We start from the raw sequence: 72,089 nt of genomic DNA, 5'->3' as shown, positions 1-72,089 counted from the left end.
TTTGTTCTCTAGCAGAAAGCTTTGTGGCTTTTTCATTTAAGGATAGTCAAGGAAATAATAACAGCAGTTATAGTTCTTCATCTCCCTAGGTACTGAGTCAACAACTATAAGTTTATTTACTCATTTTAATTAACTTTCATTGCATCGATTGACTGGTTTGTATCTCCTTCCCCATTTGGTCAGTAGTATTTTTTAGGGATTTGTTTTCTTCAGTGTACTTTTTTTCCAGTTGGCCAATTGTATTTTTTAAGGACTCTTCTACCTTTCTCATTTGACTTTTAAAATCCTTCTTGAGCTCTTCTAAGAAGGCTTTTTGTGCTTTAGACCAGTTCATATTCCCTTTTGAGGTTCCAGATGTGGGTTTGTTGACAGTGTTGTCCTCTTCAGAATTTCTGCCTTTATCTTCACTGTTCTCTTAATATGAATCTATGATATGTTTCTTTTTGCTCATGGTGTTTCCGTATTCCCTGGCCTTTAAAGAAATTAAGCTTTCCTGCTGGGGAGCAGAGGGCACTGACCCAAGCTTCTTGTGTTGGGAGCCTAGGTCTTGGTCACTGACTTTGTGTGCTGGGGCCTCCGATGTTGGCAGTTGGAGGCTGTAGGGTTCTGGCAGCTTGCCTGGTATTGGGCTGGAATCAGCAAGGCTGGAACTCTAGGGCAGCTCTAGGTTGCCTGCTTTTCGTTTCCTTTAGCTTTCTTCAGCTCCTTTCAGATGGATGTTGTAGGATGTTTATCTGCCTGGGGCCCTTTGTAGTGCTGCTTCCCTTATTTTTGCCGAGGCACTGGGAGAACAGTTTGCCATAGAATGCTGAGGCACTGGGTGGTTTTCTGAGCTGGTTTCCACTGGTTCTTCCACCCTCATTGAGGCACTCGGGGGTGTAGGTGTTGGTGTTTGCCTGCTCCACCACCTGGGTTTCAGGATCTCCTCCTGGTGTGCTAAAGTGGGGCTTTCTGCTAGCTTGCTGGAACGCCATTACCTGAACTACTGGACTACTGCTCCCTGTCTTTTTTCTGGTTTAGCTATTCCAGGGTTTTTCCTGGAGCAGTATTTTCTGGGCTTTCAGAGGTTGATAGGGGAGGGTGAGAGCGACTACGTTTTTAATAATCCTTTGATAATCATTTGAAAATAAACATGTCAAGATGATGACTGTTTTGTGGTGGGGAAATCACAGATGATGCCACAAGAGTCCCGCTTGGAGATGAAGGAGGCTATATCAACGCCAGCTTCATTAAGATGCCAGTGGGGAACCAAGAATTTGTTTACATCGCCTGTCAAGGACCTCTCCCTACGACGGTTGCAGACTTCTGGCAGATGATTTGGGAACAGAATGCTACAGTGATAGCTATGATGACCCAGGAAGTAGAAGGAGAAAAGATCAAATGTCAGCGGTACTGGCCAGATATCCTGGGCAAAACTATAATGGTAAATGACAGGCTTCGGCTTGCCCTGGTGAGAGTGCAGCAGCTAACAGGCTTTATCGTCAGAGCATTGGAGCTCCAGGATATTCATGTAAGTGAATAAATTCATTCTGTGCCTTGTGAGTTATCACTTTGTCAGAAAAACCACATGCTTTTTCTCTTTCCATGCCTGCATCCATTCACTCTTACATCAACCTCAGTAACTTTTTAGCTTCCCTGCCCAATCTATGGAACAGATGCCAACCTTTGGGGTTTTCTTTTGTTAGCTTTAAACAGATCTGTCTTCATTACAAATAAGATTGAATTTACAGTCATCTGTAAATTGTTGTAACAGGATCTTTGGGCGTGGAAGGTCCTCCACACTAGGGATCTTTAGTATCACAGCTGGAGAGAGTTGCATTTTTGTGCATCTGATTTCGTTTACTTTACTCAGTTGGTAACATCCTTATGCTGTAAAAAGTTGTCCGATCTTCTTCATATTACACTCAAGATTAGAACAAAGCTAATCTCTCCAGGAATAAACTGTTATTCCTCTTCCCTTAGTCCTTGCAGGTAGGGATCTCTCCAGAATGCACTATAAACCACCAGCTCCTCACAGACTCTAGAATTCTCTTTCTAATCTGTTTCCCCTCATAAATTCCTCATAGCTTCTCCTAAGATCATATTTAACATGCGCATGTGTTAAATCTCCCTGATCACATAGGAAGAAGTACGTTTTAGAAAGATAGCTGCAACTGTTGCCTTTAAGCTACTCTTTCCTCAACAAGATACAGTAATAGTAGCTGTAGTTTCTATTGGAGATGCCTAGGGGAACAGTTCTTACCCAGGGCATTTGCAGGGAGAGGGGGCAGTTTTAGAACCTACGGGAAATCAAGAAAGTATTCCAGGTATAGGGGACAGCCAGGGCAAAATCACACAGACGTATGAGATGGATGATTGTGTGTCTGGTACAGCAAGTAATCTGTCATTTAGATGTACTGTAATTGCATAGAAGGGAGTAATGTGAAAGATGGGAAAGGTAGAAAGAGACCAGGTTGTAAATAGTTTTAGATACCAGACAAAGGAGTTTAGAGTTTATATTAATAGAAAGTCGCTGGAGTTTATTCGGGGGGGTGGGGGAAGTGTGTATTAATTATTTGCATAAAAACAACATTTTTGCATTTATTTATTTATTCTCTCTTAAACTTTCAGACTGGAGAAGTAAGATGTGTTTCTCATCTGAATTTCACTGCCTGGCCAGACCATGATACACCTTCTCAACCAGATGACTTGCTCATGTTTATTTCATACATGAGACATGTTCACAAATCAGGGCCGATCGTCATTCACTGCAGCGCTGGCATTGGACGTTCAGGGACACTTATTTGCATAGACGTGGTTCTAGGACTAATCAATCAAGATCTTGAAGTAAGTACCTGGATGCTATTTGGATGCAGATATTGAATTAAAGTAAATAATCTGTTGCATAGCTTTAGACAGTGCCTTGGGAGTTTGGAGTGCTTTAATAGTTGGCATCACTATGCAATGTATGTATGTGTGTGTGTTGTTTATATATAATACATAACTATATATTTACATCTTTATATATGGATAGGTATGTGTGTAGAGTTTCATTCACTTTGCCTGTAGCATTTTACATAGTAAATGTGAATATCAGAAAGCCAAAAAGAGATAATAAATCCAGTTTGTAAAAATGAACATTTTACACACACTGTGTTCAGAGCACTTTACTAATATTACATTTTGGTTTTTTCATTATACATATGCGAGCAAGCATTGCATAGTGGAAATCTGGCTGGCCAAAGATATGGGTTCAGGTCCTATCTCTGATATATACTGGATATGTGACTTTGGGCACATCATCTGATCTCTCAATGCCCCCAGGAAGTTGCCAGTTTATACTGGCAGAAATCATTTTATCATTTTCAGTGCCCTACACGAGTGAAATCAAACTCATATAGAAACAGAGACCTCTAAGGATTCCTGTGACCAAAGATTAATTAGAATACTGCATGTCAACATTGGTTCCATTGTATTTTTATTTGTTTGATTAAATATTTTCCGATTACATTTTAATCTGGTTTTGACTGCACCCAGGATTGCAGGCCACAGGCCATGTATTTGACGTCTCTGCCTTACACTAATGAAATCACGGAACCGTTACAAAAGCAAAAAAGTCTGCATATATCTTTAAAGTCCTGTTCTGATACTTTAACATCACAGCATCTTAAAAACAAAAACAAAAAAGCAGTATTCTTCATGTATATTAGCAGACCCTGCTAAGAGGGAAAAGCTTTGAGTATGAGCCTGGCAGTGGATGGTGAGTCATCCAAAGACCAGGACTGAAAGGTCGTCACCAGAAGCTTGTCTGCCAGGAGGTGAATTCTTTTAACCAGAGCAGCTCCTAGTTCAAATCCCAACTCTGCCTCTCGATGCCTAAGCGTTAGTTTCTTTGTCTGTAAAATGAGAGAATTGGATTCAGTCACATAAGGTCTCATCCATCTCTAAAGCTATGACCTTACAAAGATCCAAAGATCCTACTAAGGTACCGTAACCTTTCAGATCAGAAAAACACAGTATTGTTCTTATCTAGATTAACTACGTGGACAAACCGTGACCTGCCTTCTCAACCAGACCATTTATCTGCTTTTATCTCTTCCATGAGATATATTCTTTTTTTAAATTTTTATATTCTTTTTTTCCCCTTGCTTTTTGCTAAGCAATCAGGGTTAAGTGAATTGCCTAGGATCACATAGCTAGTAAGTGTCGTGTGTTGTGTGTCTGAGACCGTATTTGAACTCGGGTCCTCCTGACTCCAAGGCCGGAGCTCTATCCACTGTGCCACCTAGCTGCCCCCATGAGATATTCTTAAATTAATGCTGAACATCACCTACTGCAGTAGTGGAATTAGATGTTCAGGGACACTTGTGTAGCTAAATCAGGAAGTCCCCATGTATTATATTGGATTCATACAGGGATTATAATTTGCCTCTGTTGAGAGAGTACACTACAATGATGTAATCATAGGTCTTTTGAAGTACGAGTTATACAAAAGGCCAGTATTGATTAATCCTGTATTTCCAAGTGGGAAATTTGAAGCACTGAGAATTCAGGTGAGAAGAGTAAGATAACATAATGAATGATATACTTCATCCAAAATCAGGCTTCTGTCATAATGCGTGATTTGGCAAGAGTTCTGGTATTTATTTTAAAACATCCTTTAATTAAAAGTGTGAAATTTTTACCAAAACTTATGAGTTGGTTATTAAATGCAAATTGAATGAGAAAAGTCATAAAAACTTAGATCTGGAAGAAATCTTGAAAATAGTTTGGTCCAGGCTCAGAGTCTTATAATCTAGCCACTGTTCAGATTTTTACAACCTAGCCAATAGCTCACAGGTGCTCAGATTCCTTAAGAGTCTGGCTAATATTGCAGATCTTTAATAAACCTTGTAAAAAGAAAAGAAAAAGAAAAAAGAAAATAGTTTGGTCCAACTCATTTTATAGATTTAAAAAAAAAAGGTTAAATGACTTGCCCAGGGACACATAGATACCACATGGTAGGGTGAGAATTTGAACTCACCTGTCACTCAGGAGACCTGGGTTCATATCCTTGCTTTCTTATTTACTACCTGTATGACCTTGGGAAAATCATGAAATCTCAAAGGGGTTCAATTTCCTCTTCTGTAAAAGGAAGGGCTAGACAAGTCTTCTAACTAAGGTTTCTTTCCATCAACATTCTTTGATTTCTACAAAAAAAAAATGTGTGTAAACTAGAAACAGTTGTGTGGCCCCCCCCCACCTTTTTTTTTTTTGAATAAGGCCCTAAGGTTCAAATAGACAAAACACTTTCAAAATAAGCAAACTCTGTGAGGAAGGAGCAGATTTATGCAGCTTCTTTTTCTTAAATCTAATGTTTCATATTCCTTAAACTGAATATGCCATGTAGCCAAGGGTGTGCTGCTGCCGGCTCTAACCGAGTTCAGCAATGCCTAGAAATCCAGCTTGAATTATTGTTTAGTTGATTGTCTAGACATAAGGAAGAGTTTGTGGTGCCGATTAAACTTGAGGGTGCATGCATACCTAAAGGTGCATTTCAGAGGGCCTGATTGTTAAACATTTACCAGCACATTCCTATGTCACCCAGTATTATTGCTTGAGCTCAGCCAGAGTGAGGTAGAAAGCCCAGGGAATGAAGTCATCAGCAGATTAAAGGCCTGGTCATTGGAGGCCAGTGATAACAATAATAATTATAACTGGCATTTACATAGCGTTTCAAGGTTTGTAAAGTGCTTTACCTCCATTATCTTATTTGACCCTCATAACACCCCTGTAATTAACACAGTTAATAGTCCTGTGCAGGAGCCAGCTCTTACTAACGCTAGGGAACTGGTTGTTAAATTTTCATTGTGAATATTTAGACCCCAGAAATCAGCAAACACTACAAATCAGGGCTTGATTTATTGATTGTTTAAATTTAAGAAAGTGATGGAGAAAATGTTAATAACGCAGATTGAACTTAAAAGTTTGTTACATTTTCAGAGACCAGCCCACTCTTAGAAACTCATTATCCACTAAACTAATTAAACTATTACATCATGACTGCAAGAACTTTATACTTAATACTTCATAGTAAATTAAGATAAAGCAGGATAACATTTTAGTTGGTTTTTTTTTTCCTGTAAAATATGAACTATGGGTTTATGTGGATTTATACACTCAGTAGAAGTCAGCAGTGGGATTGGGCAGCCATGGAAGCTAAATTGATCTTAAGATAGGCATCATTTCCAGGAATAAAGAGGTTATTCCACCCCTTTGCCCTCATCTGGAGTATCATGTTCAGTTCTGTACCTGAAGGTTAAGAGAAACATTGGAGAATGTGCCAAGGAGGTGCCATGAGTCCTTGCCATCTGGCAGTCATTTGAAGGAACTAGGCACAGTTAGCCTAGAAGAAAGTCAGGGGACACATGATATATCTATCATGTGTTCAAGTATTTGAAAGGCTGCCATGTCAAGAAGGGAATCAGGCTTTTTCTTTGGCTCACCAGAACAGAACCCAAGAACCTTGGTAAAAATTACAAAGGGACAAATTTAGGATTGATGTCAAGAACTTTCTAACATTAAGAATTCTTCACAAGTGGAATGAGCTGTCTCAGTAGGTGCTAGCTTCCCCGTCCTTGGAGGTCTTCAAGGAGAAGTGGATGACCACTTGTTAGATATGTATCATGGGGGCTCCCATCAGGTGTGATAGGTTAGACTTGTTGGCCACAGAAGTGCCTTCCAACTCTCAAATTCTATGTATCCATAACCTCTGGAGAAGGGATTATGATTCGATTTTCATTGTTTCTTCCTGTGGTACTGGTACTGGTGGTGTCCTTCGTTCTCGAAGAGGACCCCAAAGTGACATCACTATGCTACAGTCAAGTTATACTGTGTCCAACTGTGGCTGATCAAACCAATACGACCTCAGAATGTTCTACCACAGGTTGGGCACACATAGTCCATGTGAACATTTGGGATGGATTCTACATTTTGAGCTACTTCAATTCTGCTGTGCTCATAGAGCACAGCACCTTCTCTGATGGGGGCACGCCATGCTGAGCGGTCCTGTGCCAGTGTCTCCCAATGCACACAATCAATTCCAGAGTTCCTAAGAGAGACCTTTAGAATATCCTTGTATTGCTTCTTCTGACCACCACCTGAGTGCTTGTCCTGTGTGAGTTCTTTGGAACAAGGCTGTGTGCTTGCTCCCATGCTTTCTAGCATGACGTTTTCAGCCATGTTGTCAAATGCCTTCAATGAGGATGAACACGGGGTAAATTCTTCAGCTTGAAAAGGCTACATGCCAAGACCAAAGTGGAGGGAGTGTTTGTGCATGATTTTTTGTTTGCAGATAATCATGCACTCAGTGCAGCCTCTGAAGCTGAGATGCAACAAAGTATGGATCGATCCTCTTCTGCTTGTGCTAATTTTGGCCTAATAGTTGACACCAAGAAAACACAAGTGCTCCTTCAGCCGCCACACCATATGTGGAACCATCAGTTACAGCAAATGGAGAAGTTTTGAATGTTATGGATAAGTTCACTTACCTTGGTAGGGTACTTTCCAGGGATGTCCACATTGATAATGAGGTTGATACATGCATTACCAGAGCTAGCTCAGTGTTTGGGAGGCTCTGAAGGAAAGTGTGGGAGAGCAGAGATATTAAACTGTCTACCAAATTGAAGATCTGCAGGGATGTTGTGCTGACCTCATTGTTGTATGCCTGTGAAACCTGGACAGTATGTCAGCGCCATGCCAGGAAACCAAATCGCTTCCATTTGAATTGTCTTAGGAAGATTCTGATGATCACCTGGCAAGATAGGGTCTCAGACATTGAGGTCCTTTCTTGAACTAAACCGTCAAGCATTCAAACTCTACTTCAGAGACCGCAACTCGGATGGGCTAGCCATGTTCGAATGCAAAACATCCACTTGCCAGAAAGACTACTGGCACTAAGTCAAGTTTTGAGGAAAAAAGAATTCTAGTTAAATCAGAACCTTTAAGACAAAAAGGAAGAAAGGAAGGGGAAAAAAACCTCTTTCCCTAGTTTCTGAAAACTTTTTACTACTTGGGTGACTTTGAACAAGTGACTTAACTGTCCTCGGCCTCTGTTTCCTCATCCATAAAACAAAAGAGTTGGACTAAGTAATCTTTGAGGTCCCTTCTGCCTCTTGATCTGTGATCCTATGAAGACTCTGTGGGACAGATATGACTTAAATGCCAATCATTTACACAGTGCTTTACAGTTTACAATATACTATCCTCACAACAACCCCATAAAGACAGGCTGTACCCGCTTTATTATCCCGATGTTATGGATGAGGGAATCAAACCTCAGAGAAGGTAAATGACTGTCTGGTAAATGACAGAACTGGGATTTGAACCAAAAGTTTTAAGCTCCAATTCTACTCTGAAGACTGCCTGCTGAGAATACCAGAGAAAGGGGGACAGGAGGAAGATGAGAAGAATTATAACAAATAAATTTGCATTTTGATGTAACTTTGAAAATATGAAATAGGGATAAAGACTAGACCTGTGTTTACATTGACATAGGGACCTCTCTCCCCACCAAGGAGGAAACTCTTGCTGTCAATGCAGGAAGTACTTTTCTCTGCCACTTAAATAGTATTAGAGAGTTGCCTCATTGCAGTGAGGTTCAGTGACTTGCCAAGAGTTGACCTAGGTCATCCTGATTTTGAGACTAGTGCCCTATCCACCATGGCATACTGCTCCCTCAAAATATTAAATAACTGTCACTTGTTATTATTACTATATGATACAGAATAGCAGTAGCCACAGTGGGGTCCTTCTTTGGGCAACATGGTGGTCATAGGATTTAGAGTTGGAAGGAGAACCTTAGAGATCAGCTAGCCCTACCACCTTATTTTATGGATGAAGAAATGGAGGCCCAGAGAGGTAGTGATTTGCCTATGCTCACATAAGCAGTCAGCAGCTAGGAAATATTTCAACTGTGACTTGGAAACAAGTCTTTGCAGTTGAAATTCAAGTATTGAGCAGTATAGATGCTGCCTCTTAGAGCATAATGTTGAATTGATCAAATGGCAGAGGGATGTATGACCTATATCAGAGCTAATAAGAACGTTTTGGGGGGAGTTCTTTGTGGTCCTTTGTATTTACCAAAATATGCATGTGGTGTTTGTTCACTTTGGCAGTTTGATATCTCTGACTTGGTGCGCACAATGAGACTGCAGAGGCATGGGATGATTCAGACTGAGGTATGTCTATGGTGCTATTTAACAGTGGGAAATTATCTTTAAGGTGAGGATGTTAAAAGCTTATGTTAGCCACATTTTTCTCTTTTTGGAAGGGATTTCTTACTTAGAAAACATAGCTATAGAACACTTAGAAAGTGTAATCATTTTGCTTCCCCCTCCTAAACTCTCAGAACGTTTTGGGAAATTCGATTTGCAGCCTGAAATCCCCAGCTGGACATTGCCTGTGTAGATATCATATTACTTTAAAAAGTAAGGTAAAATTTGTTCCTTCTAAACCGAAAAAAAAAAAATGCCTTTCATATTTATTGCCACTCCACATTTTCTTAAATCTACCCAGTCTCCTGAACATTCAGCTGACTTTCACAAAGACATTTTCATAGCAGAGAAACCACACTGGCCAGTGCTGCCTAGACCTCAAACCCAGGTATGCAGCCTGTTAATGCTATGACATTGTAATGTGATCACCAGTTTTCCAACCATATTCTTAAACCTAATCTTGGTTACAGTGTCATTTACAAACAAAAGGCAACTTAAGCAATAGGAGAGTATTACATCAATGTATATTTTCACATCCGTTGTCACTTTGCCAAGAAGAAGAAGAAAAATTCCAGTTGGAAGTCTGAAGGACTAAGTTAAATGGAGTATTTTAAGTTATGTTTTAGTACTTCAAGGATCAGTGTTACAGAGTATAGCCCTCTTCACATTTAGAAATGTTCTTCAGTGGGAAAAAAAAAGTTCATTACTTGGTGGCCAACCTTCCAGTGACATTCTTCCTCAAATTTAGGTATGCTAATAAGATATAAGGAGGAAAAAATACTTTTTCTTTGGTCAGGATATGTAACTTAATCAGTATGGAGACTTTCTGATGCGAAAACTACTTTAACCAATGTACATCTGCAACTTAATGTTTTTTTTAATTTATTTTATTTTTAATTTGTGGACTAAAACAAGTATTTCAATAACATAGTGTAATAAAGATTGCACATGAAACTACAAATCTATTATGTACAACTTGCAATTCCTTTTAAATATATAATAGTTATCGTATAAATTTATTTTTTTCTTTTTCTTCTCCACCTCCCCCCATGACTACCATTAGACACGAATGTCTATATGTAAAATCATTCTAAATATACACCTGGCAAAACAAACCCAGGAACAAAATTGTGTGTGTGTGTGTGTGTGTGTATAATATACAAAATTATAAAAAAAACTATACAAATAAAATCAGATTTAAATAATTGGAGAAATATTAAGTGTTCATGAGTAGACAGGGCTAATATAATAAAAGTGATGATTTTACCTAAATTAATTTATATATTCAATGCCATCCCAATTAAATTGCCAAAAAATTACTTTACTGAATTAGAAAAAATAATAATTCATTTACAACTTAATATTAAAAGAGTTTGCTTGGGGGCACTAAGAGGTTTGGATGCCCATAATCATATGACTGAAACATGTCAGAGGCCAATCTTTATTGAATCTAAGTCTTTCTAATTTTATTTATTTTCTGTTTAATTTTATTTTATTTATTTATTCCTATTTAATTCTGCTTATTGTATTTATAATCCATTCTACTATACTACCTCTGTGAAGAAATTGACTGACAAGGAAATAGAACTTTTTTAAATGGTTGGATGTTTAAACTGCTCGTATTCACAATATTTAAAGAAATTTATTGCTTGATTTTTATCTTAAATTTGAGATTTAAAAATCTGTACATGCTTTCAGGATTTATATCACTGGTTAGTTGCCTATACCTATAGAAACACGAATTTCAAATAGAGATGGGAATATAAAATTAAGAGATAACAGAAGTAGAACCAAACAAAAGCAAGTCTGTGTGAATTTCAGCCTAACCAACTAATGTAGGCGTCCCCTTGGGGCCATTTGTGGAAGATTAATCCAACCTAGAAAATCTCTTCCTTAATTTACTTGCCAAAATGGAATTCAGTGTTGAATTTTTGAAAGTACAAACTCCCAAAATTGTACAATTGTTTAGCTAGTACAAAATGTTACCATTTTTACATACATTTTTCTTTTCCCAGGATCAATATATTTTCTGCTATCAGGTTGTCCTTTGTGTACTGAGACGTCTTCAAATTGAAGAAGAGCAGAAAAATAACCACATTTGAAGTGATTCTTCGAAGTTCTCTGTGTGCATAATCTCTGTTGTTAACCATCGCGGGGAGCTCTTTCCAGGCATCTCTTCTGGCCATTTATTGGCGTTGGGAAAGGGCAAGACAAGTCAATACCTTTATAAAGACCCTCTTCACTCTGAAATAAGAGGATGTCCTGTATAACAGTAGATATCTAATAAAGCTGTATTGTATAGCTGCTTTTAACCTATGATAATTATGGAAATAAAATGTTGTATTAAAAAACACTAACCTATTACTGCAGTTATTAAACTGCCTCTTTTGCTTAAAGACATAAGGAAAATTAAGGCAGTATTTTATCAAGGTGAGCATTGTTACTGGGATGTTTTCTTAGTCTATTTTTAAAACAATATTGTTTATAGCAAAGTTCTTTTTCATTATTTTAATAAAGTAGGTCTATTTTATAAGGGATACTTGAAACCGGTATTTAAGTTTAAGAGAGAACTATTGACATAGAATAAGTAGCAAATGTTTATTGTTACGATTTCTAATGTTTACTTTATAAAATGTCCTGTATATATTTATATACATTACATGAAAAATGAAATTTTCTGATGTCTCTTTGTAACTGGTTAGGCATCATCACTTTGTAAATAAAGATGCATCTTTAAAAAGTGATGACTCAATAAGCTAAAGATGTGCCTGCATATTAATGGGATGTTTCAGTATACCATTGTTTCTATGAAATGGCAAAGGAGCTAAACCTTTGACTCAATGTGTGATTTTATGGTATTGTTGTCAAAAGTAGCTGTGCCCCTGAGGTCACAGGGATATCAGGTGTTTGAGTCTCTAGCCATTCCCATGTGTCGAAGGAGATGTCCATAGCCTCAATCATCCGGATTTCTAGAGAAAAAAAAACTAGAGACCACTAACTGGATCTGGTGTGATGCTGTGTGTCAGTCTCATTCTGAAAGAAAAACAAGAGATGTCAGGGAAAATGTGAAACTGTGTAAGGAAACTTGAAATAGATGAGATGGAAGAGTAAAAAGTAGATTGAACCCAGAGTCAGCCATGCCCTGACTCAAATCCTGACACCAACATTTACTGGCTATCCTGGATTTCTTTGAGCTTTATTTTGGTATGATAATGGGAATAATAGTTTGTAGTAGTTAGTGTAATAATGGGAATAATACCATGGGTACTACCTCCTTTTAGGGTTACTGTTGTGAAAAGAAGAACTTTTTAACCTTAAAGCTCTAACTGTGCAAATGTAATTTTAAAAAAAAATTAATTCCACTGACAGTCTCCTCTGATGCCTCATCATGGTGTGGGAAGTTGGGTTATCACAGGTTGTGCTGGCAGAGCATAGCCTCTGGCAAGTTCAGTTAAGCTGGAATGGTTTTGATGCTCAACTTTACAGAGTGTCCTAAAAGTCTTAGTCTTAAAATTGCACTAAGACTTTTGGAACACCCTCTATATCTGTTGTACAAGAACCAGCCTACCTGAGTTCAGAGAAGTTTATCACAAAATTGGCTGCACTAATTTCTCAACCATAGAAACTTTCCACCTCTTGTCTCAGATTCCCGCTCCTTTTCACCAGCCTATAAAGAAGAACAAGAAGCTGTCTTGGCCATTTTTGCTTTTTCCATTATTTCTGAGTCTCATCTAGTCCATTCCTTTTATCTACTCAATAACCGATACCAAATGGTTTTGACGACTGCTACTTTATGATAAAGTTTGAGGTCTGAAAGTTCTATTCCCCCTGCATTCCTTTCTTTTTTCATTAATTCTCCTGATTAAAAAAATTAAATTAATTCCCTTGATATCCTAGGTCTTTTGTTCCTCCAGGTAAATTTTGTTGTTATTTTATTGACTTTTGTAAAGTATCCCCTTGGTAGTTTAATTATCAGAGAGCATTAAAACCATAAATCAACCTTGGTAATATTGTCATTTTTTATTATATTGGCATAAACCAATATAAAATGACATACCAAGCACTGAATATTCCTCTAGTTGTTCTTTATTTCTTTCAAGAGCACTTTGTAATTGAATCTATAAGAATATGTAGTGTGCTTTAGTAGAGTGATTCCAAAATCTTTTATTCATTTTGTGGCCAGGTGAATGGGATTTCCCTCCCTACTATTGACTCTTGGATTTTGTTGTTATTATTATATAGAAATGCTGTTGATTTTTGAGGGTTTATTTTATAGCCTGCTGCTTTAAAAGATCGCTTTTTGTTCATTTGTTTACTTTGTTTTTGAGCCCAATTGAATACTGTGCCTTGTCAAAAGCTTTTACTGTATCAATTTAGACCGTTATGGTTTGGGGTATTTTTGTTTTTACTGATTAATTATGTTGATTATTCTCCTAATGTTGAACCATCCTTTCATCTCTAGTATAAATCCAACTTGGTCATAATGATGTCCTAAATCAGCGGTGATAAGCTCAAATAGAAAGGGATCACCAGGGGCCAAAAATGATTTAGAAAACTAAAACCACAAATTAACATCATGTCTGTTGTATTGTATTTTTATTTATTTTGTTAAAGATTATGTTTTAATCTGGTTTGGGCCAAGAGGCCTACCTCGGTCTTAGATAAATGACTGTAATCTATCTGATAGGACTTTGTTTAAAACTTGTGAATTGATGTTCATTAGTGATATTGTTCTATAATTCTTTGTGTTATCATTTCCTTTGTTAAGTAATTAGGACTAGATTTTTCTCCTAAAAGGAGGTTGGAAGAATACTTTATTTCCTGATCTTTGAGAATAAGTTGATAGCATTAGTCTTAATTGTTCTTTAAAAGATTGATACAGTTCATCTGTAAATCCATCAGGACCAAGAGTTTTTCCTCTCCTTTGATAGTTCCTTTAGAATTACTTTGGTTTCTTTTTTTAAATTTTATTATTTGAGATGTCTATTTGGTATTCTTTTAGTTTGAGAATCTTATATTTTTTAAGGTATTCTTCTGTTTCTTTTGCATACTCCAATTGTGTTGGCATGTAATTGTGCTTTGTAGGTTCCGATCATTCTTTTTGTTTCTTCTGGTTTGTTTGTGATTGTACCTTGTTCATTTGCTGTTTTGTTTTGTTTTGTTTTGTCTTTTTTATTTTCTGCCCTCTTCTTTTTAATCTAGTTGATTCAAGGTGTATCGATTTTGCAAGTATTTTCAATGAACCAGATTTTAGTTTTATCAGTTCTATACTCTTTTGTTTGCAATTTATTTCTCGTATTATTTTCAGTATCATCCTTTATGCCAATTGGGGGCTTATTTGTTGAGGTTTTTTTTTTTAACTTTTTTAAAAAATGCACGTTCAATTTATTAATCCTCTTCTATTTTGTCAATATATTTCATTAGGAATATAACTTTTTTCCACGTGGAATGCTTTAACTCCATCCCAGAAATTTTAGTATACTGTTTTATCATTATCATTGTCTTTCACATAATTATAATTGTTTCTCTGACTTGTTCTTTTACCCACTCTTACTTAGGATTTTACTATTAAGTCTCCATTTAGTTCTGTCTTTTGTTTGTGCTTGTGAATGGATTACTAGTTTTATTGCAGTGTAGTCTGCAAAGGATATGTTTACTATTTCTTCCTTTAGCCATTTATTTGCAATACCTCTGTCCTAATAAGTGATTAGTTTTTGTAGAAAACTATATATTCTTTAGCAGTCCCATTTAGAAGACAGTATAACACTCTTAACTCTAATCTCCCTAGCAGTTAGTTCAATTTTACATTTTCCTTTCTGTTTATCTCAATTAGGTTTGTCTAATTCATAGAGGGTCATTAAAGTATTCTACTATTATTGCAATTCAATTAATTTTTCTATTATAATGAATTTAAATGCTCTGGCATTTGTAATGTATAAGTTTAACATTTACATTGGTTTTTAATTTGTTCCTTTTAGCATAATTTCCTTTTTTAAAATCCATGTTCATATGGGGAAGAGGGTTTTTTTACCATGTCTGATAGTGTGATCACAACTCTTTTTTTTTTATTCACCTGATGCATAGTAAATTTTGTTTTCCCTTGTTTCTTTTATGTATATGGCTTTGCTTTTTAGATGTATTTCTTGTGAACAATAGATTGTGGAGTTTTATTTTCTTATCTAATATGTCACTCTTTTTTCATTTAATGGGATTATTTAATCCATTAACATTTAAATTATAAAGGTTCAGTTTACATTTTCCTTCATTTGACTCTGTAGTTTCTAATTTAAGGTAGCTATAGTCTAACAGACTCTCTTCCTCCCACCCTCAATCTTACTCCTTCCCATTTGTTAGCACTTTTCCTGGTTTTGGAATTTTAGTTGCCTTATTCTTTTTTCCTTTGATTTAATTATCTAATTCTCTCCCATTTTTTTACCTCTGAGTTGAGTAATTCAAAATTCTTCCTCCTCTCCTCCCCTCCAACTTCTTTTGTTTGTTAAATTTTTTTTATCATTTTCTCCACTTTATTTTTCTAAAAAGGATTTCTTTACCTTGTTCTAAGATTAACAGATAAATCTTAGCTAACTTAGATAAAAAGATTATCATTAATTTTTTAATTAAATTAAATTTTTAAAATTAAATTATTTAATTAAATTTTTCCTATTGCAAATATTTATTGTGGAGAGGCAGAACCAAAGTAACCAAATAGCTGGAAGAATAACCACAAAATGCCTCCAAGTGGTTTAAGAAAATATACCAGCCTGAATCCTGATGGGGAAATCCAGGAAAAATCACAGTGAGTCATTTTTGCAGCCCATGTCAACAGAGGGGAGAGGCTGACTCTTGAATCTCGTTCTCATCTGGACGGGTCAAAAAAAAAAAAAGGAACAGTACACAAACAATTGGGTACAGGAATACATTTCTGCCAACAGGAAGAAAGGGAAAAAGGGAGAGGGGGAATTAAAGGGAGCATAGATTAAGAGGGCAGGTTGGTGGTACAGTGAATAGCGTGCTGGGCCCAGAGCCGGAAAGACCTGAGTTCAAATCTGGTGTCAGATACTAGCTGTATGATCCTGGGCAAGTCATTTTAATCTTGTTTGCCTCAGTTTCCTCATTTGTAAAATGAGCTGGAGAAGGAAATGGCAAACTACTCCAGTATCTTTACCAAGAAAACTCCAAAAGGGGTCATGAAGAATTAGTCTCAATGGAAAATGACTAAACAACAGCAACAAGATTAAGGGGAGGGTGATGAGTGCAAAATGAGACTTTTTTTATTGACATCATGCTGATCAGAGTTCCTTAGTCCTTCACAGTTATTTGACTTTACAGTATTGTTGGGGGAGGGGCTGACACTTGAACCACACTGATCATAATTGATTAAAAGAAGGAAGAATACACATAAAAACACACAATTGGCTACAAAAATTCATTTCACTCGAGCAGGAAGTAGAAGAGAAGGGGGAAATTAGAGGGAGGGCAAATTAAGGGAGGGATTAAGGAAAACAGTGTCTAAGAATATACAAAAATATTTATAGCTCTTTCAGTGTCAAGGAATTGGAATCTGAAGGATGCCAATCAATTTGGGAATGGCTGAATAAGTCATGGTATATAAATGTGATAAAATACTATTGTGCTGAAGGAAATAAAGAATATGGTTTTCCCTTCATTGTTTACTTTGGACTTGATTAAGGTACACTGCCCATTTCCTTCTATCCACTTCCCTTTCTCCTTTTATGTACCCCCCCCCCCAATTCTTCAATTTAGTCCCACAAAATACATTGATTCATCTGTAGAAGTATTAGAGGAGTTAGTCCAGGGTTGGGGAATCTATGGCCTCGAGGCCACATGTGGCCTTGGATGTGGCCTTTTGACTGAGTCTGAGTTTTACAGAACAAATCTTTTTATTGAGGGGATTTGTTCTGCAAAGTTTGGATTCAGTCAAAGGTCCATGGTGTTTCAAACTTGTTCCTTCACCATCATTTATCCTATTTGTTTAAATTCTTTTATTTCTATTCCCAGTGTGTACTTTTTGGATATTTGGGATGTTTGTGAATCCAATAATTTGCTGATATGGGGGATGGATGAGCCTTGTAGGAATACAAATGCCTCTCTTTTATTGAAGATACATCTTTTTTTTTCCCTATTTGATTAGGCTGAGGTTTGCAGGTAATATAATTTGGGGTTGCATCTTTAGCACCTTTGCTTTTTGAAACATATTATTCCATTCCCTTCTTTAGTTTCTGGTAGGTACAGAAAAGTCCTATGTTGCTCAAATTTCCTCTCCTTTATGTGTGAAGGTATCTCCTAATTACCTGTAGATTTCTTTGGAGGTGTTAAATATGTGTCTTGTTTTTTAACTGGGGTTAAGTGACTTGCCTAGGGTTGCACAGCTAGTGTCAAGTGTCTGAGGCTTTGAACTCCAGTCCTCCTGACTTCAGGCCCCATGCTCTATCCACTGTGCCACCTAGCAGCCACATTAAATGTGTCTTACGATTCGATTCAAAGTAAAGTTCTTCCCTCGAAATATGTGGATTCTTTCAATTGGTGCTTTGTTTTCTGTATTAGAGGGTTCAGGACAGTTTAATTTTATTAATTCTTAAATTCTAGTATTTGGGTTTTTTGAATTGTCATGTTTTTCTGGAAAGCCCCCATGATCTTTAAGTTGTCTCTATGCATCTTGTCTTTGAGATCAATAATTTATTTTCCCTGTATATAGATACTGTATTCTTTTAATATTCTTCTTTTTAATATTTCTCTTTCAAATTGTCCTTCACTTCATTTTTTCTCTTTTGGAAAGACTTGTCGTTATGGACTAATTTTTCTTTGTTGTTAATTATTTTGATTGTACAAGCCATGAATTCAACCAATTGTTCCCATCTAAATTCTTTTAAAGTTCTTATTTCTCTTAAACATTCTGGTATATTCTTTAGTGGTTCTGTGCTATCTTGAGATCTGTGCTTTACTGGGGGTTGGTTTAATTTCCTTCATCTTCCAGACTTAGAGAGACATTTGCAATGGGTGATACTCATCTTCCTTTTGATCTCAGTAGCTTCCCTGTTGATTTATATGCTCATACTTTAGGTGTTTAAAATGAGTTTTCTTCCTTCTGAAATGTTTACTGATGGTGGATTTACCTCTCTGGGCTCAAACAGTCCCAATTGAGAATTCAGAATACCAGCCTACAAATAGCAGTAGATACTGGTTCATCCAGCCAAGAGAATAACAGAACAGAGAGAACTACAAACAAAGGACAAACAACAAGAAGGGAGAATCAACTTTCACCCACACTTGTCTGAGCAAACACAATGAACAGGAAGGAATACACCCATGAGCCTAAACTTAGAATTTTTTGTACTGTCTGATTAGATCTCTCTAAAAGAGATATCCCACACTGGTTGGTTTTTGGATAAGAGAGTAGAAAAGGGGGGAAATATTGGTCCTAATACAATAAAAGAGAGAAATATTCATTTCTTACAACTGTGTACCCTTAGAGAAGAGATCCTGAGATTAGATTTTCTTATAGCTGGGGCACTCTGGAATTTCCCCAAGTGTATGGAAGCAGCATATGTCAGCGTGCCTACTCTCATATTCCTGAACCCCATCCTGCTACGTGGAAGAGTGAGATCTCTGTAACCTGGTCATCATGATCCCCAAAATTATCCTTGTCAGAGAAGGGAGAGTTCCTGCATAACATGCTGCTTGGGGAAAGAAGAGTTATCACCATGTGGTCCCACAGCTAGAGGAGGAGTCAAGACCACCGGAGATTTTGAGATACAAGGAATATGCATCTTGCCAAACCCTTCTATTACAGTGAGTGATCTGGACAATGCAAGTCTGAAGAAATTGTCTCCCTAGGGGAATATATGGCCTCCTGTGAGTCTTTTAGGGTGAAATAACTATACTACCCAATATCCATCCAGTGCCTTAAGCACTTACATGAGAGGATCCATATTTGGGAAAACCTAGAGAAAAGGTCTAATTAAGCAATATTGAAGATTTCTTGTAGAAAATTCAGGGTTGGGGGTATGATGAGCCTGTAGAACTCAGCTCCCAACATTAGATCTAATCTCTTTGAGTTCAGAGGTTTGGAGAAGGGCGTTTAAGATTTTGAGATGTCAGGCCCCCTTGGATCGTTCAATCATTACTAGCTGCATTATAGGAGATGCTCCATACAACTACTACAGCATTTCATGGAGAAGTTGATAAGAAGAGGAATACCACCCCTTGCCTGGATTGCCAGAGGCTGTGGACCTTGAGAGAAACAGTACAGAACCAAAGCTGATTCAGCCGTTTCACAAATTGTCTCATATTTTGTTATTTTGAGTATCAGTTTCCCAGGAGATTATAATGGTTTAGAGTTACTGCTACATATTTAAGATTTTGTTGTGAACACATGTGAGTCTTGTGTTTTTAGCATTCCTGTTATGTGGAGGAATTAATAGCTGTCTTATACCTGGTCTGCATTGTATGTTAAGTAACCTCCTACCCCCTTTTGAGGAGATCCTAGGCACCATGGTTTGGCTTCACATCCCATCCAGCCATCTATCCAGGCCATCTCAACAACTGCCTGCCACTACTAACTTAGTACTCTACATCGCGATTAGCACCATTTACACCAGACTTGGGATTTCCATATACAGGTCTTCCAGAATCCACACCACCATTCTCTGGAGATGTTAAGCCACTCAGTCTTTGGCACTCATTTTCTATGGCCCAACCCAGTGGACTGGTGAATTAGCGTGTGCACGAAGCCTATTATGTCCGCTTGCCCCAGTTTTTAGTTTCTCCCTAGGTGCTAGAGGGCTCTGAGCAGTATATCCCTGGCTAATCCATTCCCAGTATCCACAGACTTCCCTGTCTGTCTCCCTATGCCAATTGGGACGGACAAAGGACTGTGATTTTCAGGATTTCGTCACAGGATGTCTGCTGCATTTTTCTTGTATCTGTTGAGAGAACTTTATCTGTTAGAGAGGAGTTCACTGCATTGCTTCCTATCACTGCCATCTTGACTCCACCTCTCCTCTATACCATTTCATTTGGACTTCTCATCAACTTTCATGGATTACATTATCATCTCTGTGTTGATGATTCTCAAATTTCTAGCCCTAGCCTCTCAGAAAACCTCCAGTCTTGCATCACCAGCTGCCTGTTGGACATCTTAAATTCAACATGTCCAAAATTAAACTTATATTCCACTCTAAATCTTCCCCTACTCCAAAAAGCACTTATATAGTAATAACAAAATCCAAGAAGCAATAATAGAAAGGGAAATCCCATTCAAAATATCTACAAAATGCATGGAATATCTGGACATCCACCTACAAAAGCACACAAAAAAAAAATTTGTGTAGATTCAATAACTGGAGGAATATTCAGTGCTTATGTCTAGACCATACCAATATAATAAAAATTGCAATACTACCAAAGTTAATTTACACCTTTTTTTTTTGCTATACTTTATAGAACTTGATAAAATAAGTTGGAAAACCAAAATATCTATTAAATTGAGGGAAATGACAAGAAATAGGGGTGAAGGAGAAATAGTACTTCCAGATCTCAAACTATGTAATAAAGCAGCCATAAACCTATCTGGTATTGGTTTAAAAATCGATCAGTGAACCAGACTAGATGAAGGAGAATCAGAGACAATGAAACTCAATAATTCAATATTTGATAATTGGTGAACATTTATTAAGTTCCTACTATATGCCAGGCACTGTGCTAAAGGCAAAAGACAGCCCCTGACCTCAAGAAGCTCATAGTCTAATGGGGGTGACAACATGTAAATAATATACATATGAAGTAAACTATGCACAGGATAGGAAATAAAAGAGAAAACATGAACTAAGTGGGGTTAAGGAGGACTTCATAAGGAAGGTGGGATTTTATTTGGAACCTAGGAGGAAGCCAGGGAGGTGCGTATTAAGTCAAAGCAGAAGAAAGGGAGCCTTCCATGGCATGGGGCCATTCCTGGAGCTGAGGGATGAGGTGATAAAGTGGAAAACATAAATTACCTAGGAAAAAACTTACTTGACAAAAACTGACAGGAAAACTAGAAAGCAGTCTGGCAGAAATGAGGCTTAGACCAATACCTTACACTTTAATCTCAAAACATTCAAAATGGATAAGCAACCTTAATATTAAACATAATATAAAAACCCTTGAAGAAATGCAGATCATATATGTCACTGGTTCCATTTCCTTTGTTTCTACTGGGGTTCAAGGTGTCCAAGCAATAGAATGAGAATGTTGCACAATTACAAAGAACAAGTATAACTCCAGAAAATATATAAGAGAAAACTCTCTCCACTCATTTACCAGATTAGAGGCTCACAATGTGGAACATTGCATTTATGTTCACATTTTTTAAATGATTGGTTTTACTAATTGCTTTTTCCTCTTTAAAAAAAGTATTCTTTGTTGTATGGACTGACTTTCTGGGGGATTGGAGGGGGAAAGACAGAGGGAAAATTGTAGGAAATGTAAAAAAAAGGTATCAATAAAAATTTATCTTAAAAGAGAGGGGCAAAAAAGCAGTTCTCCAAAACCAACCAACTGGATGCTAGGTATATGTACTGTTCTTCCAACAATACACCCCAACTCCTGACCCCATGCTTTTCCCTATTCCTAGAATGTTCTCCCTCCTCACCTTTTCTTAGCTCCCCTAGCTTCCCTCAAGATTTAGCTGAAATCCCACCTTCTGCCTCCTTTTCACCACCAGTCCCACCCCCCACACCAGAGTCCCACCTCTGAGATTACCTTCTGTCTATTCTTTGCCATAGAAGAGGTAAGAATGGCCTAGACCTGTATAGACTTGCAATTTGGAGAGTTTTCTTTTTATCACCTCCTTGGACTGAGGGTCAAATAATAAAAATGATGATGACGACGATGACGATGGTGATGATGATTGATGATGAAAATAGCTCTCAAAGGTGAAGGAGAGAGAACAAAGTGTCAGGGTTTCCTTCCACACATACAAAAAGCCAGCACTGTTCACAACAAAAGAGTTTCAATGATAGAGACATTAGCAGTTCCAAATTAAGGGACAAGTATCAAGGTAGAGAAACTGTTTTAAGGCTTCTGGCTCAGAGAGCCAGACTTCAGAGGTCAAATATGCCCGGAGGGAAACATGGAGAAACAGGTGGTTCTGATTATCTCTGTCTTTTTCCTTACTTCAGCTGAGCTGGAATTCATTTCTTTTATTTTTTCACATTTTTCTTTTCTTTTTTTTAAAGCACAGAGACTTTCCCCACAAATTTCCACATTAGATACATTCATAAAAAAGAAAAAAATATATGCTTCAATCTGCACTCTAAATCCATTAGTTCTCCGTCTGGAGGTGAATAGCAAGTTTCAGTCCTTTGGAATTAGGTTGATTAGAATTATTAAGTTTTTCAAAACTGACGAGCTTTACAATATTGCTGGGTAGGTTATTCTTGATTGTAATCCTAGATCCTTTGCCTTTCAGGACGTTTTATTCCAAGCCCTCTGTTCCTTTAAACTAGTGATGGCTGCTAAATCTTGTGTGATCCTGACTGTAGCTGTTTGGTACTTGAATTCTTTCTTTCTGGCTGCTTGCAATATTTTCTCCTTGACCCAAGAGTTCTGGATTTTCACTATAATATTCTTGGGAGTTTTCATTTGGGAGTTTCTTTCAGGAGGTGACTAGTAGATTTTTTTGGGGGGGGGGTTAAGCAATGGGGTTAAGTGACTTGCCCAGGGTCATACAGCTAGTAAGTGTTATGTGTCTGAGGCCGGATTTGAACTGAGGTCCTACTGAATCCAGGACCAGTGCTCTATCCATTGCTCCACCTAGCTTTCCCATCAGTGGATTCTCTTAATTTCTACTTTGTTCTCTGGTTCTAAGGTATCTAGGCAATTTTCCTTTACAATTTCTTGAAGTATTATGGCTAGACTTTTTTTTTTCATGACTTTCAGATAGTCCAATGATCCTTAAATTAGGTCAGTTGTTTTTGCTATAAAATATTTCACATTCTAGCCTTTTGACTTTGTATTTCTTGATATCGCATGGAGTCATTAGCTTCCATTTGGAAGCTAATTTTTCATTTCACTAATTTTTAAGAAGTTATTTTCTGCAGGAATATTTTGTATCTCTCTTACCAACTATTAATTTTCTTTTCATAACTTTCTTGTTTAATGTACTTTTTCAGTCTTTTTCCTTTATTGCTCTTATTTTTTTTTTAATAATTTTTTTACTCTTTTAAAAATTTTTCATTAACTCTTTTAAGAATTCACATAGAGCTTGTAGGTCCAGTAATTTTTCTTTGAGGCTTTGTAGATGTTTTCAAGACACTTTTCTTTTTTATACATGGAGCTTCACTGTCACCATACTAGTTCTTTATGGCCTGGTTCTTTTTTTGTTTGCTCATTCTTCCAGCCTCCTTCCTGACTTTGGACTTTATGTTAGTGTTATGCTCTGCTCACTTCTGAGGAGTATGTCTGACCTGAGCTTCTGTCTTTTTATGTACCTCTGTTGTTTTCACAGCTCAGTTTTGGGGCCCTGCAAGTTTCAACAGCTAGATTGTACAGTGGGTAGAACACCAGGCCTGGAATTAGGAAGACCCAAGTTCAAATCTGGCCTCAGATAACTTACTAGCTATATGACGCTGGGCAAGTCACTTAGCCCTGTTTGCCTCAGTTTCCTTATCTGAAAAATGAGCTGGAGAAGGAAATGGCAAACCACTCCAGTATCTCTGCCAAGAAAACCCAGATGAGGTCATCAAGAGTCAGATATGACTGAAATAACTGAAAAACAACAACATTTTCATTGCTTCCAAAGCAGTGTGGTCTAGAGAGAGATCTGGTCATTTTTCCTCCTCGTCTGAGCTCTTCAAGTTCTTGACCCAGGTTTGGGTCTGTTGGATTGTGTGAGGTTGAATTTCAGTATGCTGCTGGACTCAGTCATGGTTAGCCCACTGGGGAGTTCTGCAGGTACAGAGTGACTGAAGGTTAGAACTGGGTACCCATTCTGCTCTGTCTCAGAGCCACACCACTGAGTTTTTGGAATTCATTCCTTGCTCTCTATATAGCTTGGACCCCTCTCATTCATTTCCTCTCTACCTTGGAACTGTGACAATTTTTTAAAAAGAAAAAGAGAGGATTCTGGAAAGATGGCAGAGAAGGTCAGAAAATTCCAAGCTCTCCAAATTTCCCCCATAAACAAGATAAAATAGTGTCTCAGGGCAAATGTCCAGCAGTAAAAATAAACAAGAGTTTGGACAGAAATGTCCTCCTAGGACAATGGGGGAAGATGCAAAAAAAAAAATTCCAGGACTGAGTTTTGGTTCCTACGAAGAGTAAAAACCTCCAGGCTAATTCACCCAAAACAGCAAGCTGAAGTCCTGGAGCTAGCTGGATTGGGAGGTAGCCTTGGCCACACCCACAGGACATACTTAGCTGTGTTGCCAAGAGGCGGCAACCTGGTGAGTGCAAAAGCAGTGGGGTCAGGGACACTGATTGCTATGGGCACTTACAAGAACATGGAGTTCTTGGTTTCCATTCTAGGCCAGAGGGGAGAACTGAAGAAGCATCTGAAGCCAGAGGCACTACCAACCCCATACCCCAGGCCTAGAGGTGATTACAAAAAAATAAACTGCTGTAAATTTTAAAAAATGAGCAGGCAAAGGAGAAAGAATCCAACCATAGAAAGTTACAATGGGAATAGAGAAGACTGGGTATCATCTTCAGAGGAGGATGCTGAAGAAAAAAGACTCTTCTGCCCCAAAGAGTAATGTCAAATGGTCACCTGCCCAAACAGAAGAACTTTTAAAAAGACTTTAAAAATCAAATGAGAGAAATTGAAGAAAATGTTTTTAAAATAAGAACAATCCAAGAAAAACAAGATTATGAAAAGAAAGTCAATTAAAAAAGGAGATTCAGAATCTTAAGGAAGAAAAAGACTCCTTGAAAATTAGAATGGGGGGGCAGGTAGGTGGCGCAGTGGATAGAGCACTGTCCCTGGAGTCAGGAGGACCTGAGTTCAAATCTGGCCTCAGACACATGATACTTCCTAGCTGTGTGACTATTGCCTCACTAAAAAAAGAAAAAGAAAAAATTAGAATTGAGCAAGGGTAAGCCAGCAAAGTTATGAGTCCAAGAAATAATAAAATAAAACATAAAGAATGAAAAAATAAAAGAGAATATGAAACATCTCATAAGAAAAACAACTGGGCTAAGATTCTTGTAATCTAGCCACTGCTCAGATTCTTGAAATCTAGCCAATATCTCCCTAATGTTCAGACTCCTTAAGAGTCTGCCCAATATGACAGATGTTCTAATAAACTTTGTCTTTGGCTGAAAGAAGGCTTGGGTCAAATTCTTTTGGGCAAGACCCATGTGTTGTGATTTTGGGGTCCTAGCACCCCTGAACCCCTAAACCTCATACATTTGGTGTGTACAGGGAGACTGTCTAGCCCCAAGTTCTTCTCCAGCCAAGACTGGAAGGTCTCCACCTCCAATCACCCTCCAGTCCACCCCGCTCCAATCACCAACGCTTGAAGGTGCTTTTCAGGCAGACAGAGGCTGTCTCGCACTTAGCCTGACACTCTCAGGCTCTCGGTCCACTGGGTCAGTTCGTGACATGGACCTGGTTACACCTTCTGCAGCATAGAGGACAAAGATGGACGCCCTATCCAGAGGTATATGCCCAATTCTGTCAATTCTCTCGGCATTAGGGAATTGGGGAAAACTGCAGTTGCTTTTTGGTTCCCTGAGGCTTACTTACTCCCTTCCCTCTACACCTCTGAATCCTCCTTCATGGAGGTTACAGGGAAAAGTTAGAACAGCTAAAAATATCTTGGCAGATTCTGGAGATTTTGTGATTGATCATTAAGGAGTTTTGAAACTCCTCCTTACAACCCTGGTCACTCTTTTCTCCTGCTCCCTTCTCTTGAGTCAAGAGGGCATCTGTTAATCCCTCTCATAGGAGAAAAGAGTTTCACCCTTTACCCCTCACCTTTGATTTTACCCTCCCCCTCCTGGGAAAGGAAGGAGGTGGGAAGGGCAGCAGCTACAGTTTCGGCCTCCCTGGCAAAGGTGTTGAGCCCTATGGCAGCCTTTGCCCGGAAGCATCACCCATGTTCAGCACATCCTGCTCAAGGTAAAGAAGCTGGCCTCTGAACTTGGGTAAGCATGCTCTTTTAAATTTGTAGTTTTAGCTGTTAATGGAGATGTTGATTCTCTGTGTAAAGTAATTGGAAATCCATTTAAAAAAACTGAAGTCACCTGATTGGTAATGGGTTTGTTTCAGGTTTCAAATTGGTGAACTTTTTGTATCAGTTATGTCAAGCAACTTTTCATAATTTGGGTTACCACTAAAATAATTTGGCTATTGTTTTAATGTGCAAACTAGTCAAAAAGTTTGTTTGGGTTATGCATGGCTTGCTCAGAATTTGCAAGTGTATAACAATCTTTGGCTTTTTAGACCAGGACAAATTTAAGTTTGAGATGTAAATCCTGGAAAAGTTTTTCCTAAGCTGTGATAAATGAAACTTGCTGTTTGAGGTAAAAGCTCCTAGGATTTTATTTTGAGTTGTCTGATGGATCATAATCCATCAATAATCAATAATCCACCATCTGAGAGAAATGCCACAAGCTACTCAGAGAATGTGATACTGGTGGGAAGTCAACATTGGGAAAAGCTGAGAGGACAATTTAGTCTCAGTCTAAGATGGGATCCTCCTGGCTCAGTTTCCCCACTATGTTCCTTTGAAAAGGAATGTTACCCACCTGGTTATTCCTGAGTCTGGCTATGAGGTGGATTTGATACTGCATGGTTGGAAAACTGAATTATCTGAATCCAAACAGAGCTAAGGATGTTTTATCCTCTCATATTTGGGCCCTAAATCTAGTCCCTGCTTTATATCTAGGCCCTGCAGTCTTTTCTGTCAGATTTGTGTCTTCCAGACTAAGGTCATTCACCTACAGTTGGTAACAAACAGCGAGTACCAGCTAATGTCCCCCCCCCCCATCCTTCCCTGGGTGCAGCTTGTGCTTGGTTCCAGTCAACCTCCTCTTTGGGACCCCCTCAGGCAGGGACAGCTCTATGCTCCTTGCCAGCAGGAAGCAGTTTCAGAAGCCAAGACCTTCACCCTTTACCCCAAAAGAATTTTGGTCCCATTTGTTTGAGGGGGGGGGAATGATGAGGATGGTATCTAGACCCCAAAAAGGAAAAACCCTGGACTTTCCCACATGGCCAAATCTCTGGCATTCACCTAAGGCTATAATCCCATCAACTGGCCTTTCATGGTGGTTACACCCAATCTCCCAATTCTGTTATCTTTAACCTAGCCTAGCCCTCCACTGCCTTACCTCCCTATGGCCCCAGGCCACTTCCCAACCTTAATCTTATCTAGGCTCCATTCTCCCTAGGCCACGGAGTTCTATTACCTCATAAACTACTTGGCCACTCCTAGATGCCTCCCATAGTCCTTCTATATATAAGGTCCATCTTGTCTCCAGTAAGGTGCTTAGATTCTTAAAATCTAGCCAATAGCTTACTAATGTTCAGACTCCTTAAGAGTCTGCCCAATATAACTGATGTTCTAATAAACCTTGTCTTTGGCTGAAAAAAAAAAAAACCGATCTGGAGAACAGATCAAGAAGAAAAAAACATGGGCAGCTAGGTGGCACAGTGGATAGAGCACCGGCCCTGAAGTCAGGAGGACCTGAGTTCAAATCCAGCCTCAGACCAAACACTTGACACTGACTAGCTGTGTGACCCTGGGCAAGTCACTTAACCCCAATTGCCTAAAAAAAGAAGAAGAAGAAGAAAACATAAGAATAATCAGCCAACCTGAAAGCTACAACAACAACAACAAAAAAAGAATCTTGATACAATAGTAAAAGAAATAATTAAAGAAAATTGTCCTGAAGTGTTAGAACAAGAGAGGAAAGTAGAAATAGGAAAAAATCCAGCGATCACCACCTGAAAGAAATCTTACAAGGAAAACCTACAGGAATATCATAGTCAAATTCTGAAACCCCAAGCTCAAGGAGAAAATATTACAAGCAACAAGAAAAAAAATGTAAATGTGGTGATGCCACAATTAGAATCGCATAAGACCTAGCAGCAGCGACACTAAAAGACCGCAGATCTTAGAACACTATATATCGAAGAGCAAAAGAACTGAGGTTGTAGCCAAAAATATCATACCCAGCAAAGTTAAGCATGATCTTGAATGAAAAGAAATGGACATTTAATAAATTGCCAGACTTTGGGGATTTTGTTAAAAAAATAAAACAACCCTGAACTTAACAGAGTATTTGACATATAAGATCCAAGAGAAACATAAAGTACATGTCAAAGACTAATTATAAGGGATTCAATAAAGACAGTTTAATTTTTATATGAGGAGGTGTAAAAAAGTGTGTCTAAGATTGTTTTTAGTAACTGGATAGTTCAAAAGAAAGATTGAGGTAGACCTTAGTATGATAGGATTCTAAAATGTAAATCATTTAGAAAAAGATAAAAAGTAATTATCTTAAACAAATGAAATGTGAGAGGAAGAATTGTCACAGAGGAATTAGATGGGGGAGGAGGGCTTGTAGTTCTGGAACCCTACTTTCATCAGGAATGGGTTAAAGAGAGAACAATACATACATATAGTTAGAAGGGTATGAAAGTCTTTTAAATTCAGAAAGAAATAAAAGGCTAAGGCCATAGTGGGGAGGAAGAGTATAGGGGAGGATGAAGGAATAGTATAAGGGGGTGGGCATAGAAGGGCATTTCGATTAATGAGAATGGTAGGATAAGGAGGTACCCTTGGAGGGGAGGTAGATTAAGTAATAGGATGGCCAGGTAGTGGGTAGAAGTAAAGTAGAGTAGTCAGGAGGGATAGGAAATAAATACACACAAACAAAATAAAGATCAGGAATAGAATTTATTAGGGGGAAAAAAACAGGGGTAGTAATCATGATCTCAGACAAAGTTAAAGCTAAATTAGATTTAATCAAATGAGAAAAATAGAGAAACTACACTATATGTCAGCCGTATTACTATTGTTTTAGACTTTTAAAATAACTAGACAGAATACGATTGGAATATTGCTGTGGGTAGTAGGAAATGATGAGTCTGTGAACCTGAAAAAATATGGGAAGACTTGGACTTGGGAAGGAAGAGGTTATCCACCCTCAGAGAAAGAGCACAAAAAGTACAGTCGGGTCTTACACAGATGCATATGAATGTATATGTCTATATATGAGTATGATTATAGATAAGTATGTGTATGTAAGTATATATGTGAATATATATCTTTGTATATATATAATATATATGTATGTGTATGTATGCATATATGTATATGTGTGTGTGTGTGTGTGTGTGTAAATATATCCACACTTAATTGTAGCCTTCTTTGGGGAGGTGGGGGGAAAGGAGGGGAAAAAGAACAAAGTAAAAAGTGCACAGCAGAGAACAAAGAAAACTTACAAGGAAGCAAAGTTCGACAGCTCTGAACACAATGCATAATATTTATTCTATAGGCTTTCTTGAAATGGAAATTTGTTGCTATATATTTTGAATCCTCTCGTTCTCTGTGCACATGGCAATGCTTTGCTTTTCTTATTTTGCATTTAAGCTTTAATATTTAAGTTTCTGTGTTTCTTTTTCTTTTCTCACTGTGTATTTAAGTTTCAAAAAAAGGAAAAAAGAACTGTGACCCAGAGTGGAGTAACAGAGCTGCCAGCTGACAACTGTTTCTGTTCTCAGCCCTGGTTCAGCCCTGATGTTTCCCGCCTTGGTGTATTGCTGTCACTGTGCAGAGCTCCTGGCCACTCTCCCCTCCCCCGAACCCCACAGTGTCTGCAGACCTCTCTTCTCTCTTCCTAGGCTACTCCTGGCTAGAAAAATGACTCCCAGTGACTTTTGTTGTTTTGTTTTGTTTGGGGTTTTTTGTTTTTCTTTTTTTGGCTTTCCCAATAAGAATTTGGTTTGTTCTAGGTTGTTGTGGGGGAGATATGCTGGGTGAGCTGGGCAAAAATGCTGATTTTCACTTTACCATCTTGACCTGGCCTCTACCTACAAAAAGCCTTCTTTAAAAGTCTCTTGGAATTCATTTCTAAGTGAGTTCTTTTTGTCTGTTAAAGACTGCATCTAACTAATCTAATCTTAGTTTTCATAAACACCTGTGGTTGGGCCTGTATTTTGCATTTCCCAAGACCCTTTGTTTGTGACTTGAGGTCATGAGAGAACTCTGATATCCACGTGGGAGAAAGTAACCTTTCTTTCCTAGGGTAGAACTGGGAACCCAACCAGCTGACCACTGTTTATTCATTTGTTTTTTTGTTTTGTTTGAAACAAAATGTTTATTGAATGGAAGTTTTTGCCATGCTCAGTGCTCCATGATGAACCATTTTAATAGATAAAAATCTACATTCTGGGAATAGAAACCTTTTTAAAAATTATGTAAAATTTGCTATTCCATTATATATAATAAGTGTATATATATATATATATAATTTATATTCAATAATTTTTCTCCTTTTTTCTTCCCTCCTCCAACCCCCTTAGACCTGGCTACCATTAGACACAAATAGTGTGTGTGTGTGTGTGTGTGTGTGTGTGTGTGTATGTATGTGTGTATGTGTAAAATTGTTCTATACATACGTATATTTATCAATTCTTTCTCTGGATACAGATAGCATCTTTCTTCATCTGTCCTTTGTAGTTATTTGGGTATTTATAATAGTCAAAATGACTTATTCCCTCAAAGTTATTCTTTGAACAATATTGCTGTTACACTATTAAGAAAAATTTATCTCCTTAACTGGAAGCATAATCATGAGCATTCATGTTTCATAACTATACTTCTAAGGGCAGAATTACTATGAACCAGGGCATTTAAATCTGCTTCATTAGGCCATGAGCCTAACCTAGCGACCCTCAGGTTTATATCTGTATATATCTTATGTGTATGTACTATAGTTACTTACATGTTTTCTCCCCCAGTAGAATGTAAACTCCTTGAGAGCAAGCAATGTTTCTTTTCTTTTTTTTTCCTTTCTTTGTATCTCTAGCATTTAGCCCAGTGCCTGGAACTTAAAAAGCACTTCATAAATGCATGTTGACCAACAGACATCAATCCTATCTATATGTAGTATTCCATGCCCATAGTCTCCCACTTCTATTAAGACAGGAGGAAGGGGGCAGCTAGGTGGCACAGTGGATAGAGCACCGGCCCTGGATTCAGGAGGACCTGAGTTCAAATCTGGCCTCAGACCAACTAGCTGTGTGACCCTGGGCAAGTCAGCTAACCCCAATTGCCTAAAAATTAAAAAAAAAAAAAAAGACAGGAGGGAGATGCATTTTCTCAGCTCCAAAGAAAAGGAAATTGAAGATCATTATTGTTACATTAAAACTCATAAGTTTTAAGGTATATTTACAAAATAAAAATATAAAGAATTTCTGAAATGAATCATACTTTAAAAAGATAAAATAAAATCCTAGAACACCTTCTAAATAAATGAAACTTTGTGGCTCCCTAATAATTCACTTATATAAGACCTTAGGAGAAAGGACTCCAAAAGCCAAAGATTTCCTTTGCAAATTCATTGTATAACACCACCCTTTGACACCATCCAAGATGACATATATATAGGCTAATGTGCCTTATCTCTGATTTACTTTATTTCACTGTAAGCTAGGAATCTTAGCAGTACTGGAGACTTTAAGATTTTAGGACCTAATTCGACCTCCTGAGCTAAAGGTTAATAGGTAGCCTGAAGCAAAAAGGGAGTGTGTTCTGGTGACCAAATAGCTTCAAATTGTGTTAGGAAATGGGTCTTCTTTGAATTGGACACCATTTTATGCCAAATCTATGGGTCTGGTAAGAGATATGTTCCTTCAGGGTTGTCCACAATCTGCTGGAAATAATTAGAGAATTATTACAAATACATAATCTATTGAAAATCTGTACTGGGGGGTACACAGTTAAGGAATGATCAGAGTGGGAAGAAGTTAGTCCCAAAAATCCAGAAGGCACAGAGAAAGGAAAGGAAGGTCATAGGAACATAGAATCAGAGATTCAGAGTTGGAAGGGATTTTAGAAGTTTTCTCTCTCATTCTACATACAAGGAAACTGAGGCTCGAGAGAGCAACTTACCCAAGCTCACACAGCTAGTGAGTGGGTATAAAGGGACAGGTGAGAATTTGGAATGGAACAGAGAAGAGTCAGAGCCAATATGGAGTTGGAGCTATGTAGGTTTAACGTGCTTTACATACATTCATTATCTTACTTGATCTTTGCAACAATTGCCTAATATTTATTTTTCTTATTTTTATTGATTCCTTGTGTTTTACATAAATTACATTTCCAAATATAGCCTTTCCCCATCTCCTACCCAATGTGCCTTCCCTTGTAACAAAAATATTGTGAAAGAGAAGAAAAAAATCACTTAAGCAAAATTAATCACATTACCAAGTCTGACAAGATTCACAGTATTCCCCACAGTATTCAAAACTTGCCTCTGCAAAGATGCATTTTCTCAACTCTTCTCAAGGACCAAGGTTGGTCATTATAACTGCATAGCATTCAATTCATTTTTTTTTATTCTTCAGTGTAAGTTATTTTCCTGAACCTGCCCCATTCTTCCTAACTCTTCTCATACTTCTCTGAATTCTTCATAATTATTGTTTTATTTTGTTTTACAACACAAAAAAATTCATTACCATAATTTGCTTAAGTATTCCCCAGTCAGTTGGCACCTATAGACAAGTGTGGTTTTCCTCTTTTTGCAGATGAAAAGACTGAGACATTGAGTTAAGTGACTTATCCAAGATCACACAACTAGTAAGTACAGAATCAGAGCCCTCGTCTAACTCCAGGACTGTTCCATTGCTCTACCTACTACATCACACAATCACCTCTCTTTTGTTCCAGCTGTTCAAAATCACTACACTAGACCAGGCAGTCAAAGATTCAGTTAGCATGGAACAAGCATTTATTAAGCATCTACTATATACCCTGTGCTGAATAGATACCCCAATCAGCATAGCTTCAAGAACTTCTAGCCCACAACACTATTTGTTCCAAGATGGCAAGGATCCAATATTATCTAAAATGTGTACCTTACCTAGTGAAGAAGTTGGAACAAAGTAAGAATTTGAAAAATGTTTATCGAGTTGGATTGAATTTTGGGGGGGGAACCAATTGAGGTTAAGTGACTTGCCCAGGGTCACACAGTAAGTGTCTGAGGCCAGATTTGAACTCAGGTCCTCCCCTGACAGTGCTGTATAGACTAGACCACCTAGTGGCCCTTGGATTGACTTGAAATAAGCAGGCAGGTCAATAAGTCCTATAGGCAGTAAGGATGATCCGTGACCCAATCTAGATGCCATCGACTGCAAAAAAAGAGTTATAAAATGACATGCAAGCATATTGTTATTTTAAAAGAATCCACACAATAGAATACTGCTTAGACAAGACTATTAAAATGCCAAGTTAAAGAGAACAAGATGTTTGCCCAAAAGGGATCACAACACACTGACAATTGACATTTAAATAATCAAATAGACTCTATCCACACAGTTCAGTAATAGCTTCTGAAGCAGATGGATTGACTTGTTGGCCAGCAGTTAACAGAGTTTTGATGAAGAGAGTGCCATTACTCTGGCATAATGCTCCAGCAAGGCCTGTTGTCGTAACAGCTACAGGTTCACACTGGCCTCCTCATCCCTTTCCAGAAAGGAAGTGGCCTCACTCCCGGTGGCTGTTTCCTTCAGTTCAGAGACTTCGTTGCAATCGAGGTCCTTTTCTTCAGGTTTTTTCTTACACAGTCTCTTATACGTCTGATGCACTTCAAGGGAGACAAATACATGACAGCTATAAGCCATTTGATAAGGGATAATACTAAAATTGTTTTTATTGCAGTCAACTAATTGCAATTCAGGGTTTTTTATTTTAAAAATAAACCTGTAGTAAGGGAAGAGAAGGGAGGGAGGGAACTAATATAAGACAATGGACCTTAAAACAACTTCCTAAGCATGGTGGAGCAGGATCACCGGACTTAGAGTCAGAAAAGCCTCAAGAGTTCCAATTCTAGCACAGCTGCTTGGGCAAATGACTCTGGGACTGTTCTGTCTTTTATAAAATGAGAGATTTGGACCTGATGGCTTCTAAGTTCCCTTCCAGTTCTCCATGTATGATCCCATAAGCAATATTGTTCAATATTGTTTTAGACCATTTAAAATACCTAGACAGTGTAAAATACCTGAGCGTATACCTGCCAAAACCAGACACAGGAACTATATGAACATAAACATAAACATAAAACACTTTTTATACAAATAAATTCAGATCTAAATAATTGAAGTAATATTTGCTGTTCATGGGTAAGTAAAGCCAATATAATTTTTAAATGATAATTTTACCTAATATATTTATTTAATGTCATCTCAATTACATTATTAAAAAATTGTTCTACTGAGTTAGAAAAAATAACAACAACGTTCATTCTGAAGAACAAAAGGTCAGGAACTTCAAAGAAACCAGGGAAAAAAGATGTAAAGGAAATAGATTCAGCTGTATCAGACCTTAAACTATATTATAAGATGAGAGAATTGTTGAAGTATAAAAAGGATAATTTCTATCATTTTAAATTAAAATTTTCTTGTGTAAATAAAACCTATGTAGCCAAGAATAGAAGGAATGCAGAAAATTGGGGGGAAGAACTTGCATAGACAATCTCAGATTGGGTGGGCATATTGCTGTGGTGTAGGAAATGATGAGCTGGATGATTTCGAATAGCATGGAAAGACTTGGACTTCAGAAGGAAGATGCAATCCACCTTCAGAGAAACAGATGATAGGAGGAAATGGTCTTACATATATGTGTATGAGTGTCTATGTTTACATATGGATATATTTATAGATATCTATGTATGTGTATGTACATACATATATAAAAATATATATATACACATACACACACATGCTTAATTGTAGCCTTCTTTAGGGTGGAGGGGGAGGGAAGAGAAAAAAATAAAGTAAAAAATGCACAGCAAAAAACAAAAGAAAACCAACAAGGAAGCAAAGAAAAGCTGGGCAGTTTTGAAAATATGTGTAGTATTTATTATATAGGTTTTCTTGAAATGGAAACTTACTGTTTTATACTGAATCCTCTCTTATGGTCTGCTGTGTAAATGTCAATTTTTTTCTCTCCTCATTTTGTATTTAAGTTTAAAATAAAAAATTTACCAAAAATGCATATTAAACTTTAAAAAAATAAAATAAAAAAAGATGGTAGTATCATGGGATCTCTGATCCAGTGGCCCTTCTGGACTTAAATCTTTGGTCCTCTGATTCTAGGGCTAAAGATTGATTGTAACTACACTAATACATTGTTGGTAGAGCTGTAAATTAGTATGACCACTCTGTAAAACAAGTTTATTTATGCAAATAAAGTGGTTTAAAAAGTCCGCTTAAAAAAAAAAAGTTCCTGAGATGAAATTTCTTGAGGCCTGGTCTGCTTCCTTTAGGGACTACTGTTTGTTGATTGGGTGGAATGGCCTGGAGGACTGTATACTTCACTGAGACCAAACCTCAGCCGCTGGAGTTGTCTTTTAGGTCATCTCAAGATGTCTTAGGAGGACGACTGCCTTTATTTTTGCTGCTCTGTATTCATTTCGTGGCAATTTTCTGTCTGTTTGTGGAGGAAATCTAGAGATCCTGGAAATCTCTGACCTACTCTGCAATTTTGTCGTATATTTGAAAGGATTAGCAAATTGCACATAGCAGTTTCATGTATGATTTGTCTTTTTTATTGTAATATGTTATGAAAATGCTTTGTTTATTCCATAAATTAAAAATAAAAATTTTAAAAGCTAACTGAAATATAAGAAGACCTACATAGTACGACAATCAAAAAGTCAAAGTTAAAAAAAAGTGAAATGAGGCATCTACCTCTTCCTATCCCAATCCTAATACTAAAAATGTGTAGGTGTTATACTTAGGGTGCACCAACCTGAAATGATGAAGAATGCATTCAGGACCTGGAACAATCCATAGCTCAAAGGGAAGGTAAATACTTGGGCCATTTGTTCCGAATTGAAAGATAACTGAAGCATGGCGGAACACAGTTGTATATTCTGAGTTCCTGTTTCTATGGAAATGGTTCTGCACCTGCAAATGAAAACATGATCTAAGTAAAATTCTATCAACAAGAATAGCTTATGTTTATAAAAGACAGCGTAGTATCGTGGGTATTGAGCTATGTTTGGAGTAAGGAACCTGGCTTGAATTCCTGTGTCTGACACCTTCCGACCACCCAGATTCCAACTTCCATGTTATCCTTGACTTCTCATTCTTCTTTACCCCACATCCAATTGTTGTTGTTAGTTGTGTCTGACTCTTCCTGACCCCATTGGGGTTTTCTTGGCAGAGATATTGAAGTGGTTTGCCATGTCCTTCAGCTCAATTTACAGATGAGGAAACTGAGGCAAAGAGAGTTAAGTGACTTGCCAAGGGTCACACAGCTAGTAAGTGTCTGAGGTAGGACTTGAACTCAGGAAAACTCTTCTTACCAACTCCAGGATGGGCACCTCGCCACCTAAGTGCCAATTAGTCTTGTCATTTCTACCTCCACAACATATCTCACATTCCTACCCTTCTTTTTACTCACAGAACTATTACCCGACTTCAGACTTTCCCCTGGACTATTGTAACAGCCTCCTAACTCTTTCCCTAAATTTTTCCCTTCTCTAATCCACCTTCATATAATCCATATAATCCAAACACAGCTGCTAAAGTAAATATCCTAAAGTCAGATCTGACCATATTTTTCTGTGGATAAATATAAATGCCTCTCTTTGCCTCCACAATCTGTCTCCAAAATAGATCTCCAGATACAAGTATGCATTATTTCCCAACCAAAATGGCCTATTTGCTGCTCCTCAAATATGACATTCCATCTGTTGTCCTGGTCCTTTGCACCAGATGCCCCATTCCTTAAATACATTCCCACAGCCTCATCTCCACCTCTTAACAATCCCTAGCTTCTTTCAGAGTTAAGCACAAATGTCATCTCCTACATGAGACGTTTCCTGATCCTACCAGATGCTAGTACTCCCCCTCAAAATTACCTTGTACTGAAGCAGGCAGGGCCACTGAGGAAGAGAGCAGAGGCAACACATCCTAGGCAAATTGAACTACCACTTCCTCTCAGACCCAGAAGGAGCCAGTCCAGTACCCTGCTCCTAAGAGCCCCCAGAATAGCATTGCCCTTGAGATGGCCAGCCCTCCTTCCAGCCCAGCTCCTCCCCCAACCCTACACCCAGCCTTCTTTCAAGTAATCAGCCTTTGTGAAGATGTGACCTGGTAACTGTTTCTACATGTCTGATAGCCCCCACGTCCCCATTAGCCACACCCTACTGAAGGCTGGAAAAAAAGCAAGTTCTCACCCCCAAAGTCTCAGCACCATCAAAGGGTCCGATATAAAACCTGGATAGCTGAACCCTTGTCTAACCTCTTTTAAAATGTGCATTCCTTGAGAACAGGCACTATCTTTCTTTTCTAATTATATCCACAGCCCTTAGCACAGTGCTTTGTGCATAATAAGTGTATAATGTGCTTAATAAGTGCCTTTTGATTCATTCGTTGATGTGCATATATGATGTGCATGTCTTTCCCATAGAATGTAAGTTCCATGAGGGCAGGAAATATTCCACTTTTATCTTCACGTCCCCAGCACTTAGTATAGTGCTTCACTCATGGTAAATGTTTATGATCCATTTTTAAATGTTATAATAAATGGTGGATAATGTGTGCAAACATTTTTATTTTTAATTTTACTTCTTAGTCTGTTTTTCTTTTTCAGAACAAACTTAATTTCTTTCATACCCCTAGTCTGTAATTTATCACCATCATCATCATCATCATCATCCTTATGTATAGATAGCTCTGTCATCTAGGAAATGATCATGACCATGTGATGCTACACTTGAAGTCAACAGAGACCTGGGCTCTAATCTCATCTTTGATACATTATTTGTTGGTCGCATACATGCTGATACACAAGGTATCAGACACTGATATGAGATAGGTTAGCAGGGTACTCCTCTGCATAGATCAAGCTAGTTCCTTCCCTAAAAGACAAAGAAATTGTCCCTGAAACTTGACAGACTCAGAAGATTATGGCTTCCCAGTCACCTAAGGGCAGCCCAAGTGGAGATAGGACCCTTCAGGTTTGACCCTGCCCTGCCTACTGAAGGGGAGTTGAATGAAGTGCTAGAGCCTTGTTAAATATTCTGTTTTTTGTAACTTGAACAATTTATCGTACTCTAACAAAAGTGTAAAGTGGAAAATTTGTGTGTCATATGAATAATTTCAAAAATAAACAATTTCAGAAATGAGGAAAAGTATTCTGCTATAGTTACACTTTGTCTTTAGCACCCTTCAATCCTTATATATGTAAACATTCTAAGTAAACATTCTTTTGTTAACTGTTGACCCAAGTCTCTCATTACTTTTCAACTCTACTAGACTCTCACCAATTGTAATGGGCCAGACCGGGCTCAGGCCAAGTTGGGAGACCAAGTTTGAAATTTGAACAAAATGGCTCCTCAAGCCTGATACTTGATTTGCTCTAAGTTAAAAATTAATGGGAATGTCCCCCTGATCCTTATGCAGGACACTTAGTTTGCCTCACGTTTCTCCAACCACTTGAGTCACATCTTAACATAACCCGGAGGGCACAAGTAGCCATCCACAGACTAGCAATAGAACGCATAAGCTACCTAAGAGAGAGAGGAGTCACTCAGCAGAGGTTACCTCTTCCAAGGCTGGTGGGCAAGAAGGGCCAACAGGAAACCAAAGACATGTCCCATCAAGGGAAACGTGAAAGAGATCAGCAGAAGGGGACTGTCTACATTCCAGGATCCTTTAATCAATATTCCGCCAGCTACCACAACTACCACCAAGAGAAGCACCCCAACAGTGCTCCCAACCTAAAACAAAGGAAAAAGGAAAAACAAAACATAATGAGATCACTTTGCAACAAAACACAGTTAATCAGCGTAATAACTATCTAAAAGTAAATAGATATTGGTTCTGAGGGAAGGTGGACGTTGGTCAGAGGATTAGAAAGCAGTGTTTGCCTTAAAATATTCCCCCAGTTTTGGATAGGGATGAGTCTAGACAAAATGTTTATGTAGTCCAAATTTATACTTGGAAATTCCTCTCCCTTAGCACTGTCTCAGAAAACTTTGTTGTTCTAGGACATATCAACCCTGACCCAGCATGTTCACACTTTTCCTTTTACTTTGTTGCTATCATGATTCCTTCACTGAAATTTTTCCATCTTATAACTCATCTTCTCAAACAGCGAATATGATGTAAATAGGGGTAAACAGATAAGCCCTGATCTGTGGGACCCTGGACCACTTCAAATGACTATGTGGGTTCTGGCTCGATGGTGAAGGAGTTGTAACTTTGGGGTGACACAGACTCCCTAGGTTGACAGCAAGGAGAGGTAGATGCCTCAAAAGAGGGCTGGCCACTGAGCTAACAAAAGTTAAAGGGGAAGATAGCAGCCGTTCTCACTCTTCCCATCTGTCCACAAAATGTGTCTTCAGTCAAACTGAGACCTGTTAAAGACTTTAGCTTGAAAAGATTAAGGTCTCCCATTGTATCCTGGGCCATCTCCAATCATCCTGATCCGTATCTGGCCATTGAACCCAGATGGCTCCAGAGGAGAAAGTGAGACTGGGGACTTTGCACAGCCCTCCCTCGCTTAAATCCAATTCACTTGCAAGTCAAGACGTCACCAATGACACACAGCAGTAACAAAATGTGTATGACCTGGCACTGTCACTGATTCACTCCGACTCTCTCTGCCTGTCTCTCTGTTTCTCTTCTCTGAAGTGTGTCTCGCTGTCTCTGTCTCTCTCTGTCATTGTCTTGGCAATTTGTGTCTCTCCCTCGGACCCTGGAGAAGAGGAGAGGGGGCTCCTATCCCCTCCAGCAACAATGATAGCTGTTCTTACATGTCAATGAGCATGTGCACTGCCTGTGTGATCCTGAACTTGGACTTGGACCTTTGCTGCCTTTTCTGATGAGTATTTCTTTCCTTGAATCTAGGTAAGCAAACATGTTTTAAGAGATAGACATTTTCAGGCTTGGAATAGACCTTCTACGTTTGAGAGGTCTTCACTTTCCACATTCTCCCTCTGGCCCTTTCCTTCTACTACCATTACAAGGGCCAAGGGATGACTATGCCATCCCCACTGCCAAGTCCTTCAGCCAGAGCCTACAAGGGCCGTGGAAGTGATCCAGGACCTCACGGAACAGGGGAGTTTCTTCTCACGATGAATGCAATGGTCTTTTGGCTATACCATGTCACTTTTCTGCCTCCCTGAAAGAATTTCCCACTCAATGAAATGGCAATATTAAGAATGAAAAAAGATAAAATATATATTCCATAAACACTTAAATAATGCTATCTCACACTTATATAGCACTTTAAGGTTAACAAGGCACTTTCCTCATAGCAACCCTATAAGATAAATAATGCAACTAGTGGTGGGAGCAATAGCCCTACCTTTCCCACGCAGGGTAAGCGAGTTCCTCCCAAAAACATACTGAGACTTTTTTGGAAAGTTGGTTGGCTCGAGTCTCTAAAGAAAGACTCACGTTGTGGATGTTATTTCCTAATTGCTGGAGTACAGATAAGCCATGAGGAACTAGCTGGAGGAGATGGTGTTGGGATCTGGGCCCCAGAAAGGAAAAACCCCGGACTTTCCCCAGGCCAAATCTCTGGCATTCCCCTGGCCTTTCATTGTGGCTACACCCAATCTCCTCTCCATTGTCTTACCTCCCTATGGCCCCTGGCCATTTCCCACACTCAATCCTAGCTAGGCTCCATTGTCCAGGTCCCAGGAGTTCTGTCCACTCCAGTTTACTGTCCACTTCCATCCAGATCTCCTTAGCCCCTCCTCCAGTCACCCCAAACTACTTGGCCACTCCTAGATCCCTCCCACAGTCTTTCTGTATAAAAGGTCTATCCTGTCTCCATTAAGAGGCTCTGATTTTTAGAATCTAGCCAATAGCCCATAGATGCTCAAATTCCTTAAGAGCTAATATAGTGAATCTTCAATAAACTTTGTTTTTGGCTGCAAGAAAGCTTGGGTCGAATTCTTTCGGGCAGGACCCGGATGTCGTGATTTTGGGATTCCAGGACCCCTAACCTCTAGATTGCATCAGAGGGACTGGAGGGACTGAGCTTCACTCAGCTGACTCGACTTACCTGACTCTCCAAGCCTATCTTTGTCAATATTCTTCTATTGCTAAGTAAACTTTTTATTTAACTATTGAATGACCGAGTGGCCAGCACCAGTCATCTTGACTTTTGTCTTGCCACTGGACTCTGATGATTCTGGAGGAGAGAATGAGGCTGATGACTTTGCACAGCCCCACCTCACTTAAATCCCATTCACGAGCAAGTCAAGACACCACCCTTGTGAAGTCATTGGTCCTCTTATAGAAAGGATGAACAACCATCTCTGAATAATAGTAGCTGCCCTCTGGGGACCCAACCTGCCAGTTCAAGTTGGGCAATTCTTCTCCTCTTCCTCTTCCTCCTCCTTCTTTTTCTTCTTCCTTCATCACATATGGTCCCTCTGTCCATGTGGGGTCATACCCTTCCTTACATGCGGTTACTCTGTCCAAAGGAATATAATTTTTGATTGCTTTATTTTTGAAGACATCTTGGGATTTGGGGGCTAGATTTTTTTCTTCTCTGTTTATTTTATCATTTTTTTTTCAAAAAGCTGGAACAATTAAATTTGTCTTGCAGTTTTTCTTTTATGATTACTTGAAATACAACTCTAGAAAAACAGGCTTTGAAAAAGCCTATTGTGATTCAAATAGAGCTACTTCAGTTTACTTTGAAACTCAAATCACTCAAGCTTTCATTGAATGGCCAGTAATAAGTTCCAGCCCAAGCCTCCCCTGTTCATTGTTTGGCTTTTGAAGAGTTAGTGTAAATAACAATTGTTTTCTGTTTTGGCCAGGAACTCTGAGGACCTTCCCTTCCCAGAATGATTCTTTCGTTATGGCAAACTACGCCATCTTTTTTCTCTATTCTTACCTAGCCCTTAAACACCAAATGGGCATTGCCTCAGACTAACTGAGACCTGGGAAAGACTTCAGTTGAAAAAGGCCAAGGTCTCACACTGCATCCTGGGCCATTGCCAGTCATCTTGACCTAAGTCTTGCCACTAGATTCTGACGACTCTGGAGGAGACGCTGAGGCTGATGACTTTGCACAGGTCTGCCTCACTAAAATCCAGTTTATGAGCCAATCAAGACACCACCTTCATGATGTGATTGTTCCTCTCTGAAAAGGACAAACAATCTGAATGACCTATAAATGGCTCATTTTGTTCCAGTATTGAACCTAAACCATCATGTAAGTGCTCTGCATCAGGCACATGCCAAAATACAAGTCTTAATATCTCCATGTTCTAGTTGAGAAAAATGAGTCTCAGAACAATTAAAAACAGTACCCCACATTCACATCTAGTTGTTGAGCTGGTATTCAAATCCAATTCTGATCCTAAGCACATGCTTTTAATTCCCCAATACTGCCTCCTTGAGTTAAATGAATGGCCAAATGAACTAACGCTGTTCTTGTTCACCTTCTGATTCAGCTCCCTCCCAAACTCATTTTCCTCCCCGTGGCATCCTCTCTTCTAATTCTCTCACCACTTTATGAGAAGTAAGCTCAGGAACATGTGTAAACACGAACAACGCAGTGCCTGCCTTACCTGCCATGGATTTAGCATTGTTAAGGACTTTACATAAGTGGCAACCAAGGTTCAGAAATGAGAAATAATTTGCTCAAGGCCCCACGGGTAGTAAATGACAGAGCCAGGATTTAGCTTGCTTTCCCCTCAATCACATTATTTTGATCCAAGGCCATAAGAGTACATACAGTCTCAACTTCAAACCCGTGTGCAGGATGGGTAGGAAAAAGGCCTCCTCCCATAAAGGTTGGTCAGACAAAATGCCAGAGACAACTAAACTTGATTTTATAACCAGTTTGCTAGGTTTCAAACTCAAATACTTTTTATTTGAACTGCAAAACAAACTAGATCCCCGCCCCCCACACACACACATACACCATGATTTAACTGGAATCTAACCTATACTTTGGTATTTCAATGAATCTTTGATCTCATTACCTCCAACAGTAGAACCCTTCTACGCCCTCTCATCCTCCACCTGTCCCAGGCTGGGCCCCAATCATTGTCCATCCACAGTATTCTTTTTTTTTTTAATGTTTTTAGTTTTTCACTCTGAATTTATCAAACACTAAATAAAATGAGTAGTTTCATAAACCAAATAATGCATATAATGAAGATAACGAAACTGAATCTCTGTTAGGTATAGTTTGCTTTTCTTTTTAAGTGAAAGAGTGGGTGTAATTGACTTAGGCACTTCCTAGCTGTGTGACCCTGGGCAAGTCACTTAATCTGTTTGCCTCAGTTTCCTCATCTGCAAAATGAGCTGGAGAAGGAAATGGCAAACCACTCCAGTATCTCTGCCAAGAAGAGCAACCCCAAATGGGATCAGGAACATGACTGAAACAACAAAACAACAACAACAACAGCAACAGGATGAAGATCCAACAAAAGAGACTAAGAAGGCCTGGTCAGTTGGGTGAGCAGGAAGAGAACCTGGAGAGAGGAGAGAGTATCCAAGGGCAAAGGATGATCAACAGTGTTAGATGTTGCAGAAAGGTCAAGAAAGATAGGACCTTTAGATTTGGCAGGTGAAAGATCATTGGTAACTTTGGAGAAACCAGTTTCAGCTAAATAATGATGCTGGAAGCCAGATTAGAGATTTAGAAGAGAGTGAGAGGAGGAAAAGGGGGAGGCGTTGAGTGTAGATGGCTTTATCATGGAGTTTACCCAAGAAAGGGAAGAAAATGGTAGCAAAGTATGGTAGGATCAAGTAAGGCTGTTTCAAGGATGGAGAGTCATGGCATGTTTGTAGGCAGTTGGGAAGAAGCCAATAGAGAGGGAGAGATTTGAAGAGTTGAAAGGAGATGATAGAGAGGGCAAACTAAATGGTGCGTTATCAGGGATATGCGTAGTGGTATTTACCTTAGTAAGAAGAGACATCTTCCTGAGAGACCGGGTAAAGGAAGAGATAAGGGGGAAGATGATTAAGTGATATGAGGTAATGAGGAAGGAAGAAGACGGAGCACTAAACAAATGGCATCAATTTTTTTCAATGATATTTGAGTGAAGGTCTTCATCCAAAGAGGATGGGGAGTGCAATGGGAGACTTACATAGGGGTGAAAATATTTGGAATTGCTAATGTTGAGTAGGAGAGCGAATCAATTAGAGCAGGGTAAAAGAATCAATCGCCTTGCTACAATGAGGGCCCAGTTGAGAGTGTATAACATGAATTTGCATTGGACTGAATCAGCATAGTTACTTGACTTTGTCTAACTCCATTCAGCAGCACATGAATGGGAATGAAGACAACAGATAGTGGGAGTAATCAATGGATGGTATTTGACAAGGTATGAGCAGCAATAGGACAGAGGGGCAAAGGATTTGAGTGTAGAGCATAGTATAAAGTTGAATTGATTCATCAAGTCAAGAAAAGGATCATACAAGATATTGATGAAATTAGTCTAAAAAAATTTAGAATTATGACATGTCAAAATGCAAAAATCAAAGCATAACAACCAAAAATAACTTACTTTATAAACCTGAATATAATGAAAAAAAAAATTAAGAGCTTTAGTAAAAATAAAAGACTTCTATGAATTCTCATTGAAAAGACAAGAGCTGGGGTGTATTTTTTTAATCACAGACACAGGAGATTAGATAAATCTTAAAAGGTAGATGCATTTGAACACCTGAAAAAGACTAAATGATGGAGAAGAGACATGCAATCTTTTAGAACAACAAAGGTCACAGAGGGAATTAAGAAAAACACATACAGAGTCCAAGTGGGGTTTTGTTCTGTTTTGTTGGTTTTAAGAGAAGAAAGAAAGGGGAGGAAGAAGAAATACACCAAGGAAACAATGAGGAAGAATGGGAAAGAACTTAGCATTTCTCATAATCGGGGCTCTCCATCCCAAGAAACCAAGGCGTGTGTGGTCCTGACTGGCAGGAGACAGCAAGTCTCACTGAGCCGTGAAGAAACGGTATTTGGATGAATCTAACTACAAAACACTCTTTGCAGAACTAAAGGTAGACCTAAATGATTGGAGAAACAATAATTGCTCATGTGCAGTTAATGGGTCCTCGAGGTCCTGAAGTGCAGCCCTTTCACTGAATCCAAACTTTGCTCATAGACCTTACAGTCTAGGAGGAGGATAAGATATAAACGCAGATACAAAAAGAATACATGATATTGTGTTGCATATGAAAAAATAAAAAAATCATACATGATAAATGCATGGAGTTTGTTCCTCCCTAAGGAAGAGTGTGAAAGAGTGTTAAAAATCAGTGAAGCCTTCTTGCAGTTAGGATTGTGAAAGATGGGTCAGGAATCCAGCAAGTGAAGAGGAGGAGGAAGGAATATTTCAGGAATATTACAAGCCCTCCAGTCTGGATTAGGTAGAGGTGAATACTGATGAAGTATAAGGGGGTTTGACTACCCTGATTAATACCCCTTGAAGGGATAAGGGTGGAAAAAAGGTACAGCGATGCCAAATTATGGAATGCCTTTAATGCCAATACCTTTTTTCAGGATGAGCCAATCACTAGCTACATCACTTAACCTCTGGGTGCCTCAGTTTTCTCATCTGTAAAATGAGGGAAATGAGCATGCCACTGATCAAAAGGTGCTGCTGGAGCACTAGACAAAGAGAGAAGATTGACTCACGCCCTCCTCATCGTAGAGGCCATGTGTCCCTGATGTGATATTTTCAGTTCCAAATTCTCTCTCTCCCTTCATCCATCAAGAAGGCAAGAACTATGATACCCATTGTACATATGAAGTCATGCAAAACATTTCCACATTAGCTATGGTGAAGAAGAAAAAGGAGGAGGAGGAAGAGGAGGAGAAGAAGGAGAAGGAGAAGAAAAAGGAGGAGGAGACAAGAGGAGAAGGAGGAGTAATAAAAAAAGAACATGCTTTTATCTGCACTCAGAGTCCATCAGTTCTCTCTCTCTGGAGGTGGATAGGATTTTTTGCCATGAGTCTTCCGGACCTGTCATGGATCATTGTATTGATCAGAGTAGCTAAGTCTTTCATAGTTGATTATTGTTACAATATTACTGTTACTGTGTACAATGTTCTCCTGAACAGGTAGTTTTCAAAGGAAGAAATAGAAGCTACCAATAATCATATTTTTAAAAATGTTTTAAATACCTAATAATTAGAGAAATGCAAATTCAAGAAACTTTGAAGTTCTGCAGACCAACAAAGATAACAAAAGACTAGAATGATGAATGGTTTAGAGCTTTGAAGTTGTCCAGCCACTCTGGAAAACAATTTAGAGCCCTACTTAGAAAATTATCAAACTGTATTTATGGGTTCATTGACCCAGCTATGCATGTGTACCACAAAATCAAAGAAAGAGGAAAAGGACCTATATGTGCCAAAACATTTAAGCAGCTCTTTTTGTAGTAGCCAAAAAGTTAGAAACAATTCAAGGGCATTCTCTTATTGGGGAACAGCTAAATAAATTGCAGTATATGAAAATAATGTTATTTTGCCATGAGAAGTGATGAAATGGATAATTTCAACAGAAAATGGGAAGAGCTTTATGAACTGATGCAGAGCAAAGTGAGCAGAACTAGGAAAAGAATTTACAACATTATGGAGAAAAATAACAAAAAAAAAAACCCTTTAGAATTAATAAAGGCAATAATAAGCCACAAGTCCAAAAGAATGAAGATGAAACACACCCCTCTTCTGAGAAGAAAGTGATGAACTTACGATGCAGAAGAAGATGTATTTATTTCAGACATAGCTAATAATAATAGCTGGCATTTAAGTACCGCTTTAAGGTTTGCAAAGTGCTTTAAATTATTATCTTATTATATTATTATTTGATCCTCACAACAACCCTGAGTTCACATTCAGCTTCAAACACTTACTAGTTATGTGACCGTTGGCAAGTCATTCTCTGTGCCTCAGTTTCTTTATCTGCAAAATGGGGTTAATAATAGAACCTACCTCCCAGGGTTGTGGTCAGCCCTGTGTCAGCAGACACTTCCAAGCAGCCTCTGGGGTAAAGGCCCAGGGAAGGTTAGAGCAGAAAGGCAGAAATGGCCAGCCAGTAAAAGAATTCCAGGAACTATGGCGGGAAAACCGAGATGACCCCACAAGTTATAGCCGGGCTTTCAACAAAACAACCTCCAATTCCAAATCCAAAGTCCCATAGGCAAACAATGGCCTAAAATTTTTCTGGATGACTTCTAACCAGGTTGGCAGTTAAATAGACCAAAAACCTATTGGAGGAGACATTTTTATTTTAAACTGAAATTCAAAGCCATCTTGAAGGTAGCTTTGAAAAGAAACACTATGAACTTCCTGGGGTTCCACTTTTCCCCAAAAACTCATGTTTCACTTTTATCGACACATAGAAAGCTAGAGTCTATGCTTAGGTCATAGGACAGCAAGGTGGCACAGTGGATAGAATGCCCTGCCTGGAATCAGTAAGACCTCAGTTCAAATCTGACCTCAGATTCTTACCAGCTGTGTGACTCTGTGCAAATTACTTATCTTTGCCCCAGTTTTGTCATCTCTAAAATGAGCTGGAGAAGGAAATGGTAAACCACTCCAGTATCTTTGCCAAGAAAAACCCAAAAGAGGTCCCTAGGACATGATTGAACAACAGAAAGCTAGTCCTGGGAGTTAGGTAGTGATCAGATCAAGAACTCAGTGAACAAAGTGATGTGAACTATTAGACTTTGTCTCTATACACTGGTTCCTTCATCTCATACTAGCATAAGAGACTTAGTTCTTCATGTAGCAGAAGTCTCTGCGTATGGCATATAGCCAGGAGGAGTACGGTGGAGTCCCTTCTAACCTGTTGGAAAGACCTAGTTGTTAAATCTTCAGTTCGAACATTTACACCTTGGAAGTTGCTACAAATTAGGGATTAATTTGTTTTGTTAATTGACTAGACTTAAGAAAGTGTTAACAATGGAGATTAAATTTAAAGGTTTGTTTGCATGCCTTCCTCTCCGCTCCTCCAGCCCTGTTGTTAAACATTTTACCACCACACTCCTGAACCTAGAAGGCAAAAAGATGTCATTTGAATAGAAGTAAGTAAAGTGGAAGGAGAGAGGATCTACCTCAGCAAATTCTGAAGACTAACATTGTCCCTGTGATCGTCTTCAAAATCTGCATTGAGTATTTTTCAGGCACTTGAACAAACTGAAATTTCAATTTGGTCACGCTTAGTTTGGAGACCATTTTGATATTATATCTGTAGCAAGTGCTTCCATAATGGGTTTTTGAAGGACCAAGAGCCGAGTAAGTTTCTACAGAACTGGAGACAAACTACGAGAAGTGAGAATGTTCCCTCTTGCCTAGAAGAAAAAGAGTGTTTCTTCCTCTCTTCTTTCCTCTATCCTTAGATTTTAATTTGCCTGTAGCCAACAAAGAGATCAGGGAAGTGGCCAGTGGATGGGGAAAGCACCAAGACCAGGAAAAATGCTTCACTATAGCTGAAGTGTCCACAAAGTGAAACAACCAGAGGCTAGAGCCTGCCCATGGAGAAGAGACAAGGATAGGAATGTGAAGAAAGATCTCGACTTGCCAAACTGACAGCTGTTATAAATCCCACTGGGCTGGTGAGCTGATGAGAGATCATTCTCTAATTGCTTTCATCTGCTTCTAGACTCCTTCGATTCTGAGATTGTGGGGAAATATCTTGTTCCACTATTCTTTTCCATGAGCTGTGGGCATAAGATGCCAGCGGTCTCCTCTGGCCATACCTAGAGATCTGGGAGGACAAACAGGAAGAGGCTTCAGACATGGTTGTAGGCTGGTATCTCCAATGGAAATATTTGACCTTTTTCCTTTTCACTTTACATTGTGCACCGTAAGTCGTAGGAACACAATTTGTTAAGTTTCTGAATTTGTAAATGCAGGCAGTCAGGACTTGAAAGGAAGAGTGAGGGTACATTTGCCGTGTACAGACTTTAAGTGTTATATTTTAACATTCTAAGTAATATTCCATTTCATCTTTTGATTGCATTTTAGACCCATCCAGCAAGAGTTGATCCAAATGGTCCAGCAGAGGGGTGGGGAACCTGCGTCTTCAAGGCCATATGTGGCCCTCTAGGTCCTCAAGTGCAGCCCTTTGACTGAATCCAAACCTCACAGAATAAATCCCCTTAATAAAAGGACTTGTTCTGTAAAACTTGGACTTAGTCAAAAGGCTGCACCCGAGGACCTAGAAGGCCACATGTGACCTCGAGGCTGCATCTAGCATCACTGTTGAAGTCTCAGGCTTGGAGGTGGCGGGAGCAGTCCAGGTGTCTATAGACTATAGTAGTAGTATAGAGTACTAGTAATTGTATATACTTCTATTCAGTAGACTACATAGTCTATAGATTGCACTGTACACTGGCCAATAAGAACCCTTTAAGAAAGCTACCTCACATTTGCGTCAGAGAGAAACTGACAGAGCTACTGGATTGGGCACCTGAGTAGACCACCACCTGGTGGGAAATTCAAGTATTACATGCATTCACCAGAAAATTTCTGCATTGTTATGCCATCTTTCTGTAGGCTTAAGGAAGGTTTGATCTCAACGAGCTGATCTATAAGACACTTCCAAAAGACTCATGATGGGAAATGCTATCCACATCCAGAGAAAGAACTATGGAGTCTGAATGCAAATCCAAGCGTAGTGTTCTCTCTCTCTCTCTTTTTTTTTTTTTGGTTTTCTTTCTTCTTTCTCGTGGTTTTCCCCTTTGGTTCTAATTCTTCTTTACAACATGACTAATGTAATATATTGTACATCTAATGTCTATATCAGATTGCATGCCGTTTTGAGGAGGGGGGAGGCAAAAGAGAGCGAAAATTTAAAACTCAAAATCTTATAAAAGTGAAAGTTGAAAATTAAAAATAAATACATATTTTTTTAAATAAATGAGCTGATCTAGGCTGCCTATTGGAGGTGGGGGAGCTTCGGTTAAATTTGCAGTTCAAATAAAAATTCCTGTTTTGGCAGGTTAAAAGATTGGGGGCTTTTATCCACAAAGTTGATCTGTGCGATAACTTTTCCTTTATCTCTGTCATTTGTCATTTACTGAGGACTTCCAAGTCTCAACAAATGGAGTAACTTACTCTTAGGATGATTTTAGATTGTTTCGGCCACTTGAAATTCACAAAGATGCCAAAAGCCACAGGTACGAGTAAGCTTAAGAGAGTAATTCCTGAAGAAATGGAAAATATATCAGACCAAACCATTTCTGAAAACTTGACTTCTCTCTTCTCAATATCTATTTAACTAGATTAAAAAAAAAACCAGTCTTTAAAAGGCAATTTCATTCAGCATAACCAAGGAAATGAACATATTTAATGTGTGGTTTTTAAGGGAGTGAAGAACTCATTGCAATCCTTTATCCTTGCTGCAGAGCTGATATTGCAACTCTAGTCTTCTATCTCCAAATCCAGGCCTCTTTCCACCATACTACACATATGATTGTTTAAAGAACATTTTTTTTTTAAAAATCATATTTTTAAAGTTACTTTTTCCACTTGTAAGTTCTCCAAATCCAAAGCTTTATCATCTACAACCACCCACATGATTAAACATTTATGGAATGACTTCAAAATAAATATCACTAGACCAGCATATAGGATTTGGATCAAACCAGTCCCAGACATTAAGTGGTTTATACTTTATTTAACTCCTAAGGATACAAGCTTCAATAGGCCTACAGGACAAGGTTTCGGTGACTTTTTCCAAAACTATGATCAAATGATAAGGGGGAGAAAATCCTACCATGTCTCTTTCTTCCAAGAGAGGTCAGCAGGGAAAAAAGAGACCTAAGCGAATAATCACAGAGAAAGATAAAGGGAATCTGTATGGGAGCTGGGTGTTGAGGATGAGGAATGAATGACATCAAGGGATATTTATAGAATACAGGTGAACTTTAAAAATCTGTCCTTGGAGAAAATAAGAGTTATTCACTTCTGCAGACATTTATTTAGCATCTTCTATATTCAAGACATGAAGTACAATTTCAAAAGCAAAAGGACTTCAGAGAATTTACAGGGGGAAGCAACAAGTAAATGATAAGTAAATGAAAAGTAAATTGAGGGGGGAGGGAGCATTAACTAGGAAGATCAGAGAATGCTTCCCCAAGGATATAGTACCAGAGCTTAAATCTTTTTTTTTTTTTTTGTGAGGCAATCAGGGTTAAGTGACTTGCCCAGGGTCACACAGCTAGTAGGTAGAGCTTAAATCTTAAAGAAAGGAAAGAATTCTGGGATTCTGGGAGTCAGAGGTAAAGCATGGGGGATAGATGGCTTGTGTGAAAGCATTATTTGTTGTTGTTCATCCTTCATTCTCGAAGAGGACTAATGATATCATAGGTGAGACATGAAACAACCTCACCCACTTTGGCTGGAATGTAGTTTGTGAAGGGAAATAATATATAATTTGTCTGGAAAGGCAGGTCGGAGTCAGGTTATGGAAGACCTTTAATGCCAGGCTGAGAAGTTTTGAGCAGGGAGATGACATGCGTCATATCATACAAGATTATTTTGGCATCTGTGTGAAAGGTGGTTGGGGGAGAGAGTGTCGAGAGGCAAGGAAGGACTAATCCAGATGAGATGCAATGACAGCTTGAACTATAATAGTAACCATTGTAGTTCAGTGAGAAGAAAGGTATAAATGCAAACAGGAGACAGAATCACTGAGATTTGATCGTTGGGATGTGGGAGGTGAGGTAGTCCAAAGATTCAGAGATGATTACTAACATGGGTGACTGACAGGATGGCCATGCCCACAGAAGATACAGGAGAGGCTGAAGGAGGGGCTTGGGGGGCAGGAATTATGGATCTTTTGTACTCCATCCACAAGAAGTAAGCTGATAGTCTAATGGGCATGATGGAAGATGAGATCTGACTTGGATACGCTATGATTATTTTTTTTAACCCAGCTAATAGCTGATTCCTTAAATCACACATTGATCGTCCAATAAACTTTCCAGTTCAATGATTTAACATTTAAAATAGGCAAAATTAACCCTAGTCCTTTGACTTTTTCCATTCTTTAGAGAAATGAATATAAAATTAATTACTATGCATCTAAAGCTGATATTTGCTTCCTAAACTCAGTACGGTACCTATGGTATGATAAGGCACGGTGAGAGTCTGTCCAAAATCCCAGGATCGAGTGTAGAGGTAAAGGCAGAGTGGCATCATTCCAACGGCAGTTATCGAGGAGCAAGTTGTCATGCTGATGCTGCAAGTAAAATAAAAATGATGCTCAGGAAGACAGGTTGGAAATTAAAACTCGGTCTTAAATTAACTTATTAACTACTCTCTTGTGGACTACGAGGAATAAATGACCTGACATTCTTCTAAACGTTACAAGTTGTGGACAGAAGGCTATAGTTGTGATCCAAAAAAGGTTTCCAGAAGTTGGACTCTGTTATTAAGCACCAGTCATTTATGGATAACTCATCATATGACTAGAACTGTGTTGTTGAGAGTACGAAAGTGGAGGACACGGTCTCTGCCCTCGAGGAGCTTAGAATTTAGTTAGAGGGCATACAACTAACACATGAAACAAATACTAAACAATATTATCCTAACTACCTATAAGAAGTACAGAGAAGGAAGAGATTCGCATTGGTTAGAGAAATCAAGTGAGGCTCCATGGGAGGAGATGGGCCCTGAGCTGGACTTTGAGTGTGGGTGGACAGAAACCAGAAGAAAGGGTATTCTATGTAGGAGAAATAACTGGTAAAGGGAGGTGGCTGGGAGAAAACATCAGATACTCAGGGGATAGTGATAAGATCAACTTGACTGAAGTAGAAGGTATGATTTGGGGTGTAAAGGGGGAAAAACGATTGATAGTTTACAGGGCATCAGACCATGGAGTATAAGTGACAATGAAATAGAAATATTTTGTGTATTCTTTTTTTTATTCATTTGTTTTGAGTTATCAACAATCACTTTCATAAGCTTTTGAGTTTTAAATTATATTTTGTGCATTCTTAAGCACTTCCACACCTCACACACATACACACCATGAGTAATGTCTTCACAAGTCATACCCCACCACCCCTGCCTTCTCAGAAGCAGCCTTAGGCCAGAGGCACAGAGGCAGGTGTCCCAAGGTTTCTATCTTCCTCTTACCACAAAATAGTGACTGCCCACAGGTGCCAAAATGGCTAGTTATGACTCTGGGAACAAGTCAGAGGAGACAAAAATCATTTTCTTTTTTAACTAAAGACTGGAAACCAATCGGATCTGTAATAATACCAGGCAAATTCGATAAACACGATTTGCCTGGATTCCAGAAAACCACTTGAGAAATGTTTTCACTTTGTACAAAATGAGGGGAGATATGAGGAGGATGATAGTACGTTTTAGGTGAATCTGGAATTGGCTGCACAGCTAGGCCCAAAGCGTTTGAATCAACAGATGAACATCAATCTGGAGAGATATCTACAATGGCATGATTCACAGCTGCTTTTTTGATGCTGTTCTTTTCAACACTGTTAACAGTGATTTGGGTGAATGAAGGCATACATAGACTGGAGTTATCTACCAAATTTTCATGAAATTGAAAATATGGCATGAAAGGGAAAACTAACAGTACATGATGGAGTTTGGAACAAGAAAGAAAGTTCCTGGCAAACTAGGAAGATAGACATAATCTAAAGTGACAAAATTGAATGGGGATAAATGTAAAATCCTTTGTGTTTAAAAAAAAATCAACTGGACAAGTACAGACTATAAGAAAAATTAGGGTTAGGATTCCAAGGCCAGCCTAGTACAACATGCTGTCTTTCATTATCATCATCATCATCATCATCATTGTTATTCACCTTCTCATATTTTTCAAAGGATTTCACAGAGAAACAATCCAGTAATAAGTCACTATATCCTACTGTGGCAAGAGCTCTCTCCTTACCCTGCCCCCATACAAATGAGGCTAGTTGGTCCTTAGAATGTATTAAGACCATCCTTAAGACACAGAAAGCAGCCACAAGGAGCTTCAGCATGTCTCTGATTTCTGGCTTATGGATCACAAAGAGAAACTCAAGCGAGGGATTTCACTCAGCTGAATCAACTCAAAATGTTCTCAACGTCCATCCCTGCTGAACACCCTTCTCTTACCAAAGTGATTTACCCCTTTTGTTTACTGAATGACCAATGACCACTGACCACCTAAACTCCCTGGGTACTGGCCTGAGTCAGGCCTAGACAAGAATACCCACTATTTTAAAAAAATATTTAATCTTCCATGGACTATTAGACCCATAGATAAAGTAACTGCTTTTTGTAATTGAATGAAAGTATTGAGGTTCACTGGCTCATCTTATGACACGAACTTAAAAGCATCTTTGGGACAACTCTAATAGCAGACCGGATGACGGATAATTTTCTATTCTCACATTTTTTTTTTCATTTTTTAAAATTTCAGCTAGACCTCTATTTTTAAAAAGTTTTTCATAGTAGTAGTTATTACTATTATTATTATTATTATTATTCCTCAAAGAGACAAATCACCCAATCACAGTATAATATAGCATAATGAAGTATAATAATAAATAAATATAATAAATAATAATAAATAAATAGTATAATAAAGGCCATATGATTGGATAGAGGGAAAGAGTAAGGAGGAAGGGATTCAGGGGAGCTCACTTTCCCAATGCATCCTAGAGTGCAAGTAATAGGGTTCTGTCTATGTATTCATGAACCTGACAAGACTATTTATCCTACCTTCCCCCCACAACCTCCATTTACTGGAAATTTTAAATTTCCAACTTCTATTTCCAATTTCTACCTTCTAGCAGGTCAAAGGAGCACAATTAGCATGGCCCCCAAAAGTCCCTTCCCTCTGTGGTTCAAAGAGCAAAATAAACTTACTGAATAGAAAGAATCAAGATTTGAGAGAGATATTGTATAGGCTTTCAATTAGATCAATTGCACAAAAATAACTACATGAGCATAATCTGAAATTTTCATAAAATCAATCATTTGAGCATTTCAAATTCTTTTTAAATCATTAAATTTAAGATTGGATGACCCCTGTGTAGTGCCTGCTGTTGTAAATATTAATATAGATAGAAAAACTATACAATGAACTTCTGTGAAGAGTGTGAGAAGTCAGAGATTACTTAATATCTCTGACAAGAAATTCCAGTATTGCATAAACATCAGAGAATGCAGCCAATCAGGTAGCTACATTGTTTAACCACAGTGGAATTTTTTGTTCAAAGCGACTCCAAAATAACAAGACTCCACATGTACTAGAAAAAGAGTCATGATTGTCCCCAAGCTATAAGCGGAAAATAATGGTACAGGGAAATTCAGCAACATTATGCTAAAATAGGGATATGAACTAAAATGAAAAGCCATGACCATCTTGGCACCAAAGGACAAATGATAAATAATATACTTTCCCACAGATTAAAGTCTCAGTATTTATAATACAATATAAGGAATGACCATGTAGCAAGTGTAACACTTTGAAGAATATTCATCGTACCCTTAATTGTTGTCAAAGAGCAACCATACTGAACTAAATCAGTAAAACATAATATTAGATGGTAACTAGTTAACTTAGACATGAGTTGTTCTTCTCACCCTGATAACCAGTGGTCATTGCCACATGACCACGTATGTCCATTAGGTTGACACGGCAAAAGCTCATTCACAATCTATCATTAGTAACTGATCAATCGTGCCACATTCAGACATCTGGCCAAATGGTGACTGCCTCTGGCCAACGTCCAAGGCTCGTCAGTGCAATCAGGACTTTGATTTATTAATTTTATAAGAACTCCAACCATTGGAAAAATCTTTTAGAACCCATCTGGTTCTTTTTTTTTTTTATAAGAGATAAAGTGGAGGGGTTTTTTGTTGTTGTTGTTTTTTTGTGTTTTTGTTTTTGTTTTTGTTGTTGGGTTTTTTTAATTTTTAATTTTTATTTTTTGCATATAACCAAACAATTGTCAATGCCTTTAACTACACTTTTGGCTTTCTCTTTCCTCATCTTTCCTTCTCACTCCCTCACAGAGGGTGCTCTTTTTCTCTTTCCATCTTTCTCACCTCAGTATCAGTAAATTCTCTCCACTCTTTCCAGTATTAAACCTATTGTCTATAAAAGAAAGGAGTAACCCATTCACATTGAGGTGCAAATGATAGCCGAGATCATAGATTTAGAGTTTAGGATCATAGATTTAGAGCTCTTGGGAACCTGGTCTAACTGCCTCGTTTTACAGATGAGGTCAAGTAAATTACCCACATAGAAAGAAAGTCTTAGTTTCTCCAAGTTATTAGTGCTTAATAGAAGGGAAAACTGGAAGAAGGTCTTTGGTTTAAGTACAAAAAACTGGAATTTCAGGATTTTTATGGTAGATTTGTAATTTCAGATGAAATAGCTATATGTATGCCAGGAACACAGTAGATATTCAACAAATGCTCAGTGATTAACAGTATTCAGCTACCATTTTGTAAGTGATCTGATTTTTTCTTGATCACAAACATTATTTATTCAGAAAAAAAAGAATTAATTTAGCAATGATTGACCTAATGCAGTAAAAGTCCAAACTAACAGAACATATAGGAGTACACAACTTGATATTCTTAGAACAAAACATTTAAAAAAAACTTTTTGAAGAACAGTGTATAAATTTGAAAATGTATTTTAGAAGTCCAAGATATTCTTCCCCCTCTCCAATTTTAACATTTTTATTTAAAGTTTTGAGTTCCAAATTCTATCCTTCCTTTCCTTCCCCCCTCCCTGAGATGGTAAGCAATCAGATACAGGTTGTACATGTGTAATCACGCAAAACATTTCCATATTAGTCATTTTGTACAAGAAGACTCGAATAAAAGAAAAGAAAGAAAGTGAAAAAATAGCGTGCTTCAGTCTGTATTCAATCAATATCAGTTCTTCTCTGGAAGCAGATAGTATGTTTCAACATTAGTCCTTTGGGATTGTCTTAGATCATTGCATTGTTGAGCATAGTTAAATTGTTCACAGTTCTTCATCGAACAAGATTGCTGTTACTGTGTACAATATTCTCTTGGTTTTGTTCACTTCACTATGCATCAGTTCATGTAATTTAGTACAAGATATTTATAAGTAAATGTTTATCTCTTATCCTGAAAACAGTTGCTTACAACCAATATTAAAAAAACCAAACTAACAAAAACCTAGAATGTTTGTCTTCATTTCAGGTCATTCTTTGGCCTAACAAAGTTTCTCTAACATGGAATAAGAATTACTGAAAGAGCATAGAAAATATGACTCAAGAACCATCACTTAACGTATGTAACTGAGATGTATGTAGCATTTAACTCCCCTATCCACTTAAAAAGCAAATGTGCAGAATGAAGTGGAGGGAAAACAAAATAATTCTATCAATAATGACAGCATTGTAAAGACAATTTTGGGAGACTTAACAATACCAATCAGTGAACTAGTCAACCATGATTCCAGAGGACCAGTGATGAAGCATGTCACCCACCTCCTGACAGAGAGGTGATGGATTGAGATGCATAAAGAGAAACATATTTTTGGATTTGACCAATGTGGGGATTTGTTTTGCTTGACTATGCATATTTGTTGCAAGGGTTTTATTTTTATTTTATTTTTTTTTTCCAGTTGATAGAGACAGGGAGAGGTGGGAAGGAAAGAAAACAAATGCTTGTTAACTTTAAAAAAAATTATAAAAAACAAAGCAAGTGAACCTCCTTTTCATCTTCACAGAATTGGGGGGAGGGCTCTGGGTGTGTGACATACTGCATGTATTATCAGACTTAGTTACTGTTGCTTAGTTTTGCTGACCTACTTTTTGTTCTCTTTCTTTTGTTTTATTACTTACAAGGAATGGCTCTCTAGGTAGAGAAGGGGGAGGGATATATTTTGAACTGAAAAATGTAAGAACAAAGATATTACTTAAAAACTTAGGTACAACTGAAAAAAAGAAAGTCATTGGGATGGCTCAAAGAATTTTTTTAGTTCCCCTGAATATATATAGATATATTAACTCAGACTAATTAAAATGAAAAATGAAATTTTCATTCCCTGATTCAACACTGGGAACCAGGAACCTATGTCTGTTTTACAAGAGAGCTAAGTCATTTCTAATGAGTGCCTGTTGACAATCCATTCCTCCCACCTGGCTCATGGTACTGAGATTCACTGGTCACCGAAATTCTTGAGCTGGACACTGTGGGCCCAGATAAAGTGAAGTTTTATTTCCACAACTTCACTTAATAACAGGTCAATAAAGTTTTATAACATGTGACTATGCTAGGAAAGGATATTTTGAGCCCTAATTCAAGCTTACAGCCTTGATGTTAGTACCTTCTCTCCTGAGCTGAACAAATCTCTGCAAAACTGTTACTGCAAATGTTCTCCTAGGGAACTTAATAGTCTAGCACATTTACATACTACTTGAAGGTATCCAAATTACTTTTTTCCCCAACACAGTTCTATTGAAATCAATAGTGCAGGAAATATTATCCCATCTCAGAGATGTTAGGAGACTGACCTATAGTCACATAGCTAATGAGTATTAGAACTAGTGGTGTCAAATTCAGGTAAAAATGGGGCCACTATTCTATATATTCTATCCTTGCTGGCTGCATATCGACTTAGTTTCAAAATGTATTATTATTTATGTTTTATTGTATTTTTACTTATTTTGTTAAATATTTTCCAATGGCACTTTAATCTGGTTCAGGCCCAAACTTGGGAGTGTTGCTGACCACATAAGGGCCACAGACAGCATGTCTGACTCCCACTGGTCTAAACCACCCCGTAAAGAAGATCAATACTCACAGGGTGGATGTGTTATTTTCTATGTAGAAACTAATCCTAATTCCCAGTTAAATAATTTGTATCAAAACACTACCAAGATGTGTGTAGCCTTACCTGAGGTCTATATCTCCATCAGCCCAGTAGGTGAAAAGGTTAGAGAACGTTCCACCAGGGCTGCAACCCATGATGAGAACTGTGACAGCTTGAACTGGTGGCAAAGAGAAGCTAATGGCCAAGAGGTAGGCTATGAGAGGCATCAGCCCATACTGGCATAGTAGACCCACAGCAATCCCCCAGGGTCTTCTGATATGTGACCGTAACTTCTTGATGTCCATAGTACAGCCCAGAGAAAACATCACCAGGATCATCATTACAGCCAAAACCACGGAGAAAATAAGCTTCAGGCTCCCATAATTGTCCAGACCTCTTTTTAACTCCTCCTCCGTCAAGTTGTAAGGGCATGCTAAGGTGCCAGAACAGTTTTCCATCCTGATCTTCTCATGAGTCTTAATTCAAAGTTTTATGAACAGGTTTGACTGATGGCCGAGCAAGTTCGTCCAACTGCATTTCAGAACACTGGATGAATAACCCAATAGCCAATCACGGAATGATATTCCTGTTAACTAATAGCTGGCAGTTGTAACACATAGAGTGTCATCTTGATCTGATCAATTTCTTCACAAATGGCATGATGAAAATAATCATAAACAGGTGGAAAAATAAAATGTAGGTTTGTGTTGAGTTCTCCCTCTCAAAAATAAGTGAAACATCACATGAGCAAAAGTGGTAAAAGAATAATTGTGTCACGGAGTGAGTTAGTCATGCTATTTGCATTGTACTGAGTGGTGTTCCTGGAAAAGCAGTCCAACCTCCTGTTCGTAATTCTGCCCACTTCTGAAGCCGTTCCAGAGAGAACAGGGTAATTTTTTTTCTTTCGGTATGGAAAACTAACTTTGGAAGTATGAGGAAAACCATGCCAAAACCACACCTAACAGCAACACCAGCATTTGGAAAATGAAGACTAGCATATGTTAATATGCCGTCAGAAATTGTGCTGGTTGGTTTTTCGGAACTGGTTTTTTTTTTCTCTTTCTTTTTAATCTTTGTTACAAGGTCAGGAAAGGGAGATAGTAATGAAGAAAACGTAAAAGCAAGATACCAATAAAACTAGGACTAATCCAACGGTGGAGATGAATATTAATTTCAAGATAGCTGAGTTTTTGAAATATCAGCCAAAGAGTCTTTTGGTTTTGTGTAACTTGGATTCCAGAATGTCATGAAAGAGAGCAACTAAAAAAAAATGGTTGGATACCTGCAGTAATTCATATTAAACACATAATGAAAGGTACATGATGTCACAAAATATGGGGGGATTTTTTTTTATTCAGACTAATGAAAAGGAAATTTCTCTCCTTTGTGGAATAAATCCTGTTTTGAGAAAACAATGACAGAATTGACAAATGAGCCACGGGAATCCGTAAGGAAATAATAATAATTAACGTCATTGATAATATCATTAAACTATAATAATTATTATTAACAGCATTTATGTAGCTTTAAGGTTTCTTTGACAAATATTATCTCATGTTATCCCACAACAACTCTGAGAGGCAGGTGATGTTCTTACTCTTATTTTACAAATGAGGCAACTGGAGCCCAGAAAGGTCTAGTGACTTGCCCAGAGTCACACAGTTAGTCAATGTCTGAGGCTAAATTTGAACTCACGTCTTTCTGACTCTATGTCTGGTGCCTAAGTCTAGAGACTTTGCTGAAATGTAATAAACACCTTCAATCAGGAATTTTGGAAACTTCTCAAATGACGGTTTCGCTCCAGGGATTTACATTAGTGTTGTAGCCAGGCACCTGTTTGAAAGCAGATCAGGAAAGATGTGGTGCTGTGAAACTCATCTTCCAAAAGCGGTCACCACACCCTTCCTCCTTGGAAGCAGTGTTCTGTGTTTATAGAACAGTTTGGCCACTAGGCAAACATGCCTTTTTATTAAGGACAACTCCTTGGAAAGGAGTTTTGGTTTTTAAGGGTCCTAGCCTCCTAGATTTGAAGCTGAAAGGAACCTCTCATCTAATTGTATTAGGGATTGACAAAGGCAGCCCCCTAATTTTACAGATGAGGAAACTGAGGCCCAGAAATCTTAAGTCTAACAATTATAACTGCTTCTGGGGCCAGGGAGGCTAGCTCACTGCACCCTATCCCCCTCCCCTCCCCTCCAGGTGTGCAGGAATGCACAAAGTCCAGTAGAGATTGCCCTAAGTACATGGATTGAGAGACCCAGGACCTCCTGACCTCTTAAACTCACAAGGTTGCCTCCAAATGTCCGTCCCAAGATCAGGGTTCAGTCACATTCAATCAAGCAAAGAAAACCAGAGGCATCCAGAGGCCAAGGCTCAAGCCCATCTAGCAGAGAGAATTCCACCGACCACCCTATGGCAGCAGAGGATGTGGGCTGGAGGAGAATGATTCCTCCCAGGGTTACACAACTCCCCCATGGGGTTAGGGGGGAGGGGGAAGGAAGAAAGGAGACAGGGGCTACAGCAAACTGTGGTTTATTTAATTTTATTTTTTTCAAAGAATGGAAAACTACATTCTCTCTCTCCCACCTTCTCCTCCACCCCCTATTTATTTTTCTTCTGAAAGAAAAACAAAATCCTTGCAACAAGTATGTATAATTGAGCACAACACATTCCATCCTTGGCCATCAAAATAAAACATCTCGGTGCACGCTGTGAGAGCATCACCTCTCTGTCAGGAGGTGAGTAACACGCTTCATCATGAATCCTCGGGAAGCGTGGTTGGTTTTTGCATTGATCAGAGTTCCTAAGCATTTAAAAATTGTTTATCATTATAATGTTATTAATAAATCATAATAATAGCTAGCATTTATACACCACTTAAAGATTTGCAAAGCCTGCTCATCAAATCCCAGAATATAAGAATAAGTTAAAAGGAAACTCAGGGACACTTTAGTCCAACCCCTTAATTTTACAAATGGAAAAAGTGAGACCTAGGGACGTGAAGTAATTTGCCCAATGTCACCAATTTAATCCAACCCCTCTCAATTTACAAATGAAAAATGGAGGCCTAAGGATGGGAAATGACTTTCCCAAGGTCACATGATCAGTAAGTGTCAACGATAAAATTGCCACGTGGGCCCCCTGACTCTGAGCTGACCAGGCCGGTGGAAAAGCGGATGGAGGGCCGGACGATCCACCTCTGGCTTCTGCCTCACGCACTTCCCAGCTGTGCCATCACAGCAAGTCCTCAGCTTCCTCACCCGTATGACGGAGGATAGTAAGAATCTGTGGACCAGCAGACCCGGGATGCCTTGGAGCAGAGTGTCCAGCTGGCCATTGAAATCACCCCCAATCCCCAAGAAGCTGCGGCCAAACATGGGGCTCAGAGACTGGAGCAGGAGGCAGACCTTGGACCGAGCAGAAGCTGAGAGAGCTCAAAAGCAGCTGCTCCTAGCTGGAGGGGAGAGAACTTGGGGTGCTAAGGCAGAGCTGGAACCCCCAGCCAAGGCCACTCTGGTTGAGGGAGAAGGAGCCAGTCTCCAGGCCAAGCTGAGCCACAGAAATGGAGGCGGAGTCACTAGTTAGGGGGCAGAAAGCCCAGGATCAGGAGCTCACCTACTCCAGAGCCCAAATGGAGCTGCAATTGGAGCTGAATAAGGTGGAGAAAATGGCAGCAGTGAGGTTATGAAGTTCAAGGAGATGACAGAGGCCTGGGTTCTGGATCTGGCACTACCTGGAACCTTGCATTGCCTGGACCTGATCTCAAAAACAAATAAATAAAACCACGATCTCATTTAATCCTCACAACAATCCTGAGAAGAAGATATTTTTATTTTCCCCATTTTAGATTTGAGGAAACAGGGGTTAAGTGACTTGCCCAGGGTCACGCAGATAGTGAGTGTCTGAGGCCAGATTTTAACTCAGGTCTTTCTATCTCCAGCCCACAATTCTCTCCCATGTGCCATCTTGAGAGTCTGTTAACTAGTCAGTCAATAAACTTTCTTTAAGCACCTAGGTAACACACCTTAGTACACGTTAGGCATTGTGCTAAGTGTTCAGGATACAAAAAAAGGCTAAAGCCAATTAATGAGGGTGGCAACATGTGAACAACTATACACAAACTAACTGCATGCAGAAATAAATTGGAAATGACCACCAGAGGGGAGGCCCTGGAATGGAGGAGGATCAGGAAAGCCTTCCTGTAGGCGGAGCTTTAGCTGGACTTGAAGGAATACGAGGAAGCCAGGAGTACAGATGAAGAGGAAACATTCCAGGGATGGAGAATAGCCAGGAAAAATGTCAGAAGTTGGAAGATGGAGAGTCTTGTTTGAAGATGGCAGGAAGCCAGTGCCATTGGAATTCAAAGTATTCAAGGGAGGGTGTAAGAAGCCTGAAAATGTCGGGGCAAACTCCAGAGGGTTTTATATTTGATGCTGGAGGTGATAGGGTACCACTGGAGCTTATTGGGGGAGAGGGGAAGTGACATGGTCAGACCTGCACTTGAGAAAGATCACTTGGACAGTGGAATTGGGAGGGGAGAAATTCATGGCAGCAAGATGGATCTGAAGGCTATTGTGATAGTTCAGGTATGAGGTCATGAGGGCCTACACCAGGCTGGTGGCAATGTCAGAAGGAAAGGGGACATATCTGAGAGACGTTACAAAGTTAAAATCGATAAGTCTTGGTAACAGATTGGATGTTGTGGGGAAGGGTAAGAGAGAGTGAGGAGTCAAGTGTGTGAGAGGCATGACAATCTCTCTCTTATATTAATCACCGATTATTGAATTAGGACTAAGGTTTTTCCCCTTTTCTACTTTCTCATTCAGAAATCAGGCCTTATAGTTTAGGCAGGCAGCATTTGAAGTGCAGGACTGATCATGAGAGGGAAAACTCAGATCTGTTCAAAAGGTAAAGAAAGTTTAGTTTAGGTGAATTAATGGATTCTGGCCCATTGTGTTTTACTCTGACAAGTCTGGGAAGAAGTGGATTCTCCCTTTTGTCTACTGCTGCTGTTTATCTTTTGTTCTCAAAGAGGACCAGACATCAGGGAGGCGATGGCACGACACGCAAGTGAATTGGGTTTAAGGCTGTGCAAAGGCACCAGCCTCACTTTCTCCTCTGGAGCCATCTGGGCCCAGTGGCTAGATATGGATCAGGATGACTAGAGATGGCCCAGGATGCAGTTGGGGACCTTGGTTTTTCAAGTAAGGTCTTTAACAGGTCTCAGTTTGACTGAGGCAGTGCCCATTCAGTGATTAAGGCTTAATAAAAAGGGAGGCAGGGGACAGCTGGAGAGAGCACTAGCCCTGGAGTCAGGAGGACCTGAGTTCAAATCTGGCCTCAGACACTTGACACTTAACTAGCTGTGTGACCCTGGGCAAGTCACTTAACCCCATTTCTTAGCCCCCCCCAAAAAAAAGTGAGGCAAAGAATGGCCTCTTTAAAAAAAAATAGATCCAGGAGGAGAAGACACTCAGGGTTCCTGGCAAAAACAGAAACAATTGTTATTTACATTCATTCTGAGCTAATCAGGACCCAAACAGTGACATAGGGGTATAGATAAATCTCTTTGATCAAAACTGAATGATCAGAGTCACATCCCCCAACACCTTATCAGAATAGGTCCCCCTCTCATTATAATATTCATTCTCTCATTACTTGTTAACCAATCAGAGTCAATTGCCACCCTCAGGAACACCCACTCATTCAAGGGCATATAAGCATTGAGTGGATTCCATGAGGGGTCTTTGGTATTTGAGAGTGCCACTGACCCCTTTTATTAATTATATGCTAGCATGATTAATACAATGATTAATTACTCAGAAACTACGTCTCTCAAACTTTTTATATGCACTTAGATTTCCAGCCTGGGGGACCAAGGGCATGATGGAGCTCTCAACAGTAACAGAGAGGTTTGGAAGAGGAGAAGGTTTTGGGGGAAAGATAATGAATTCAGTTTTGGACATGTTGAGTTTAAGATGAGGTATGCAGTTCAAAATGTCCAATAGGCAGTTGGAGATGTAAGACTGGAGGCTTAAAGAGAAGTTATAGTGCATAAGTGAATGTGAGAATTATGGGCATAGAGATAACTGAATTAATGGGAGGTAATGAGACCACCAAGTGAAATAGTGAAGAAGGAGAAGATAATAGAGCCCAGGATAGAAACCTAGGGGACACCCACAGTTCATGGATGTTACCTGGATGAAGATCCAGCAAAGGAGGCTGAGAAGGAGCATTCAAACAGGGGGGGAGGGAAAAAAAAAAAACCAGAAGAGAATAGTATCCTGAATACCTAGAGCGAAGAGAGTATCAAGGAGAAGAGGGTGAATGACAAAATCAAAGACTGCGGGATAAAGATTGCAAAAAGGCCATTAGATCTGACAATTAAGAGATCATTAGTGACTTTGGAGAGAGCAGTTTCACTTGAATGATGATATCAGAAGCCAGATTGGAGAGTTAACTCTTTAAGTGAGAACGAGAGACAGCCTTCTCAAGGAGTTGAGCCACACAAGGGAGGAGAGATCTAGGAAGATAGTTGGTGGGGACAGAAGAATTAAATAAGGGGTTTTTGAGGACGAGGGAGACATTGATGGGTTTGCAAGTGATAGGGAAGCAGTGAAGAGACCGAGGATGAAATAAGAGAATGGGAATGACAGATTTGGCAGTCTGCCGGAAGACGAGATGCAATGAGATCACTTGTTCATGTAGAGAGGTGTGCCTTGGTAAGCAGTAAGGTCACCTCATCGTGTAAAACAGGGGTGAAGGAGGAGTTAGTGGCAGAAGGCGTCTGAGTGATGCAAGAAGAAGAGGGGAGAAGAGGGAGCTCTTAGCCAAAGATCTCCATTTTTTCAGTAAAATTTGAGACAAGGTTTTCGGCTGAGAGGGCTGGAGAAAGGGAATGCCACGGGTGGTTTGAGGTTGAATGAAAAGCTTTGGAAGAGCTACTGTGGTGAAACGAGTGAGAAGGTTAGGGAGTTATAAACGGACTGCCTTGTAGAGGTCAGGGCCCAGTTAAGGTTACGTAGCATAAATGCGTAGTGATTTCATAATTCTCTCCAACTTCATTCAGCGGCACGTGTGTTCCTGCACAAAAGCTGGAGATAGTGGGAGTGATCCAAGGCAGGAATGGCCATACAGTAAGGGGACAAGGAAGTCAGGAGACGACTGTGTGGAGCTGATGTGTTTCACCAAAGTGTCAAGACAGGGAAAGGAGGAGAGGGTAGGTGGCACAGGGGTGGTGGTCTGGGAAGGAACTGAGAGGTCAAAGATTTAGAAGTCACGATGGAGACAAAAAACAGTATTTGGGGTTGAAAGGCAGAGGGAATGACAATAGATTGTAATCAAATAAAGGAATTTCGGAGTTCATGAACATGGAGGTGGAGCATTTGTGGCAATTTGTGACGGCAAAATTAAGAGTATGACCATCTGTGTAGCCAAGTTTGTGATTGCTATTTAGTCATGGGTTTTTCTCGGCAAAGATACTGGAGTGGTTTGCCATTTCCTATTCCAGTGGATTAAGGCAAACAGAGGTGAAGTGACTTTCCCAGGGTCACACAACTAGTAAGTGTCTGAGGCCAGATTTGAAACCAATGTCTTCCTGACTCTGGGCCCAGTGCTCTATCCACTGAGCCATCTAGCCATCTCTGTACAGCTGAGTAGGTCATGTGAAATGAGTAAGGCGAAGAACGGGGAACTTGTAGTGTTTGAAGGATCATTAAATATATATGTTGAAGTCTCCTAACATGAGGGCAGGATTTGAGGAGAAACAGTATCCTAACTTCTTTCCTCATGCAAATTAAGCTAGCTTTCTTAAAAAGTGTTGAGACTGAGGACCTGAGTTCAAGTCCAGTCTTAGACACTTGACACTTACTAACTGTGTGACCCTAGGCAAGTCACTTAACCCCAATTGCCTCACCAAAAAAGCGCAAAAAAAAAAAAAAAAAAGAGCACCAACTCTGGAGTCAGGAGGATCTTAGTTCAAACATGGCCTTAGATACTTACTAGCTGTGTGACTCTGGGAAAGTCACTTAACCCCGATTGTCTCAAAAAAAAAAAAGTATTGATACCATCCTCAAGACTTAGTTGACTCAGGAGACTAAAGGCTCAGGCTGTTGGCTCCACTTCCTAGTTGCCTGAGTACAAAACAGCCACAAGGATCTCCAGGCCCCATCTCAGACAGGCTGGTGGGTGGATCAAGATGAGTAGCTCAAACAAGGGAGCTGCCCTCAGCTGAATCAAGTCAAGGCATCCTTGTAGCTCATCCTCCTTCAATATCCGTCTCCTGCTATGGTTAACGAAATATCCTTCTGTTAACTATCGAGGGACCTATGAAGGTCTCGTTTTGTTCTAATGTTAATCTTAAGTCTGAGTCACACCCAGCCCAGAGTAAATAGAAATGGAATTCATCTCCAAATTTCAGCAAATCTTCCTTCCTCATGTCCAAAGCAATTACTCTTCTCCCCACATAAACAAACTAGCAATATCAATAGAGCAATACCCCAGTGGCATGAGTGGAATGGTGACTTGTGGGTAGGCACCATCTGCAACCTCCTCATCTCTGTTCTTGCAGGCACTTCGTGTCTGCCTAGCATTGCTGGAAGGTTTCAGCTTCCATGATCTGCTTTGCTCAGCTACATGCCCTGGATAACTGCCTCTGCTAATTTGTAAGAGATTATTTGGATTGAAGATATAAGAACTATGAGTTCTTTAAAAAAAAAAAAAAAGGTTTAAATGAATTCCTGAAAGTAATCCTCTAATTATGATTAAGGGCGAGTTTGGGCTGTTTGGATTGTATCTCTAATATACCCAACCTTCCTTGACCTTTGAGAACAGGATCTTGTAGGGTAACCGTGATGCTATTGTCATAGCAGAACATTGGGTTAACTGAACCACTTGACAGATGTTTCTTCCTTCTATGTTGGAACATGTATGCAGGACTGAGGTTTGAAGGTTACTACAGAGTTGGCAGCCAAGAGATGTTCAAGAAAAATGAATGAGAAGATGTAAGGAGGATGACTGGTGGAGGAATTCCATAGACAACAATAGGACAGAGTAGCTCAGGAGAAGAGAGGGTATGTTCAAATCTTTTTTATGACAAAGGAGCAAAACAGAGGATAGGTGTCCTCTGAAATGGCATCTACTGTGCCTTTAAGGTAAACAAAACTGGAAGGAAAAGAATCTAGCGAACACAGACAAACAATGGTCTAATCTGAACTATACATATCACAATGCTATTTATGATTCTTCTTGATATTTTCCTTCTTTTTCTTCCTTTCTTTTTTCTTTCTCTTTTCCCTTTATTTGTTTGTTTATTTATTCATTTATTTATTTTTGTCTTGGTTTCCCTATGTCTCTCATGCTAGAAATTAAGTGTTACTTAAAAGCCCAATCCCAACGATGATCAGCATGGAAACTTTGACAGGCTACATTTCTGACTTGGGCCAGTTTGAATTTCCTCAGCACACCCTCCCATCTCTCATTATACTACTCCCCAATCTTTCCCCTCCAGACTCACCATGTTGGTTCAGGATTTACTGAAGATACATGAATGGCTTAGCGCACTGCAGTTGAGATCTCCTGAGCTCAACTTATCTACCAGCCACAGCCTTCAAAGTATCAGGGATAACAAAAATGAACTTCTGGCAATACTCCCCTCTTCTGGCACAGCTCAATCCTTTTGCTTCTCAAAGATGTGCTAGAAATACCATGCTTGCTCCAACCTCTCAGATCCAGATCCTAATGATCCCTTTTCCAGATATTCTAAGATAGCTTCTTCTTCTTAAACAAATTCCTTAGGACTTGACCAAACATTCTCAGACAATGGCTTGCCAAAAAATGCTCTGCTTGTTTGATTCAATCAAAAAGTATTCTCAACTAGTCAAGATACCAGAGCTAAATAGGGTAGTTTCAACTTAACCCTTACACCTTGCTTTCAGGATTTTTTTTTCTTTTTTTTTTCATCCTGAAGTTAAATATCAAGGAGGGAAGAAAGAACATTTCTATTTACATTGTTGTTGTTTTGTTGTTGTCCAGTTGTCCATGTTTGACTCTTAGTGACCCTGGGGACTATAACACACTAACTGTCCATAGGGTTTTCTTGGCTAAGATAATAAAATGATTTGTCAGTGGATTAAGGCAAAAGAAGTTAAGTGACTTGCCCAGGGTCATACAACAAACATTGTTGCCTTTTCTTTAATGAAGTATCTGTTGTTTCTGTGATTTGTTCTTTGACTCACCAGTTCTTTAGAATAACATTATTTTGTGTCTGATTAACTCATCCTTGCTTCAGTGGTCCTTTGCTGAATATAATTTCTATTGTGTTGTGGTCAATAAAGGAGATATTTATTTTTTTTTCTTTTTTTTTGGAGACTTTCATCCCCTAATACCAATATTTTTATGTCCCAATACTAATTTTTACAAACAGGTATCAGTAGTAAAGTGCTTAATCAAAATTTTATTGAATGAGTGAAGAAGTATGTATACTCTTTTCTATTCCTATTCAGTTATCCTCAGGGATCTATCACGTATAACTTCTAAAATTTTATTCAGGTCATTAACTTCTTTCATTTTTTTAAATTGATTTCTCTAAGTCTGAAAGATGTACATTCAGTTTCCCTACTTACCTAATTTTATTATTGCTCCCTGTAATTCAATTAACTTTACCTTTAAGTATTTAGATGCTTTAGCATTTGGTACATGTATGTTAAATATTAGTATCAATTCACTGTCTATGCTATCTTTAAGAAAATGTCAAGGGGGGCAGAGCCATGATGACAGAATAGAAGGAAGCAATGTATTTGTGTGCCCATCTACAACTCTTCTAAACAGATCTATAAAATGTACCAGCCTTAATCCTGAAGCAGAAATCCAGAAAAAGACACAGTTTCTTTTATCTGGCCCAGGTCAGCATAGGGAAAGAGAGAGAGGTCTGCAGACACTGGGGACAGTCAGGGCAGGAGCACCAGGTGTACAGAGCACTCCAAGTGCCCAGGTATAGGTGGTGCAGCAGCACAAAAGGAGATCCCAGACCAATACTGGAGTACCGTCAGAACTACACTGGGCACTGCAATGAGGACAAGTGCCAACTGGCAGTTTTGTCACCTACCAATGGAGTGAGAAGGGGAAATTTTTCATCTGAGGAGGGAAAGTTGAGGTTCCCCACTAGTATAGTTTTACTCTCTTTCCTTCTGTAACTCATTTAGCTTTTCTTTTAAGAATTTGGATGCTATGCCATTTGGTGTGTATATGTTTACCATTGATATTACTTCATTGTTTCTGGTACCTTTTAACAAAATGTAGTTTCCCTGATTACCTCTTTTAATTAGGTCTATTTTTGCTTTTGCTTTGTCTGAAATCATGTTTATTACCCCTGCCTTTTTTACTTCAGCTGAAGCATAATAGATTTTGCTCCAGCCTCTTGCTTTAACTCTGTGTCTTTTTCTATTTTAATTTTGTCTCATATAAACAACATATTGTTAGATTCTTTTTTCTTTTTTTCCTTTTTTTTTTCCAGGCAATTAGGGTTACGTGACTTGCCCAGGGTCACACAGCTAGTAAGTGTCCAGTGTTTGGTCTGAGGCTGGATTTGAACTCAGGTCCTCCTGACTGCAGGGCCGGTGCTCTATCCAATGCACCACCTAGCTGCCCCCAAGATTCTGATTTCTAATCTATTCTGCTACCCATTTATGTTTTATGGGTGATTTAGTCCCATTCACATTCATAGTTATGATTCCTAACTATATATTTCTCTCTATCACATTTTCTTCTGTCTGTCTGTCTGTCTCTCTCTTTCTCTCGGACTAGGGGGAATGGAATTCACACCTTGGAACATGTGGCAGCCTCCAACCCGCTCCAATACAATAAGCTTTATTAAGTGCTCACTACATGCCAGGCACCTGGAATATAATAACAAAAAGAAAACAGTCTCTACTTCTAAGGAATTTACATTTTACTCAGAAGATGCAACATTTAACATTTATGACTCAGGATGAGGGAGGCAAGGACGTTTCATGGTCCAGGGATAGGGGGGAAGTTTTATGGTATCCCAAGATAAGGGAAAGAGACTCTACGATGCCCTCAAGTTCAGGAGGGGCCTCACAAGGAGCTGGAAAAACAACTCTTAATTAAATTTGTTTCTTTAAAAAGCTTTTAGCTTTTAGGGCACCGTATGTCTTCTACTTCACCAGCACCCCTAAATCTCAACAGCCCCATCAGCTAGGGCAAAGAAAACCTCCTTTGTGCCATGCTTAGTGACTCAATTTGTGAATGCCTCATTTCCTCCCAGCATCGTGAGAACCCAGCTTCCAACCTTTGGCATCTAGCCTAGTGACTACCATTGTGGTTGAGTCAGGGGGAAGAACCCTGCAAATACGGGGAAGGAGGATGGCATGACTAGGTGATGAGACACTGTCTGGCTTGCTGTGGACAGAACCCTCCTGATCCTGCAGTAGATTCCTGCTCAGGCAGATGGATTAGTTGAGTGCTGGAGGAGGCTGCCCCAGAGGGTAAAGAAAGTGCTGAAGATGTTAATTGTGCTGCATAGGTTGGACTGCCACATTGGACTGGTGATGCAAATAAAGAGACTTCTCCTGATGCAGGTGGGCCTTGAAGGGTCGCAGCCAGGAAAGCACCCTATGGTTTCTGACCCAGTATTTCCTATTCCTGCTGAGACAAGAGCCTTGAAACTGAAGGAGAGCAGCTTTGAAGCCTATAGGTAGGGAACTAACTTGCCCAGGGTTAGAAAGCTCCAGGCTTAATTCTATCACTGCTGAAGGGGAAGATGTTTCAGTTCTGTCCAACTCTATTAGGGGTCTTCTTAGCAAAGATACTGGAGTGGTTTGCCATTTCCTTCTCCAGCTTGTT

At 39.0% G+C, this 72,089-nt stretch overlaps 2 protein-coding genes across 13 annotated transcripts in view; one reads left to right on the top strand and one right to left on the bottom strand.

Annotated features, from left to right (window-relative positions):
* The window catches only part of PTPN13 (protein tyrosine phosphatase, non-receptor type 13), a 204,551-nt gene extending 192,965 nt beyond the window's left edge, over nucleotides 1–11,586 (top strand). For all 12 annotated transcript variants that reach the window (XM_027853380.1, XM_027853381.1, XM_027853376.1 and 9 more), the window contains 4 exons: nucleotides 1,173–1,510; nucleotides 2,611–2,826; nucleotides 9,135–9,197; nucleotides 11,249–11,586. In XM_027853380.1, coding sequence (XP_027709181.1) covers nucleotides 1,173–1,510; nucleotides 2,611–2,826; nucleotides 9,135–9,197; nucleotides 11,249–11,335 — 704 coding nt within the window. In that variant the 3' untranslated portion in view covers nucleotides 11,336–11,586. The remainder of the gene's footprint in view (nucleotides 1–1,172; nucleotides 1,511–2,610; nucleotides 2,827–9,134; nucleotides 9,198–11,248) is intronic.
* A 20,716-nt stretch (nucleotides 11,587–32,302) lies between these two features.
* SLC10A6 (solute carrier family 10 member 6) lies at nucleotides 32,303–60,007 on the bottom strand. Its single transcript, XM_027853429.1, has 6 exons — nucleotides 59,313–60,007; nucleotides 52,531–52,649; nucleotides 50,522–50,610; nucleotides 39,016–39,191; nucleotides 36,212–36,369; nucleotides 32,303–34,046 (listed from the first exon to the last, which is right to left on the bottom strand). Exons 1-6 carry the CDS (start codon nucleotides 59,684–59,686, stop codon nucleotides 33,898–33,900), a joined length of 1,065 nt encoding a protein of 354 aa, XP_027709230.1. The 5' UTR covers nucleotides 59,687–60,007; the 3' UTR covers nucleotides 32,303–33,897.
* Between the last annotated feature and the right edge of the window lie 12,082 nt (nucleotides 60,008–72,089).

The sequence above is a fragment of the Vombatus ursinus genome, unplaced genomic scaffold (assembly GCF_900497805.2).
Source record: "Vombatus ursinus unplaced genomic scaffold, bare-nosed wombat genome assembly UNPS02009975.1, whole genome shotgun sequence".
In the NCBI taxonomy this organism is placed as follows: Eukaryota; Metazoa; Chordata; class Mammalia; order Diprotodontia; family Vombatidae; genus Vombatus; species Vombatus ursinus.
Note: the sequence above shows the minus strand (reverse complement) of the source record. Positions and strands in the feature narration are given on the sequence as shown.

What these genes read in the sequence shown, in the direction of transcription:
- SLC10A6 (XM_027853429.1), bottom strand. Translation starts at nt 59,686, where the DNA reads ATGGAAAACTGTTCTGGCACCTTAGCATGCCCTTACAACTTGACGGAG. An exon ending in GATGGAGATATAGACCTCAG is followed by an intron (nt 52,650 to 59,312) that starts GTAAGGCTACAC and finishes TTTTACTTGCAG; the next exon opens with CATCAGCATGACAACTTGCT. An exon ending in TGCATTCTTCATCATTTCAG is followed by an intron (nt 34,047 to 36,211) that starts GTTGGTGCACCC and finishes TCTCCCTTGAAG; the next exon opens with TGCATCAGACGTATAAGAGA.